Genomic DNA, 71,143 nt, shown 5'->3' on the forward strand with positions numbered 1-71,143 from the left:
AACAATCTCACAAGTCATTTCATTGGTTTGGGAGCCTCCAGGCTCTTCCAATTTGAACTGTGTTTTTAATTTATTCTCTCTGTTTTTATTATTTGACGCTTTAACTTTTTGGTTTTTTGATTGATTTTTAAATCAATCAAAAAAAATTTAAAAAATAATAATTTTAACTATCCGACAAATGTGTGCCAAAAGTCAAAATATCAAATAGTAATAAAAAACATTGGGAGCACATGCTTTTTTAATTTGAACTTGAAAATAGTGTAATCTTACTTTCTTATTTAATAATTTTGGTACTTGATCGGTGGACTTAATATGCCTTGCCGTTGTCTTACTGTACATCTAGTACTCCTCGCTTTTGGGACATTGATCTAAAGATCGAGAATGGTTTTCATCATGTTGGTCCCTAGGCTAGTATGTCCATTTCATCTCATATTTACTCTAATATATCCGCTTCATTAGTCAATAAAAAATACCTAACCTCTGTACCATGTATTATTATTTATTAGTAGTTAGGCTATAATGTGCTAATAGTTATCCTAGTACATTTAGTAGTTATCCTAGTACATTTTAGTGCAAAAACATCAAAATAAAACTCATGTAAAAATATATTATTCATTTATATTTTAAGAATATTTATTACTCCAATATCAGTTGATGTAACTAATAATTCCTGACAAAAAAAAATTGGATTACATATACTCCCTCCGTCCCATTTTAACTGCTTTTGACTTTTTTACACGTATTTTAAGATGTTAAAAAAATTACATCTAAACATGATTATTTTTTATAAAATTTATATCAAATAAAAGTTTAAAGTCTAAACTTTTATTTGATATAAGAATTGAATTTTTTTATTGAGTGTAGATATTGTTTTTTTACACCTCAATATACGTGTTAAAAAGTCAAACATCAGTTAAAATGGGACAGAGGGAGTAATACTTATGTAAAGGTCAATTCTGATGCTACTGATTTAATTCTGATGCTACTGATTTCAGAAGTGATATAATGTGTTGAACGATTCTTAAAACAATACAACTATTTATTTAGCTGGATTCTGATTAATGATTTATGTTAATAAAATCATTTGTTTGTCAAAAAAAATATATTATTCATTATTTGTCATTTTTAAAATTACATACATATTCTTCTTATGGGTCGGTAAAATTATTGAAGTTATATCAGCTCATTATTTATCATCAAATATGTCATTACATGTGACACATACGGCACAAATAAACATATTCTCTAAAAAAAAAGCAAACATTTGTAACGATCCAGCATTCAAACATTTGCGATGGTCCAGCTTCAAGCCCATTAACTACTTACAAATACATGTTCCGCAAATAAACATATTCCCTTACAATTCAAACATTTGGAACAGCTCAGCTTCAGTATTGAAAAAGCCCATTGACTACTTCCATAAACATGTTCTTTCTAACACTGTCATACAAGTACCCAAGAAATCTGACCGCTAATAGTTGCTCAAAATAAGCATCAACTCTAATATCTCAATTTTAACCAGATTAAATGTTTCAGTTCTAATATCTGATCTCCTGAAAACTACAATTTTAAACTGAAATTATTATTACAAACGAACCCAGAGTATATATACGAATCTGGTACTCAGTGCCTACAAATTTCAAACCTATTTCTCTAATTGTCATCTGCTTCTCATACATTATAATACAATGGGGAAGGGTGGGGACTTTGCATATGCATGGAGGGAGACCTTTTGGAATAGGGGTTAAATTCAGAGAATAGAATGAGACCTGAAGATGCGGTTCCACCTGTGAGAACCATTATGATGATCGGTTTCTTCTGTGCCCAACCCTTCTCAGAATGCCAAGACGCAGGCGTTGGCCTAGGGCCTCCAATTTTTCATGTCTTGATCTCTTAGCTGTCAGAACCTTCTTTTGCTTCTGCTTTGTTTTGTCAATATCTGGTTCAAACAATGTCGGCTGAATGTTCCGTAGAGGTGTTGCAAGCACCTTCAAAGTCATCTAAAGCCAGAAAAGTAAGAGTAAAATACCAGGAAATTTTAAATAACAAAACATAGTGATATTCCTGAAGAAGGATAGTGAACCAAACAGACCAATTAGTACGGTTAATATTGATTTTATTTGACCAAAAATCAATTCAAAATTTGTAGAACCTTAATGTTTAAGATCTCCTATGTAGGTAGGTGCTTCTTCGGTGAAGCAAGTGCTTTAATACTGATTACAGAACCAGTTATGCTCACTATTTACATAAAGATCAGAGCTTGTTGTGGAAAAACCTATCAAATTGCTAAAGACCTTGACATCATATCATTCTGAAGCAGCTGCAATAAACCGGTCTTTCTTTGTCATGTGAGGAGATGATTAAGCTCGTGTCAACTAAAAATTGACACTGAAGTAATATGCAGGAGCTTCTTGGTATACTTGATCTTGGACTTCATTACCTCCATATTAATATAACATGGATAGAAACTTTCAATTTCTCAAGCGACATAATTTTGAAAAAGATTGGTTTTTTATTTAACAAATCAACTTACAGTGATTTGATACCTAGCAAGTTAACTGAATCATACAGTAGAAGAATTTACATTATTGTGATAAGGAAAACAATAGTTAAAGAACCAACCATTCAAACTAACTTGACATCTATGACAAATTTAATGTGACAGTGATAAAGGCTAGATAAGACTACAAGATAGATTTTGGGACCAAATATTATCAGGAGGTTCCTAGTTCCTTGTGTGAAATCGTGAATATTTTTGGTATTTGCTGTTAATATATGCAGTTAACAAAGGTAACCCACATAATTCATGGACTATAGGAGAATAGATAGTAATGGGTGAGATGGACAGAAAAAGAGAGAAGAGATAGCTTTAGAGGTGGTGGAACAAATATTCCATTTTCTGATCATTTGCATAATCAAAACAGTACACCTATTCCGGTACATATAGGCTTACATCATAACAGTTTAACTAGTAAAGGCCTAAGAAACCCTCATTACTACCAGTACTTATCCTTAACATTGCAGATAATCTTATGAGAAAAAATCAGAAGGGCGCTTTATTGTTTTGAATTTCGAATATCGTGTGCAATAGAATTATAATGTGCTAAACTTTTGCTTCCCCGGGAATGTGATGAGTATTAATAATAGTTGCTAAATTTTACACAAAATTTGGAGTTGCGTTAAACTACAAGTATCATCATGTGCAGTTAAAGAAGGCAGAAGTTTCCAGAAATGTGTTAAGGCTTATCATCATGAAAAGACGCTAATCCCATACTCCTTAATTATTCCAACACAAAGTTGTGTTCAGGTCTCGTTTCAATTATGTGCAATTAGGTTTGGATCTATATCTTTTACAATTATTCCAACTATTTTTGAATCTATCTAATTATTCTTGAGAGGTTGTAGAGAGATAATGTGGACAAGATCTTACGAGAATTTGTGGCTCTAGAGCACTAATATTTTCTTACAAAAGTAATAGCCAAAAGGACAAGAAATGACAATACTTAGTGATGTATTATTATACATCATACATTTCAAATTTTACATATTTAGACTTTAGTTAGTGTTTTATGTTTTTTCATCCATGTGGTCGGTAATATTCAATCAAATATAAACATAAGAAGATACATATACATATATAAGAATACACACACACACGCATATATATAATAAAGAGAGAGAGACCTGATGGTTGTCATCAGAAGTGGTGCAATCAGCTGCAGGTTCATCAATACTGCCCAATGAAGAGCATCTACCCCAACTCTCTCTATTTGAGCTCGTATACGATGAACATTCCTCATTCGACTTATCCTGCATTTCGAATGTAAAGTTAAAAAAGATTTGATTTGAGAAGAGACCCTATGATGAGTAGTGAAAATGTGATTACCACATTTAAGAAAACAGACAGTAGGATGACTACTTTTAAGCAAAACAGAAGATAACAAAGTTGCTGTAGATTCTATTGGAGGGTATACTATGTGAGAACTATTTTTAGTTCAAAGAGTTGACAGTAAGTTTGCATTACAAATATTACTTTGGTTCACGCAATTACATGATCGATGATGCTATAATAATATATGATTGTTGATCTTGTAAAAGCTCACCTGCAACTGTGATGTATGGTTTCCGGTAAGCAAGACATTTTCATTACAGATACTTTCCTTCTGTAATAATTATACAATGAAAACCGTATCATGACAGAGATCATATATAAGAAAGTTACTGTAACAAAAACAGGAAGATATGATTATGCATTTACACTTGCAATTTGACCGATGTCAAAAAGCGAATCACCAACAGTTTTTGCAGCTGAAACACTGGGTGGGGCAGAAGAAGAGCTAGCCGCGTCAGTACCCATGGTTCGGATGCCGGATATTATCTCATACAGCAGACTCTACAGACAGGAAAGTTAAGATTTATATTTTCGTTTGCAAAAGAAATCAAACATAAAAATACTGAGGATAATCGGTTCGGAACTAGATATAGTGGTCCCTATCGTGTTTTGCGGGCTTAGGAATTGAATTCTAACGAGGTTCCTGTCATTGTATTAATTCAATAATTTCTTCTTTTGAGTTAATTTAAAACATCAATGTGAACTGTGAGGTATTAACTGGTAAAAGTGATGCATTGACTTATATAACTTGGTGTTTTGAACTAGCAGATTGTGTGCTTTGAATTTCCAAACCCTTGCAAAATGTGTGCAACCGTTATAAAAATTTTAGATGCAGTGGAGTATTACAATGACAAATATTTTAAAAGTAAACCTACAGTATATAATATGTTTGATTGATAAAATAAGAATACATACTATGTAATAATTGAAAAAGAAAATTAATGTGTCACAGATTACTACAGAGTATATTTTTCTATTTTTTTAATAAATAGGCTTATATATATATGCCTTACAAGTTGGTAATTGTTTAAATAAATTTCGGGGTGACCAAAAATCATACCCAAGATCTGGGACGAATGGGGATAGATAGACCCTTACTACTAGGGTATCTCATCATGCTTCAAATTACATAGTCTATAAATATATGCAAATGTAATATTGATGAGAAAAATGAAAAATATAAAAGTCGACAACATTAAGTTTCAACAAGAATTCAACAATTATCTATTATTGTGCAAAATATTGCCATATACATATAATTTAAGAGGTTAAATAGCTTTAACTGCAAGAGGTTAAATAGCACTAATTGCAGAAAAATAAAGGAACAAGAATTTCCAATAATTTTAAGAATGCTAGAATAAGAATTAAAAGATACTCCACAGTAATATGAAATAAAATATCATATTATATAAATTTTGAAATCAATTATTTAAAATTTGGTGATAATATACAATTCTAAAAACAAATTATAAACCTTAGAGTAATGCAAAAATTCAAACAAATTTGTTCTAAAACTAACACCCAAAATGAGTTAAGACTAGATAATAAATCTTTGGAACGACTAATTAACAGGTTCCTTAATATTAAATATACTTTATTTTATATTTTTTCAAATATTTATTTTATTTTTGCCATCAGTTTTATATATATTTTATTTTAACAAGTACTTTGAAGATAATATGATTTCTTAACTGTAGTATGGAATCAGCAGAAAATTGAAAACTGCAGGTACACAACATGCATTCAATCATTATTATATTAACTATAATGCAGTGAATCGGTCGCCGTAATACTATACAAGTTCTAGATATGTAAGAACAAATTAATATAATAAAGCAGAATTTACCTCATCCATACCAGCACCAAATTTTAAGTCCCCTAAATCATAATATTTCTCAACTTTATTTGAATAAGCAGCTGTAGGTCGGGGAGGATGAAGGACATTGTAGAAGAAAATAGATACCGAATCATAATAGAACTGTGGTCGGGAGGAGTTGTGATCACCATCAAATTTTATGATATTTTTGTCACCCTTTACAAACATAGGAAAAATGTCAATCAACTCGTAGTTTTTTCATTGGAACGTTACCTAAGGATTTAAAGAATAAGCTTCATACCGCATAGGTTTTAAAGATGATGTCAGAATGGCTTGGTTTGATAAACTTGTCGTCATTAGCATGTCCAAATAAAGCGGGAATGAATGTTTTTGGCGCAGCCTGCAAGATCCAAACAGTTGAAATAATGTGATTAGGCAGTAGAAAGAAAATTTAATGCACAAATGCTATTGTGTAAGCCCTTCAAAACACCTAACCCAGAACTTTCTTCCCTTGCATATATTACAATATACAACACCACCTTTTTCCTGTTTACAATGGTATTCCAATCAAACTCTTATACCAACTTCCCTCAATGTAAAGTTTTCTATGGAAAAGAAGAAGAGAGACAATGGCAGAGAATTCACAGGTAACCGATTTAGTTAGCAGATATTTCCACAGGATACTTATTTACTATTAAGATGATTATGTTAATAAATCATGTTTAGCAGCTGATGAGCATTTGATTTGCATTTATATAAAACAAAAAAACTAGAGAAAGGATTAAAATTGTGGAATAGAAGAAACTAAGCCTTTATTTGTAGTAGTGATGGTTGGATTGCTTATTTTCTCTACTTTCACATACCTAGTAAGAAATAACCAAAATCATCTATTAAAGATCCCATTGCTTACAAATTAACAATGTCCAATAATCCCATGGATGAGGATGGGACTAAATATGGATGAAAGTTGAAAGAAAATTTAATAGTAATCATTATAAAATTAAAGTAATACTCCCTCCGTCCCATTTTATGTGACCTCATTTCCTTTCTGGGACGTCCCAAAAAGATTGAACCAATAATACTTACTATTTTTGAACACTACTTTTCACTATTACATCCACTATCTCTATATTTTATACTCTCTTTTTATTAAATAAACACTATTCCACCCACTACTTTCCTCCACTATCTCAAATCTATTATTAAATATTGATGGGTCCCACCACTTTACCCACTTTTCAACTATATTTATTACCTTTTTCTTAATCTCCGTGAAAGTCAAACCAGTTCACTCTTTTTGGGACGGAGGGAGTAATAATTTTTCAAATTTTCACTAAAGTGTAAAACTTGACAGTTGACATGTGCAGAGAGCAGAGTAGAGATAAAAAAAATAAGTAACATATTCACTACAATATACTCTTTTAATACGTATATTAGAATAAGTATATTTTAGAAATATATACATAAGCAATTGATCATATAAAAATCATATTACTCTAAAAACTAACCCCGACCCAATTCTCGAACACTATTCACAACTACTGAAATTACTTGTTTGTACACAAGCAATCACTATTTTATACACAAAAAATCACGCGGACATAAATATATATATGGGTCGCGCTCAGTAGGAGAACCAGTCCTTAAAATAGAACCAGAACCAAAGAACCACTAAGGTTCTGCTGCATAGCCCTAAATTTTAAATAGATTTTTAGGATCTAAATCTAAATACATGTTTTCTTTTATGTTTTTTCATCATTGTGTGTGTTCAAAAATAGTTTTATAATATAATGCATAGATATTGACATTGTTTGCGTGTGAAGTTCTGCTCCACAACCCTAACTAATACTAGAAATAAGGTAAGGGTTCTCTGGGTTCTCTCTCTAATGTTTCTCTCTTGAACATGACCCTATATATGACCCTGCTGCAATGATGGGCACGGCCACTTTAGCACCTATCGCCACGGTCTACCACCGCCAAGACTTCCAAATAAAAAGCATGCAGAAAGGCCAAACTAATAAATTCCTGTTGAACAGCGCATACCTGTACACACTTCAGGTCCATAATATCAAATTTGGCCCTCTTTTGTATTACTCGGCGCATGTATTGTACTGCTACCTTGACCTGAAAGATGAGGAAGTTATAGGCATATGATAAATTAGGGAAATATAGCTCTAAAATTGAAGCCGCATAACCTTTAGAAACTGTGTTCAGTAAAAAAGTTCACCCTTAACCTAAATGAGGGATTTATAATTATATTTGTAGGGGAATATAGCTCTATCATTGAAGCCGCATAACATTTTGAAACTGTGCGCAACAGAAATTCCAGAAGCTTTGATATACTAATAAAAATAACATTCATTTCGGATAAATAAGAATAATTAATTAGAGGATAGGGCCTTGCACGCAATCTCATGCATAGTTGCACTACCTCCAATTACTCTATGTTGCCATCTTCGCTTATCAAGCATAATGCTGCACTGCCTCAATTAATTTATGTCATCGTATTCACTCTATATGGAGTATGGACACCCAAACACACCATACAAAATAAGCAGACCTAAAAATTGCATGCATATAAATATAATTATACATAGAGAGATAGATAGCTATATATTTGTCAATATATAATATAAAAAATAGAAAAACAAAAGGAAGGTAATTAGAGAGGCCATAAAATCACCACAGTTTTCTGGGAGAGAGAGGAATTAAGATCATTATATTACAAACCCAAAAAAAGTTGGACACGTATTTATTAGGCCACCATTAAAAATAAAATGTCAAAGAAGAAGAAATCACCAATAACAATTGGAGGGGAAGAGAAAATCGAGTAACAGTTGAACATGAAGATGTAATATACGTAAAATGTAAGGCCATGAGCTCAAACAATAAGTCAAGATTATTTAATTTTAAGCATCAATGAAATAGCAGAAAAACCCTTAACAAAAAAACTCTTGTTCATACTTGATACACAATAGATTAAAAAGTTGATGCTTTCACAATAGGTTAATTGTTTGTCCAATCACCCCTTGAGGATGCAGCCAATATGCAAACAAAAAGCAAAGTTACTTATTATATTGAATTTAAGAATTTTAGGGCCAGACTGCATGTAGCAACCAAACCAGCGAGTGCACATAGCAACAAGAGTTGGCCCTGGAAGAAGGTAAGCATGAGCTGCTATTGCATTGGTAAACCTTATTTTGACAAGATTTGATCAGGTGACCTCCTCTTACTATGTTAGAGGATTGGGAGTACATGTCAATAATAAAACTTTTCTGTTAATATTTAAAATATATAAAAACCAATACCGTAAATTTAGGAAGCCTGATTTTGTACACATCCACCAGTTCCATCATCAGGTCAAACAAATTGGAGAAGGCGCTGTCTAACACCATTCCAGCTATTGAAGGATCTTCGGCTCCATAAAGTAGGCTGCAATGAATAAAAGAATATATAATGTAATAATTAATAAGATATATGAGGATCTTCTGCGACATAAAGTAGGCTGCCATGAATATATATCTATCTAATAAGTAACTATAAAATTGCAATTCTTTCATATATTGGAGAGACTGATTCGTAGTTTACAAAGTATAAGGTAATAACAAATTGAACCTTATAGCATAAGGTAATCAGCCTCTTACTTGGTCCCTGGACTCTTTCAAAGTGTTAGTAGTAGCTTTTGTCCAATGGTAGGCTAAAAAGGTATTTTAAGGGTAATTTTTTGGGTAAAAATCATATGCTTTTATTTTATGCTTGGTAGGAATGTGCAGTGAATAGGAAGATTATATCAGATATTTAAACAAAATCAAGGATTTTGTGCTAAAAGAGTACGACTCAAGAGAGGAGAGTTGTGCAGTGCACGAAAAGAATGAATCCATTTTTCTAGAATATTGTATGCAACGATCGAAAGCCTTGTTGATGAGGAATAGGGAAGAAAATAAAATGAGTCTTTTATTTTTACTAGTAAATATTTAATCTTGTTTAGTGTTTGGAAATTAGTGTGTTTATTTTATTAAGTTTATCTGGGGCTAGTAGATTATTAAATAAATAATTTATTTATAATAAAAATCAATTTTTGTAGGCCTTAGTTCGTTAGGGTTTTATAATCTCTATATAAGCATCACAATTCCTTGTATCATAGTAGACTTGATTAAAATTAAGTGATTTGATATCAATATCAAATTGGTTTTCTCTAATGGGTTGTGATTTGTGACTTTTGTCCCTTTTGTCGCCAGGAAACCCTCAAGGTAGTGGGTGTTTTGCGGTTCATCCAACCAAGTTTTATCTTTCGTATTGCTTTTTCTCCGTCTATTTCTTAACTGTTGGGATATCTTAGATTCCGAAAATTACTGTTCATCAAGGAATACTCTTCATTTTCAATCAGATAGAAAACAGATCCAAAGGAGAGATGAAATAAGATTTTTGCTGCATATTTGTGTCTACCGGAGCCAAAGGAGAGGTACACAACTTATACACAATTACACATACATACTGATCAGGTTTATACATATATCTTGCGAAACTGCATTCGGGTACCTTACCCTCTAAACTTTACAAATCAGTCCTTTGGAGTTTCAGATAATTATAAAACAGTCCATGGAGTTATCAAAAATTTAATTCCAGCCCCTGAAATTTCCAGAAAGTTACAGTTCTGCACTTAAGTTGCAGAAATTTCCAAAACAGTACCTGAACTTCTGGTTTTGGACAGTTTATGCCCTGCAACTTCCGAAATCTGGAAAATCAGCCCCTATTATGTGTTTTGAATCATGTATAATACATAAATTTTCAAATTGAGAGTGGCAGATTGAATTTATTTCCTTGAGCTTGAAAGTGATGAGCTGCACTACCAAATTTATGTATGCTATTATCGGATACAGGTTATTAGAATATGAACTTATGTTGAGTGAGTTATATGAACTTGGATCGTTGGGTAAAATACAATGTTGATTTGAGAAAACAAAGAGTATGGCATGAAAATGAAGATAGACTAAACATGGTTATAGAGACTCTTACATCTCAAGTTCAACGTCTTGGAGAATGCGAAAAATATCGAAGAGGGTGAAATTATAACAAAATTCGAGCATGTGGAAGACACGAGTCTTAGAAATCGAGTGAACAAGGATAAAGTGGGTGTATCAGATTCTTTAAGTTGCTTGGAACATGCTAACAAAGATGTTCCCGATAAAGAATCTCACGTGAAGAATTTCTGTTTGTTCCAGACAAGCAACTAGTTTCACTTGTTCAAGAAAAGCAAGTGGTTGATGATATCACTGAGGTTGAACATATCAACTTCATCATTCTGTTCAGCATTCCGGAGTGTTTGCTTGAACCTCCTTCATTTGCTACCCAGTTTTCAATGTCCTTGGCACCTCTACCATTCCACCTCAACCACTCTTTAAAAGATGCAGCAAGAGCTAAATGTTCATCTTGGTTCCATCTCCATCTTACATATGGTTCTTGCAGTTTACAGTACCCATAGTTTCTGTGGGGCTAGTAGATTGTTAAATGAGTTGTTTCTTTATAATAAAGCCCAATTGTCAGTATTAGATTATTTTATTAAAGTTTATTATCCCTATATACGCATCGTAATCCCCAATGATCACGGGAAAGAATATAAAAGAAGTTTTTTACTTTTCATTAGTAAAATAATTTAATCATGCTTAGTGTTTGAAAATTAGTCTGCTTATTTATTTAGTTCATGCGGGGCTCATGCATTTTTGAATAAGTAGTTTACTCATAATAAAGCCCAATTGTTATCGGCCTTAGTTCATTAGTTTATTTTATTAGAGTTTATAATCCCTATATATGGACTGTATACACCCCCCCCCCCCCCCCCCTCCCCCCGCATATTCTAATATCACAGGAGACTTCATTAATATACAGTGATTTTGATATCAAGGGTCTCTTTCATGGGTTGTGATTTGTGATCCATGAGTTCTCATATATCACAAATTCTACAAGTTGTCATGCATCACTTGCCGAGCAAATAATGCTATTTAGAACAATTACCGTGTGGACTTTATTCACTTGACTTTTTGTAATTCACTCCATCTAAAGATAACACAAATCATTCTCTAGGAAGATTTTTGGGAGTTTAGATAATGATAGAAGAGTATAAATGGGGAATTTAAGGGGTATGGAATAAATAATACCTACGAAATGGGAATGAGATTCTCCTTCTAAGCAACCAAATTGTTGATCCAAACACAACCACATGGAATTGAAGTTTTGATTTATTTTTATTTTTTTAATCAAGCTCATTAACCATGAATGAAACACCCCCTTTAATTATCAGAACTATATTCAGTTTTTCATCACATTCCATTGTGTACTCAAAGCTGTATAAAAGTTCAGATTCTTCCATTTTCTTCGGGTATCAATTTTTTTGTTCTCCATCTCTTCTTGTTTCCGATCATCCACTATTAAAGGGGATCAAATGTAACAGTTCAAGGCTTCAAGAAACTATGAAATAATATGATTTTCTACTAGTTTGAGCTTTCACTTGTTTTTTTAGCTTTGTGTCACTGAGTTTGACCTGCACTAAAATGAAGCACAAGCTTCTCAGTTCTTATTTAACAACCAACATCAGGTTAATCAATTCTATATTAATCCAAGCCAGATCGTTATTGGTCAGAAATGAACGCCAAAATAGACATCAACCATGTCAACAGAAGCATTTCCAATCTCCAATCAAACAAACAATTTCAGCCAAAATACAAGGCCCAAGTAAACTAACAGATTTGGCCCAAGTAAACTAACAGATTGGGAATATCAAAACACAAACAGCAGCTATGAGACGCATATCTGGGTGACCTTTTGTATCTAATCTTTCTATGAAGGCCCACTTATTTTTTGGATACAATAGATCTATCTAGCTAATAATAGAATTACACTAGCTGGACTCTTTTCATTTATAATTTTTCGCATTCAGGCGTTTTGACTTGATGTATACAATACGCCATTAGCTGGTGACTTCTAATTACTGAATGACCAAAATGGCTAAATTTTATTATATAATTTTTTGCAAAATTAGACATTATTCTTGATGTAAACCTCCCTTGAGTTGTTGGTTGCTGTTTTCTATTAACAAAAATCGCAATGACGTAGAATAGAGCTGCAAGATGTTGAACACTTGCTTTTCAAACACTGGCTTTATCTGAACCAGACATCTGGAAGCTTGTGTAGGTTGCTGAGTTAGCAAGGTGTGAGAAATGAAGGGGACCATAACATAAAAGTTATCAATTTCTATGTCATTCCTCAGTCTATTTATCTGAAACCTATGTTACTACATTACGTTCCTCCCACCCTACCCACATAGGATCCTTGGACAGTCGGACACGGCACATATTGACCAACTGATACGGCACATATAAAATAGACATAGGAAGCAAAAATGAAAGGAGAATAAATGAGAAAAAAGATGAAGACACAGCCTACATATTAATTCAAGCACGTGTATTGATTACAAAAATCCTATAAAATATGTTTGGGAAAAATATCATTAATTTGCAAAGTATTTTTACAAAATAAAGCTTAATTTTAGTTTATGCTTAATATTGCTACAATGTCATTTCCAGAATAATTGTTTATTAATAAATACGAAGTCCCCCGTAACCTTGTCCGGAGTAGGGACAAGGCCCCTATGCCGTAACTTTCTATAAATATTGAGGTCAGATCTTTAAGTCTTAACGATACGGGTTTTCGAAATTAAATCTTCATTTGTGCATTTAAAAATTACAAAGCTGGGTAAATTTAAGTGCAAATACCTAAATGGATACTCAATTAACTTCTTGTAGTTTAGCAGCTAATTGTAGCACGTTTTTATTAACCTATGAGGTCAATGTTAAGCAATATTAAAGTTATTAGGATACTTCAACTGTAATTTTAAGTAACTAGAGCACATTGTTAAGTAATGTTTCTCTATAATTGATAATATTTTATTTTTTTCCTTAGTAGTGTGGTGTCTTCATTTTTTGGTTCTCTGAAATTTTATCATTTAATCTACAAATGTAAGAGATAAACGGTTAACAAGACTTTGTTGGGTTGCAATTATAATCATATTGAAATATTGAATCTTTTAGTGTTTAAGGGCAATATACGTAATAAACTCAATGTGGGAATTAATTATTAAGCATGAAAAACAAGTATCATATGATCACATAAGGACCTGCTGTGGGGTTATATACTTATAATACATTCAATGGTTGTTAATAACAAGCACAGCAGTGTGCAGCTGACAGTTACAAAACATTGATTATGGAATGCTGGAGGATGGTTAGAAACTTGGAACCAATTTAAGAGCTGTTTAATCAAGTCGCAGAGCCATAATTTAGAGAATTACCTGGTTACAGCACCCATTGACCTTCCCCAGAGACCTATGCATGATATTTGGTTGTTGCTTCTCAAATAAGACACTGCAACCTTAAGGTCGTCTTTCTGTCATAAAGAAAAAAATTTAACACTTGTCACCTAGAACAGAACTTTTGTAAATAAAAATCACGAGGAAAGAATACCTCGTGCCAACCAAGACTAACATATTCTCCATCAGATAAGCCTGAACCAGAAAAATCAAGAGTAAACACGGTAATATTAAATGGAAGAAGTATGAGAGCAGCTTCATTTGCATCTGCCCTACATCCGCTGCATTTCAATAAAAGAAAATTCATGAGTTGAATCTGTGTGCCATATTAATGTAGAACGGCACAAAAATGAGTAAAAGTAGAAAGATTGGGTGATTGAACCACAAACCAATTACTACCGCCAAGTAACCTCTGAACAAGGAGGGGAAACAATGTTTGTGTGTGGTTAATATCAAGTGTCAATAGAATTATGTCAAAACAAGAAAACATAATGAAGATGACATTTGGGAATAGGTACCTAGATAACTACACCCTACATCCAAATTTTCAATATACCAATATTCTCCACACAACATACATACAAACTAATTAACGCCACTAAAATGGTCTTTTCAGTTGACTTCCCTCCCCCATCACAAATACTAAAGAAAAGGGCATAAAAGTTCTTTCCATATAAAGAACAAAGACAACTTTTGAATAGCAAGATACCAATAGGTATAAAGCTACAGAAAAGATCCGGCTGTCTAGGAATAAGGTAGACAGGACAACCATACCTGTTTCCATGGCAGTAAATCACACAAGGAAGCAAAGCGTTATCAGGAAAAATTGAAGGAACGTAATGACTGCACCGCAGGACATGGCCTCTTGAATTTCTTAACTGCAAAAATCATAGTAGAGTCCACAAAATTAAGAAAAACAATAAAATAGAGATTACAAATGCACGCTGTATTACTTTTCTATAGAAATAAGAGCTTTAGTAAGCGATGTCCCATACTTGCCTCAAGGTCTTGTCTTTTGTACTCTTTGCCAGCTAAAGTAAACTCTTTTTCCCATAAAAACTGGTCTGGATCATACTCTGCCCTGCATACCAGCATAAGAATTTTGCATAATAGCAAGCCGTTAGGTTTCTATGTTGCCTTGGTCATATCTGGTCTCCTATTTTATAAAAAATAAAATAAAGACTATTGTTTAGCAGTCTAAGTCGCAGTGGTACTTTCTTGTTTGGCAGTCCAAGTCACAATGGTACTTTCTTCAGGCTACAAAGTAGCATTTAATATGTCTCGATAGCCAAGTAATATTACAGTGACGGTTAGTGACATGAGCTGCTGCTGCCTCTTTTCTTTTACTTTTGGCACAACTGCCAAGGAAATTCTTATGGACAACATGTTAAGAGGTGATGTTCAAACTATGTACTTCTTTGTATTCTGTATAGTGTATACTACCAAATAGATGTTTACTGGAAAGTTGGCAAGAAATTTTGTCCTTTATGAACGCTCGCGAGGGAACAGCTTTATAACTAAAACAACTGCAATAATTCGTTAAGCCATTCAGAGGAAAAAGGGAAGGATTCAGAAGTTTTGTACTGTAGATTTGATGACCCGAAGATAAATGGATCAAGAAAAAATATAACAACTCGGTGTTTAACAAGATGAAAAGCTCATTGAATAGCTACAAGATGGCAATGCTGAAGCCTGAAGGAAAGAATCTATGACTTAATACCCAAAAAAGCACTTAGTAATCAACATATTGATTACTCGTGAATGGCACCTCATATGGCACAGAAGGGCGAGTGGGCTCACAATGGTTCCATGTATCAACATCTCTTTATAGAGATCAACTCTCGGGCATATCTTAATTAATGATGATGTGTTTTGACTTTCTGCGTATTCTTTACCGTATTAGATATTAGCTTTCTTTCATATACTTATGAATTTTAACATGCTGCTGTTATGTTGATCGTTTCATATGTTGGTTTTAGCCTCTGGTAAATCTAACTTGATGATATTTGCAACTGGAATTCCTACTTTAAATTTGAATAAAAATTTAGAGATGAGGATAATACTCAAAAAACAGATTTATATCAGAATGATTTAAATATATCATACATAAATATACAGTTTATGTTGTGCACAGGTGGGGTCCTGCACAGAACCAAATTTTCCTTGAACCATGTCATGAGATTTGTAGAACAAACTGAAAGAGTTTCGATAATGATGTCAATCACTTCAAGACCCTCTATATCCACATTTGCAACAAAATTAATAAACGATTATTAGTTCTCCATCATCCATAATGTATTCCATTGCTGCAACAGCATGCAAACCATCACTGATCTATATACTCAATCAAGTCTCTCATGATTGCTAGAACTGGTAACATCTGTGTATCTATCTACAATCTATACACATCAACAGACACACTGTATATATCTCGTTTTATAAGTAAATTATCAAACTTTTCCCATAATCCTCCTCGAGATCCTCTTTTCAAAAGTTAAATACCATGATAGGCTAATTGCATACATTTACAACAATGTGAATGTACTTAAAGTTAGAATAAGGGGGAAAACGAAAGCTTTGATAGAGGGAACAAAATGTTGTTGATTGGAGCTACAAGACAGGGGGAATGTCATAACTATTTACTAAGAAAAATATAATAATATCTTGCTACAGATTCATGTTGATTTTGTGATTGAGGGATTATATAGATGTCGACTCGTAATTGAGCTCTAAAGCTAATAGGAAACACATTACTCTGTAAGCTTAAGCCACAGAAGCAGATCGTAATGAGTGCGTATAAATTATAATTAAACGAACCAAGTCAATAACTAGCACGCACTTGTACGATAGTTAATTCTATGTGTCCGTATGGGAGACGAAATACTTATAGTTGAAAAACCTAATTGAGCAGTAGTTAGGTCCCGTTTGGTATCAGAAGAAGCAATAGAACAATGAGTTAGCAGCAAGTAGTTAGTAATGTATTAGTAGTTAATAATAATGAGCATAGCATAAGAAAAGTAAAATGAATTGAGCTCAGCAAGCAAGTAGAGGGGGTACCTGGGCGGGCGAATAACGAAGTTGATGAATTGATCGATCATGTTGAGCTGGAGCTGCTGCTGCCGCCGCAGCCGCTAAATACGAATTGAGTGGAAATGAGTAGAGAAGAAGCAGAGATCTGAGTGGAACACTTAATGATGAATGAAATGAAGCTTGAGGGGGTCGATAGCATTGACTTTTTCCTCTACCCGCTAGCAAAGGACACAAGTATTAGTGTAGAGCCGACTTAAAAGTTAAATCAGGCCACAACACCAACAACCAACCTCACCCGTATTACATTTACACCGGCCTTTCTATTTTTCTCGCTTGCAGCAAATTATTAACGGATTTTCTGGTTTGTGTAAAGAATTTAGCGGAAAAGAGTTTCATTCCACTGTTTAATTTTAAAATAGGGATAAAGTCATTTTTCTAATTTCATAAATTGTAATAGGAAAAACATATTTATATATTAAATAATTTTATATTCCAGCTTTATCATTGAGTAAAGTCGGTCTGCCACATTTTTTTAATGATCGAAAAACTATAGCATTTTTTGTGTATTTTAGTCCGGACCTTTTCGACTTTAACTGGAATATGTTTATTTGTTTATAAATCAGAATATAATTTTAAATTAGAAATAAGTCAGAAACTGACTTAAAACCAGAAGTAGGTATCATGTAATTTATTAGCTTATTTTCAAAAAAATTAATAAATATTAATTTTAATATTAAAATAAATAATCTATTAAAAATATTTTAGTATTATATTTTTAATAACTCATAAGTCATCTAGTGATATAAAAAAACAAATATATAATTTAGAATGAGCTCTTATAACATTATATATCTTAAATTATTATTTTAAACATGTCGTTTCATACTCTTAATTATGTTTACATTTTAAGATTAGCTAGTCTTACAAATTCATGAACCCCTAATTAATTATTCAATTTTCAAGTCACACAAATATGTCCTAAAATATATATTCAAAATTTTCAAATATTTTCCATAGCAAACTTAAATTTAAGAATAAATTTGTGATTGTCATTCTTGCAAGTACAAAGGTCAAGATTTACAAGAGCGAGTCTAAACAATATTCTTTGCTAACAATGATTTAATGTATCAATTTAAGAATAAATTTAAAAGCGAGTCTAAACTTAAATTTAAGAATAAATTTGTGATTGTCATTCTTGCAAGTACAAAGATCAAGATTTACAGGAGCGAGTCTAAACGATATTCTTTGCTAACAATGATTTAATGTTATCAATTTAGTTTTATATAAGAACTAATCAACTTTCAAACTCAGAATCAGTATAAATCAACATTTTGTTTTCATCAAAGATATATCTTAATTTGGATAATGATGTTGCCTATACAATGAGGCAAAGGTAAAAATTGTATTACACAACTTCTCATGGTTGAGATCATATTCCATTCAAATTTTAAAGCATGCCAATTAATGTGTGTTCGTTATGTAGACTTGAGTTACATATATTCTGAGAAAGTCACTGAATCCAAGCTAAAGCAGTTTCTGATTCTTCAAACTCTTATGCTGAGACCTTGACACTGAAAAGACTAGCACTGAATTTCTAGAATTGTGGAATATTCTTTATTACTGTTATTTTTTATTGATAAATTTTGTCGATGTTGTTTATTATCTAAGGTTAACTATTACATATGCTGGTGTAATATCTTTTTTCATAGATATTATCAATTGAAAGTTAAAGTGACAAATGTTGAAATATCAGAAAATTAACAAGTGTTGAAATATCAGAAAATTGGTGGTACATGAGATGTTTGGATCACGTCGAAAAAGTCACAAAATTGGAGGGTAATTTCAGGTGCCATGAGTGTAAGAAAAACTATCCACACTAGTAATTGTTGCCCGCTACGCATGGGCATGATAAAGATTTTTTTGAAAATTTTAAATAGAGAGAAACAAAATTATGTCCTGCTAAACCTTTTCATATTGCTATTATTGTTTTGAGACACCTTATTTGTTTAAATGTTAAAAACTAATTATTTTGATTTATAAACAGAGAGGAAAACAGTACTCTTTTAGAAGTGAGCTCCTCGTAAATTAAAAAAACTTGTGGATGATGGCCCCATACGTACGGGTATAATTAATTTTTCTCTAAATTAAAGATGTAATAAATACTCATAAATAATTTTTGTGTGTAATATATATATGTTACTGTGTTTAGTTTTTTCTAAATAATTAATCTCCCATCTCTATTTATTTACAAATTTTTTGGTACACAACTAAAAATGTACATGTGATATAATTTCATAATTTATTTCCAACCGCTACGAATGGTTTTTAGATTTTTTTGTAAAATGTAGAAAATATTTATCTTAATTCAAAAGTTATCAATTATCAGAAAAAGACAAATTTTATTTATAATCTAGAAAACAAATGTTTGATATTTTTCACAATAATAAAATAATAGAATTTAAATGAAATTTTATAATTAATCTAAGAATACATGAAAAAAAAATATTTATTGTAGAATTATAAAAGTAATATTAATAGAAATGTCTATAACAAAGTTGAAAATTGAAGATAATAATTTGTTTTTTTTTTGACAAACAAATGATTTTATTAACAGAAATCACTCATCGGAACCCAGCCGGGACAAACCCCGAACTGTCAACTACAATCTGATTGTGAAACAAAGAACGAGCTAAACAAATAGTCGTTTTGTTTTCAGATCCCTTAACACATAGCATTTAAATTCTTTGATCTAAAAACTAATACAATGACATATCGAGCAATCCAACCCACATCACCTATGAAACTGGTAGCATCACAATTGACCTTCACATAAGCATCATCTGTAACCCAACATTCAGAACTATCAGTTATATTGACTGATATTGGAGCAACAAAGACTCCCAAAATATGAACAAATTTTTGTTGTAAAAGGTGAGTTTTTGCGATATCCACCGTCATCCCAGAATCGATGCGAGTCTTACAGATCACCCACAATATCGTATGAACCCTTTTTAGAGAAACCTCCGACAACGACACGAAAACACACACTAACACAAAACATGACATACTAACATCCCAAAATATGGGTACGACCTTGATAACAAGGTACTCAACAAGATCTCACGTATCTTGGTTTATTGAAAAACTGAAATACGGAATAGAGGATGGGAGAGCGAAAATGGCTTAATCGATGAAGGGATGAAGATTTAGAAGATGGAGAAGTGGTGGCTAGATACTTAAATACGGGAGTCGACTCTCAAAACAGGGGAGGCAGAGAGAAAGCCTAGCTTCACCGTCTGATTTATCTTTTATTCAAGATAATAATTTGTTTTAAATCTTGTAACAATCACATTCCTCTCTACAGAAGCAAACTCTCATATGCAAACATATGCATATGCTTAGTACATGTTCTACGAATGAAGAGAAGTATCCACATCGATCTAGTTGCCATGATCATTGACATCAACTAATGGAGTCATTTTAGAAAGCCATGACTTATCATTCAAGAATGAGTCTTCTTGATCACATTATCTGCCACAACATGATTATAATCCGGCCAAAGGGAGAGACATGTTTTAATTTGGCACGTCGGGATTCCCTGAGCTGCCATGTTTGCTGAAGAAGGGAGTAGCACCTCAGACTCGAAAAACAGATTAAACAGTTTCTGCAGGGGAGTGTTGTAATTTGGAGGACTTGTGCAACGATCGGACTCTGGAAAAAATCTGAAAGAGTATTGTTTTAGAAGTACTCACTCAGGTGAAGTACTCTTTTAGAAGTGAGCTCACTCAGGTGTAATTGTCAAAATCTTTCTTGTAACAAAGCTATGGACGACGAACGGATCACTGCCTGATCACTCCTTTCCCTTCCCATTTTTCTCTTTTGGTTTAAGTGTATTTGAGGGGAGAATTGAGGAGATGTGTGTGGTAATAGTCTAGTGAAGCAGCTGGTGTTGTGTTGGGAGTTTAGCCTACATGCAACTGTATATACACCGAGCCATACTATCCATCACTAAATTGAAAAGATTGAAGTTTCAGTATTAAACAAAATACTGACTAAAATTAAGTTTCAAATGAGAAGGACACTATCAAAATACTGACTAAAAACCTACAGCTTTAGAATGGAGTTGTGCATCAGCTTCATACTATCCATCATTAAATTGAAAAAATTAAAGTCTTCACAAATTGCTTTTGCTTCCCAAAGACGAAGATTGTTGTAGACTTGCAGTTCTTTGTCTTCCCAAATTCTTTTAAGGAAGGACGGTCATAATAATCCTCAAAAAGGGAAACAAAATCAGACTACACACCCGATTCCAGTCCCTATAGTAATCTTCATCCTGATTTCCCGGCTCAAAGCCACTGCTCCAAATTGCCATTGTCAACATACTTCACCTGAGTGAGCAGTTTTTTTTCAATGTCAATTTAGGAAACTTTAGAGGTCATTTCACCATTACCTAAAGATATATAATAAATGTTAGAACTGAAACTTAAGCACCTTCAGCACAGTAACCAATCAAACCTACAAAGTTCTTACGCAGGAAAATGAGAAGCAAGCCGTTTTAGAATATGTGTAATACTACACATAAACTTATACATGGAAATTGAAATTCTAACCTCTATATCGATATATTTATATCATTATTTAAAGCTACTTCTCTCGTCTCAGACAGAAAATTATTCCATGATTGGTCCAAGAATAGCCAGATAGAAAACAAATACCGAAGAAACAAGTTCTTTAGATTGAAGCACACTGCTGTCTTCTCTCATTTTGTTCCAATAACAACTCTCCTTCTGCCTCTCCCTCAGTCTAAAAACACAACCATACAAAAGATCTATCAAAATTCAAACTTTATAAACCAAGAACAACATTCAAATATATATATTTTACACACATATAGAGACAAAAACTTAGCATAATTGTGTTTTAGTTTTACAACTGAAACTATTGCTAATTTGTACTTTAAGTGTGCTACATATCATGCTCAAAAGGTCATATTGCTCTGTAAAATATTATTTAATATTTTACCTATATCATCAGACCCATACCATAAGCTTGCATGTTTATGTTGTAGCAGTTTCCCAACGGCTTAGCAATCTGATAGAATATATTTTTATATATATTCTATATGATTTTATTCTCATATTTAATTATATTTTGCACTGATTTGGATATTTATTTAATAGATTTTATTGTTTTATTGTAGGAAATAAAGAATTCCAAGTTGAGAAGGATTTGGAGATAAATTAGCTATTTTGGAGCCAAATTTTGTTAAAATTCGGATTTATTGGGTTCTACCCAATTTCTACACTGATTGGGCCATAACTTGAGTTCCGGATGTCAGATTTGGACGATCTTACAGCCCACGCGAAGCACTTGATATTTCCTTTAATTCAGAAGTGGTCCAAGATGCAAAGTCCAACTAGGAAAGTCCGAAAACTGGACAGAACAGAAAGCTGCGAATTTTGAGACTAAATCCTACTTGGTTTTGGAGTTTTATTTATATATTAGTTTTAAATATTAAAAGAGATATATTTTAGAGATAGGATTAGTTTTTATCAGGGTACAATATTAGATTAGAATTAGGGTTAGTAGGGAGGCCTATGAAGAAACTATGACTTTTGTGTACGTGACAACAATGAAGGTTCAAGGTTTTCTTCTATAGTTTTCTTTTCTTTTCTTGTTAGTTTAATTATGTCTCTTTACCATACTAGTTGTTTTGCTTGTTTAATTAGTACTGAGTAGTGTGTTCTAGGGCTTAAGGGGAAGCCATGTTTGCACTATGATATTGGCATGATTTTACAGTGATTTGTTTGATTGGTTAATTCTAATTGATATGTTTTAATATTGATTTGTGTAATCGGCCGATATCATGAATTGATTCTATGCGAATAGGAGTATAATCGAGAGATATACTACTAGAGGCACACATACAATTAGCAGAATTGAATTTGAGTGCGAGAGCATCATTGGATTTCTGAAAGTGTTAATACTTGAGAGAGATTAACCTTGCTTTAATTACCTGATTAATCGAATTACTAAAAGTGATTATACGTGTAATCATGTTTCGAGAGTGTTGATACTTGAGAGAGATTAACATACTCTTGTTATTTGACCACTTTAATTGCTTTAGCTTAGAGCCAGTCATTGTGTAAGCATGGTGGACCTGATTGCCCTGGATTTTTAATATATTATTTTCTTGTCTTTTTAGCTAGTGTTATTTAGTTGTAGTAGTTAGTTAAAAATATTTCTTTCAATCATCGTTTGATTTGGAAACAATTGAATGTGACTAAATAGAATTGATAACATCTGTCTCCTTGAGGATACGACCCGCATTTGCCAGTCTACACTACAATAGACACCGTGCGCTTGCGGTTAGTTATTATTTAACACATCACAATCCCATCTGATAAACATAATATTAGATTGTCTTCTATCCATTAGCTCTGTATTACAACTTTAGTATGTAATATACCTTTAGAGACATTGCTTGATAGACGGCCTATAGACGAAACAGTATTAGTTGAACTATTGTTGGAATGCAGATCAGAAATGCATAAGTTAAAGCAGAAGAGGTTGAGATCAGGGGAAAGAGTATTTACGTAATTTATGGGATAATGGAAATTGCTCCAATATTGAAGAAAACATTTAACCTCTGAACTTGTTGCTATCCTGAAATTGATGTTTAGAGTGCCTTCAGGTGAAATATTTGACAAACAACTTGACTAACAATAATAGTTAGTTTACAGTAGCATGCAAACTGAGTATATGTGATTAAGAAGGTGAAGGATGGAGCTTTATACTGTGATTTGATGAATAATTGTGAGGAAATTTAGGACTGAGAAAAGATTGGTGATTCTTTTGGAACACCGTATCTAACACCAAACAATCACATATAAGTATTAAAATAGGTGCTTATAACATTATTGGAATGTAGACAAATAACATATTGTTTGAAACAATTTAATAAATTGTTAACTAACCACCTAATCGACCATCATTAGACTGGGGGGAGATATTGAAAACAGGACCTGAAACATAAAAGGGATTAAAATCCAAAGATGACTAACATTAAAACAAAGATGATTGAACTTTAGTAAAAAAATCAGAAATAATATTAAGTGGACAATAAATGAATCAAGTAAGAAGATGAAGGTCTTAGCATAATACTGTAATTCGATGAAGCATCTATCGGGCGTATAAGACTGAGAAAGGAGTTGTGTTTCGTTCCAAAAAGGCCACCTAACAAAAAACCATCACAATTTTGCTTCAGAATACAGCCTAATAGTTAACTCTATTTTTGCAATTTTGATATGACTAAACTTACACATCAATTGAAATCTGGAATTTATACCGTTTGCTCTTAAACTTTGATTGGTCAAATCTGACATTGGAGGTCGATCAGTTGGAGATGCTTGTGCATTCATGTCGAAAACAGTACCTTAAAAACAAATAATCTAATGTCAATAACATATGCAGCAGAAGGGTTCAACAGTTCCTATGGACAAATTTCAGAGGGCAAACACATCAGAGACATTAGATCCATGCTTATTAAGTCGACAAGTCGAGCCTCGGCGCCCGGACACCTTGGAATCGACTAGTCGACAAGTCGCCCGACTAGTCGAAATAAGTCGACAAGTCGTGATATACATAAATAAATAAATATATATATATATATATATATATATATATATATATATATATATATATATATAGCAAAGATTATATAATATAGATAAAAACACATCATTCAATATTTCAAATAGGAAAGAGACAATAAGTTTAAATACCAAAAGTTAAGCATCCCTAAGCAAATAAAAACATAATAGATGAGTGAAATAAACTAATCAAGCATGAAATCTTCATTTCCCTCTTGAGCATTCTTCAAGGATGGATCGGGAGGAACACCATAGTCATCTCCACCTCCATATCATCAATAGGAGTATGGTCTTCATCTTCCCCCCATCCATTATCATCATCATCATGTAGTGTTGAACTAGTGCCACGTCGAGTGTAGGTACGCATATCACTAGTTGAACCACCTTTAGCTTTTCTTGGTAAAGTGCGTCCCTCAAGTCCTTGTGAGGCACCCGAAGCTATATCCACCGCACTCCAAAACCTATCCTCAATATCATTCATCCAATCATTAGTCCACTCCAAGCCTTCAAATATTAGTGAATTATATTTTTCTCCAAGTTCACGCATCTTTTTGAATCGGGAATCAATCTTCCGGTTGTATTGAACATACACCAAATCATTTAAACGTTGATGTTCCAACCTATTCCTCTTCTTTGTATGTATCTAAATTAATCAAAATATAAAAATTAATTAGATGACAACAACAATAATAACAATAATAATAATAATAAAAGTGTAGGCACGTACGAATTCAAATGTACTCCAATCTCGTTCACAACCGGAAGATGAACAACATAAACCAACAATACGCTTTGCAAATGATTGAAGCTCAATTGTACGACCACCATAAGCATCCCACCAATCAACTAATATAAAAATTAAAATAATACTAATAAGTATAAGAATATATAAATAGATAATACGGAAGTAAGACTAACACAAGTGAGCTTACGAGGACTTTTTTCCTTTCGGTGCTCAATTGCCATCTCTCTAGTGAATCCTCCTCTTGTATTTTTGTAGTCATCCGCGGAGTTACTTATAAGGTTCCTTGTAGTCCGATCCTTAACCATCTTCCCAAGTACATCATTAAAGTCTTCTCTTATCCGGGAGGCACATGAAGGATTCCTTTCAACTATGTCAAAGTACTTCCCGGGATTAAGAAACAAGGCCGCCCCATACAAAGGTCCCCCATTTGTTTACAGGGCAGGTGCGACAGAGCCAAAACTGAGCAAAACAGGGGAGGTGGTGAAAAACAGAGCATATAGTTACTGTTCAGGCCAACTTGTAAAATTTTTTGTTCATTCTGGCTGCAAATTTGGGTTAACTAACAATTGGACATCAATGGGGCAAGGTTGCTGATCAAGTGTAAAAGCTCAGAACATTAAAAAAAGCCATATTTTTTTTAAATTAAATATTAGTTAAAAATAATTAAACGTTTTTAATTAATCTGGACTTATCAAATAAATAAAATTTAAGTAAACTAAAACTAGAATGTAATTTTTAAAAATAAAAATTGAAACAAAATATTAATCAAAATTAATTAATATTAAATAAAAATAATTATTAAAACGTTTTTGATCTAATAAAACTTGATAAAAATTAAAATAGTTTTTCAGAAAAAAGGGTAAAAGAATAAATATTAAAACGGTTTAAATAAATGTTTTTACATAAAATTAGAATTTAAAATTAATTTTGAAAAGTAAAATATAAAAAAAAATCAAAAACAATTAAAACTGACAAACAGTACACATCCACAGTCCGGTCCACACAGACCAGACGTGTACACGCGTCCCAGAATATATACACACGCCACCGTGTGTATATACACACGAGCGGGGTGATTGAAAACTAAAAAAAAAAAGAGAGAGAAAAAGAGAGGAGAAGAGAGACAGAGAGAGGAGAGGAGAAGAGAGAAAGAGGAGAAGGGAGAGAGAGAGAGGAGAGAAGCTGATGAGCTGATGAAGGAGATGAAGGGGAGTCGCTGCCAGATGTTTCCAGATGTTTGCAGCAGCGGATGTTAGATTTACGGTAAGTGTAGGTTAAAATTGTAATCGGGTCGGGTTTAACCTAGTTTGGACCGGGTCGGGTCGGATCTGACCCACGGGTCGACTTTTCTTTCAAGTCGTTAAACGACTTAAATCATCCATCGACTGGGGGACTAGTCGACGATTAGTCGTCGACTCAATAACAATGATTAGATCAAACACATCATTAGGACTTTAACAAATATAGATTCATCACTATCTAATAGGTCCATTACCGACAAAAAAAAGAAGCAAAAACAACTTAATATCATGTATTACATGAGTTTGATATATAATTTGACAGAGTCCTGCAGAAAGAAACTAATATCATCACAAAAAATACCTAGTAATTGACAAATTTATCAACTTTTCCTCCTGGACCTTTCATCAAATACTTTCCACGCAAAGTCCATACCAGTAACAACATGGCCATACACTTGGCTAAGATCATCAATCTGCATCTTTCTTTTCATCTACATTAGATATATCGCATCATAAGTTAATTTCAAACTATAAATACTGAAAGAAACTTGCATATACATCCCAAAATTAAGCCATTAATTTAAATACAAAATATACTTACAAAGTGTGAAAATTATTAGCCTTTTCTTTCAGACATTTCATCAAACAATTTCACAGCAAAAGTAACTGCAAAAAAAAAAAACAAATTGGTCTGGCATGAGAGTCGGACGAAAACATGAAGAAACGGCAAGAGAGAGAGAGAGAGACAGCCGGAGAGAAGGGGAGAGAGAGAGAGATTCAAAGAGAGAGGGAGAGAGAGAGAGAGAAAGATTCAGGAAATGAGAGAGGGGGGACTTACAGGGAGAACGGAAAATACTCGGAGTCGGAGGTTAGAGAGCTTTAATGTGAATGAATGTGTTTGAATCTAATCACACCATACAAATTTGAATTTTGAAATTGAAATCAGAACAAAGCATATTGCAAGGCAGACAAAAATTGGTCAGACATAAGCACGTGATCACATATATCTAAACATACAGTCACCCCATAGCCGAGAACAGAAAGTTGGCAGCAGTTCAAAAATTCCTCAGTCAATACTAAACACATTAAGTGAAAGTAGGATGGCATTTTTTGTAAATATATATATATATATATATATATATATATATATATATATGAAGATTTGGAGTAGAGGGTGTAAAAAGGCATTGAAAAGGGATTCATGATTTATGATTTAAGGGATGCATCGAAAAAGTGTGGAAGTAAATCTAAATTTACATATGTTCATATCATATTTTTTAATAATTTACATAGTTGAATTACCTTTTTTACATTTATGCAAATTAGATACAAATATGTTACTAGCAGAAGACGAGACTGAGCCCTTCAATTTTGTTTTGCTCAATCGTGTAACTTAAAGGATAATTGGGAAGTCTGCTGCAAAGTTCATATCAGACAATCTCAGTGTATGAAATTTTTTTAACTCTACGTTTATAATCATTTTCCGATAATATGAATCTCAATTTACATGTTTTTGCATATGAAGCACAGACTAGTTTAGTTGAATAATTCTTCACTAAAAACAAAGATGTTGTTGGTAAATTTGTGATTTTAAAGATTCAGATCATGCATGATAACATTTTGCTCAACAACACAATCTTCTTTGTCACGTATACTTTTGATTCTGTTGACAATACTCCAACGAGTTTTGATACCCCAATACTGTATTACCATTTTCATCGTAGGCGATATAATTAGTCCAATATTTTATTTTATTTTCAACCTATTTAATTTTGATACTCACCCAACCTTAAAAAACCCTAACAAACAGAATAATGTGGTTGAGATCGAACAGAGTGTTTGAGATCAATGCGACGTCATTAAATTTTTTTTAAGTTGGATGACCCAACTGAAAGTTAATATTAAGTTGAGTAACCTAAATATCCATTAACCCCTTTGATAAATAAATTGTGAATTCAGTATATTTTTTAATTTAAAATAAAATTTCAAAATTAATCTATACTATCCCATCGTCGCAGTGAAGCACGGACACATGAACCAGTTACTTGTAAAAATCTGAAAAGCCCGTTATTCCGAGAAGAAATAAGGAGCAGTGATAGTAATGGCGGTGAGTTTGTCTTACAGCGTCTTAAGCACCTCCCTCCATCACTTATCCACCCGACCTTCGTATCTCAAACCCACCACCCCTCGCTACATCCGCACCCTCGTCACTTGCGACTTGAATTTCAACATCACTTTCGCCCCTCCCAAGCCCAAACCCAAGCCCATACCCACTCAACAACCCGACGATTCTTCTTCCTCCTCTTCCTCTTCTTCTTCTCCCGAGGATTTCGCCCAGCAACTGTATATCCCTTGGATTGTGCGCGACGAGAATGGTAATCTCACGCTCCAATCCACTCCTCCCGCGCGTCTACTCCACGCCATTTCTGATGCTAAGACTGGCTCTCCTGTTTCCACCAAGACTAAGAAGAAGAAGAATGAAAAGAAGAAAGAGGTGAACAAGACGCCAGAGCCCAAGTACTCCAAAGCTGCTCGCAGGTTCTTCAATGACAATTTTCGCGATCCCCCTCAACGCCTCAGCAAGGTCCTCGCGGCTGCTGGAGGTACCATCTTTGCTTTTAGTCTTTGAGTTAAGTATCAAATTAGTAGGGGTGGGGTGTTGGTAGATTTTGTTAGAAAGCAAACAAACAGGGTGGCGCACAAGTTTGCCAAAATTCCTTGTGCGCTAAATTGCTTCTTGGATTTCTCGTCTCCTCCATCGTTTTTGTTGGAGACAATATTGTTGGATTTCGGGTCCTCAAATTGGCCACTTTTCACACAAAATTACTTCTTTTCGGTGTTAAATTTAAGATTTTGTTAGTTTATGACAGACTTGAAAGGGGCCGCTTTGAGATCCCGAATTTATGAGTGGTAAATTTGAAATTTTGCTCTAATTATATAATGGTCAATTTGATACTTAACCCTTTATTCTTTTATCTTTTTTCAATCAATCAATTATCTTGCTCAATTATTAACATAAGGAAGATTTTACTAGTTGCATCAAGACGTACCAGTGAACAGCTAGTCTTTCAAGGTAAAGTCACGCTCAATGGTTCCGTTTGCAATGCTCCTCAGGTTAGTTAACCAGCTCCATGCCCAAATCTTTTTCTTTTTTTTGTATATACCATTACTGTGCGTCTTTATTTGTTATTCAAATTGATTTTCTGCTCTATTTTCGTCAGACTAAAGTTGATCCTGCTAGGGATGTCATCTATGTTAACGGAAATCGTCTTCCCAAAAAACTTCCGCCTAAGGTCTATCTTGCTCTCAACAAGCCAAAAGGGTTTGTCATCTTAACTTGCGTGTTCAATGTGTTGCTTCAAATTATCTACTTGCTTTACAATTCTTATTTATCATTCACTTTTCAGCTACATATGCTCGTCGGGGGAGAAAGAGACCAAATCAGTTCTGTCGCTGTTTGATGACTATTTAAAAACCTGGGTATGTTTATACATCTATCTTTTAATGACTCTTCCTAGGTGTTTATGGCTACTGTTTTGTCTAACCCTGCTACTCAATCTTACTGCTGCTCATCCAGGACAAAAGAAATGCTGGACAACCAAAACCACGTCTTTTCACTGTCGGCCGCCTTGATGTTGCTACAAGTGGTCTCATAATTGTAACTAATGATGGCAAGTACAGGCAAAATTCAAGATATTATGAGCTGAGATTTCATGAATGATAACTTGCATTAATTGTCAACAGCCGATTACTTTTGCAGGCGAGTTTGCTCAACAAATTTCACATCCCTCCTCTAGTTTATCCAAGGAGTAAGTTTCCTTATTTGTGTGGTCTTGCCTATTCTTTTACTTGTACTACATTTCTCAGGAATTTGTGAGAAATCTTTAATTAAGATTGTGCTATATGTTGTATCAAATCATTTTTATTCAGATTGATTGATATATAGGTGAGACTTCAATGGCATGATGTTCAATCTTATTGTGCTGATATGATTTGGCATTTGTGGTTGTAGATACATTGCCACCATAGATGGCACCGTCAATAAGCGGCATTTGGTAGCTATTAGTGAGGGGACAATTATAGATGGTGTACATTGCACCCCGGATGCTGTAGAGCTACTGCCACAACAGCCGGACATATCTAGAGTTCGAATTCGTATTGTGGTAAATTAATTACATTTGGTTTTCATATATACATAGTGCTCCATTTGTCAATATATGTTTGTGTTGATAAGATGAATGAAAATGTGACCAGTATGCGTGCACACATACACAAATACACGCGGTGCGCGCACACATATATATGTGTGTGGATGTGGGTGTTTCAAACTCCTAGTCGCTTACCGTGAAGAGCATGAGCTCTTGCTATAAGGAAATCAGAACTTCATTACTGGAATACTGTCATGATGTCGTGGTGACATAATACTCCCTTTGTCCCTCAGTTAGTTTACGTAGGGGGATGGGGGCTTAGCACACATGTTAAGGCTCCTCTGAACTATGTTACCCGGACTCTTCATTTTGTCTCGTGGACCCGTGTCGGACACTCTCGGACATGGGTATGGACACTCCGACACTTATTTTAAGCCAAAAACATGTAAAATTTTCAAATTATTGCCGAGTCCGACATTCCGACATGTATCCATGTTGGACACTTTTAGCGGAGTCCGGGTAACATAGCTAAAATGTAATTTCATAAATTATTTTAAATTTTTTTTTCTTCTAAATAAAAATTTAATGTTTAAATATTTATACAAAAAAATTTAAAAATAAGTTATGAAACTATATTTTATATGCACCTTAAAATGTGTGCCAAGCAATGTAAAAAAACTGAAAGAAATGAGAGGGTTTACGCTTGCAACATTTAGTGAATATCATCATATTATTATCTCAAAATAGTTAGCTAGGAAATCATGTTAAGATAATTTGAATGTAGGTTTTTGGTTATCACAAATAAGATTAAAGCTTCCATGAAGTTCAAAATGCTGGAAGTTAAATACATATCAAACCCATAATCTGGAAAATTCTCGTGCTTGTACATTAGTAATAGTACTCTGTTGCCTTGATATAAGTAACTGCATATTGGAATTTTGTATTCTTTTTTGTAGTGAAATAGTAAGTATGAGAAAAACTGAGATGAGTTGTAAAACCCCGCTCCCACATCGAAATATGTTGGGGTATTGGTTCAGTTTGTAAGGTGAAGTAAAAATACCAATTGTACCAACGAATCGTGGCAGCATAAAAAATTAAGCCATATGATGACAAATCACAAGTGTCGCTCCTCTTATGTTAATCTTATCCTTGTGTTGCATTGAAACCTCATGTTGTAAAGCAGGATATGACACTTTCACACAATCGTGGCACCAAGTTGCTAAAAGTGCATAATTCCTATAATGTATAGGATCCTCCAGTTTCCTAAATGTTTTATCTGAGTTGCAAAGAACTGGGTTCAATCGATTAGTTGTCCTGAAACAGCTATATGAAGTTACTGTTAATTCCTTTTTGAAAAATGCTTACACTTTAAGTATTAGTCTACCGTTGTATAGTTGTCACAGATTCACTTGGATTCTCATATCACATTACGGAGACAAACATTTATATCCTCGATTCAATTAGACAAATAATCATCTCCGTGTTTGTGCATTTGCATAATAATTTGTAAGTGAAGAATAAGAATATCTATGTACTGATTTGATCTTATAATTCTGCAGGTTCACGAGGGACGAAATCATGAAGTTAGAGAACTTGTAAAAAATGCAGGACTTAATGTTAGTTTCTGTTTCTTACAAAAGTATTACTTTACATCCAAAGATTTGCCTTACATGACTAGTATCTATACAGTTGGAGTTTAAAGTTTTTAAACAGAATCAAATGGTCGACTGGCCTATCATTCACTCTTCTAGGATGACACATACTCGCTTTATGTACAACCTAGGCACCTCAGAAATAGAGAAAGTAGAACCTTCTAGCGGTCAATTTGGGTGGAATCTGATTTGAGAAATTTGCTTATCCTTGTTAATATTTGGGCATTTTAGTCTAATATCACAAAAAGGCATCTATTGCAAACTGTAGAGGATCTTGATGTCGAAGAAAAAGAAAAGTTGTATAAAGCCAATATTGTAATATGCATCTATCAAATATTGGTGGACAGCAGATATGTACTTGTTTAATATAAATCGTGTGATATTTTTTAAAGGCTCATTGCACTTTCCAATTTTATGAACTTAATCAAACAAAATAAACTTAGTATAGCTATTTATACTGAACCGAAAGGCATTTTTTTAAAAATTCAAATAAGGAAAGCAGCAGTAAAATCGATCAGTCAGGAAGGCCGGTTGCCATGAATGTTTTGACCTGACCTATTCAAGATGGGTTAGAATAATAATCCCTGTGGTCAATTCTGATTGGAAGTGAAGTGGTACTTGTAATTTAAATTATTGATTTCTTGTTAGTTTAGGTTACAATGTAGACTTTGCAAATTTTCATATTCCTTGCACTTTAGGATGAAGGTCTTTACTGTTACTTTTGCTAAGCAAGGTATGTAATATAAGAAACATAGTGACGATTTACCATAATCTGCATTGTAGTTTTATATTCTGAATTCAACCCACTCTATTGGCATATTTATCTGTGAAGTAATAACTTAGATTGCACTTGTTTTTTCATAATTATTGAATCCACTCTCTACATCTCACAGATTTATGCATTAAAGCGTGTACGAATTGGAGCTTTTAGGCTTCCACCTGATCTTATGTAAGTCCTATCTTCATATATGTTTGTTTTCGGTTTATTACAGTTCAAATTGTACAATAACTATTTACAAGGGACAAGGCAACAAAAGCAATGCTCCATAATCTACATACACCCTCATTCCTGAATTTGACAAAATAAAGACAATATACATAATACATTTATATAAATCATGTTGGCGAGTCAAAAATGCCTGCACGTGTCCTTGTCCTTTTCCAATTCTAATATTTGGTTGTTTCTGTACTATAAATATACTGGTGTGTGCTTAACTAATAAGTAGAAACCATATTCATATATCTGCATAGTGTCAGGAACTCTAGGTTACTGACTTGAAAATTTAAATTAACAACGTTTTTGTGATTTTCTATATGTTAATAGTGAGAATTAGTGCAGAGACAGTAGAAAAACCGAGAAATATAGGAGATTAGAGATCAAAACATAGAGATTTGGACCAGACATGCAGAGAGAACAAAAGATTATCAGATCAGTGTTATTAAAAGTGCGCATATGCGAGATGCGATGTGATGCGCACCTGAAGCGCATTGCTTCAGAGATGCGATGTGCCTTGAATGATGTGCTCATTTTTATGCTCCTTGAGCCCTATTATAAAGATGGGTCATTGCTAAAGGAAATGAGTAAAAAAAAAAAAAAAAACTCCACGGACCTTGTAGCAACCGACATTGATAGATACAAACCGGATATACATATAAGAACAAGAGTGTACATTCATATATTAAATCCCGGTTTCCCAAGTCCAAGTGTCTAACTCGAGTTTTATTTATGGCTTTTTAAATGTGGGATTTACCTCTATCGAGAGAGCTTATTTCTGTTCGAGGGCTTATTGCACTTTTGCGGTCATACTAAAGTTATTTAAGCCTTTTATTCTCTAAATTGTTAGAGTAGGGGCATGGTTGCTTACATTTTACACCCTCCGGACCCCACTCCAAGCAGGATATACAGGATTTGTTTGGATTGGTTTGGTTATTTTCCATATAGGAAGCACTGACCTCATAATTTACATTAATTATATCACATCTAGTCTGACAGCTGAGCTTAGGTAAAGCTTTAGCTAGTGGTGGCTCTTCTTTTTATTCTACAAAGCTGCAGCTTACATCTTATACTAAAATTATTGATTATTTAGTAGTAGAAGTTGCATATGGCTGATGTTGGTCCATACGTGTGTGCCAATATCTCTTAGCCTAAACTTAAATGACATAATTAATGTTGGTGCATAGGAGTGTACCAATGTTTCATAGCTAACTTAAATTATAGAAATTGACTAGAAGATCAAGTGTCCTCAGTTTTGTATGTTGGTTTTCTTTAACTAACATATGTATGTATGTGAATATATTTGTTACAAGTCACTGGCTTGACAGTTGACAGAATTATGATCATAATTCATAAACATACAACATAAACCTCTTCGGTACAATTTTTCTGTATTTAAATGCCGAATTGAATTTGCTGTGTTGTTTTTGCAGTCTTGGGAAGCACATGGAATTGAAGCAAACTCATCTTAAAGCATTGGGTTGGAAGAGTTAGAGACCTAAATAAAAATCATTTTCTGCAGTATGCCACTCCTATTGCTATTAGGTGGAAGCACACTGATAAGATATTATTTAGAGTTTGCTCGTGTCTGCCAACTTTTCCCATATCTCTAAAAGTTCCTGTTTCCTCGCCATAGGCATTGGATGAAGGATTTGTATGACGGGATATATTTTGCTTCCCATTCCTTCCGAGCCACAAAGGAATAACAACGGTGAAGTCTAGGATTGCCACTACAAGGTATGATGGTGAAATCTGCAAAAGCACTATGATCATGTAAGCATAGGTCTTAGATAGGCTGTATTGTTGTAAGTGCAGGGAGTTGTACGAGTGAACATCTGCTACATGGTTATGATCCCGCTGTTCAAACTTGTAATTTTTTAGTTGAACTAGTATCCCAACAAATCGATTCCCTTCATCCCTGGATTTGACTTTTTTTGATCGTTTATATATTTTCAAGTACAAGGGGATGTGATAAAGGAACTTTCATAGACCGACCGATACTAGGAGCACGTTTATATCCAATACAATTTTCAACCAGAAAAATGATATATATATATAGGGTGTTGCCGTGCTGATATATGTATCATTTATATATAGGATATTTCTAAAAATATGGAAAGTTGACAACAATATTTTTGTAAAAACTTTCAAAAAGTTAGGGAGTTACGAAAAAAGTCCTAATATCTATTAGACAGCTAAAAATATATTTGTCAGTGTATTATATGAATATAAGTACTTATTTATATTCATATAATACTTTTTGATATTATATATTTTATAAACATTTAATATTATTATTATATACTTAAAAACTCATTTATTTCTAAAATACACATAAAAGGACACATTTACACATTTTTTTATGTTATTTTCTAAATTTTAAGTAATCAAAATTTTATATAACAAAAATTGATTATGGAGTAATTAATGATTATGTATAAAATTCATAATAATAAATACTACTCCCTTTCCTTTATATTAATTTGTGCACGTAATTTGAGGTGTAAAAAAACATAATTCTACGTATTATTTTTCAAAATTTATTTTTTTAAATAAAAGTTTAATATTCATATTTTTTCAAAAAAAAAATTTAAAAATAATATATAAAAATACGTCATTGTACACCTTAAAATACGTGAAAAAATTTAAGTCGCATATGTAAAGAAACGGAGGGACGAGGGAGTAGTACGACTGATAAGTAGATATAAAAAAGGATGACAAATCCCTTTTCTTTTCTGGGCAGAGCTATTGTTGGAATAAGAGATTAGGCGTGTGGCTGTCACGGCGTCGTTTTCCACACTCAACGCATCAACCCACCTACCCTGTGATTCATTCCTGAGGTTAGTTATCATTGATTTCATATTTCTGGTGCTCAGAGTTTGATTGTTTATGGATTTCAGATGTTGAGTTTGATATATACAGCAATTGATTGTTCAATTGAAATCGTAGTCTCAAATTATATATTTCCATCTTCCATTTCATCCTACTCTCTAGTTTTTTATATATCCCTGTCTCTTACGTATGTTTGGATAATCACTCCCTTGTGTTGACAGTGTTTTGTGTGTATATATTATCTCTTGTTCTATATGCTCTTACATGATGAATATGATTATTATTCTTGTGCTATTACTTACACTACTTTTTTACTCTCAAGCAAATGGATCTCTTGTTCAGAGCCATGGCTGAGGACTCATCACCTTGTCAGGAACACATTGTGAGGTGTCCTTTCCTGCGCAACATCAATCACGCTACCAGCTTCTCCTTTTCCTCCTCCATTGCGGCAACACTCCCCGTGAGTCTTACTTCTTGCTGTCAAAACCTCTTTTGCGGTTTCAGTATTTAACTTCCATCTTGTCATATGCTATAATGCCTAAAATGAAATTTCATTTGATCCATAATGCTATTTTAGTACTAATTATTGGCTCAAGTTGGGTGTGTAGTTATTTAAATCTTACCTTTGAATGCAAAGTTAACTTATCGGGGTTTCACTCAGATTGGCCTGCCTCACATTACAATTGTGCCTTAAGCATATTTTCCATGGTAACTTCGGGCCACGTTGGGATTGGTGGAGGGATAGGGAATTATGAATGGGAATGAAGAGTATGGCAATGGGGGTTAACAAGAATTGGAATGATATGAAATCACAAGGTGTAGTTAGGAAATGATTTACCCATCTAATGGTTCCCATTCCAAGCAACTAAATTGCAAATCTGTACTCCAACAATAGGATTAATGTTCTAATTCCGGTTAACCAGATTCATTAACCTTCAACCAAATCCCTCCTTAGTGTGTGTGGAAGTACCTTATTGTGTTATCTTTTCATATTTCCAGGCAAGGGAATCAAAAGGCCCTATATTTGAGGATGGTCCCAGTTTTGATATGGCTTTTAGGCTTTTCCATGGGCAAGATGGTGTTGTTCCACTTTCTGGAAGGTCTTTCTTTGAGGCGGAAAATGTGGAATCTGGACCCTCCGAGCCAAAGTTTAATCCTCTTGCAGCAAAAGCAGCGACCATTAGTCTTTCATCTTTTGGACCTGGGGGACCCTTTGGTTTTGATTCATTTTCTGAGATGTGGAAGAATCAGAAAAAGAACATTAAATCCCAGAAACAAGGTTCTTCTACAAAGGTAAAACTTTAACTTATCATTCTTCACTTAATTTTGTGTCGGAAATTTGGAGCATATTTACATGATTATCATGAGTTATTTTACCTGTTTTTTTGGAGCATAATTTTTTCTATTATATTGATTTTGAGGTGGAGGGTGGGGAATTTTTACTTTCTAGGTCATATAGAATATGAGCCTTTCCCTTTAGGCTATCCTTGAATTTTTTATTTGCCAGTTTTAAATTGCACGCAGTTAAATGTTACTACAAGTTATGTTGACAAATATAATTTGCTTTTGCTAATTTGCGCCTTACAAATCTTGTTTGCATATGCTGTCCCATTGTTGATAATTATAAGCAGATCCTTAATTAAGTTGCATAATACTGTGGACTAAAATGTAATAATTCTTGCTGACAAGCTGCATATTTGATTTTTCTCAGGGAGGAAGTTCAAAGCATGAGGCTATGTCTAATGAGTGGTTGCAAACTGGGAATTGTCCAATGGCCAAGTCATTCAGAGCAGTGAGCCATGTGCTGCCACTTGTGGCAAAAGCCCTTCAGCCCCCTGCTGGTATTAATATGAAGTGCCCCCCTGCAATAGTTGCAGCAAGGGCTGCTATATCACGGACTGCCCTAGCCAAAAATCTCAGGCCACAGCCTCTACCTGCAAAAATACTTGCAATTGGCGCCCTGGGCATGGCTGCAAATATTCCTTTGGGTATATGGCGAGAACACACAGAAAAATTCTCACTCTCTTGGTTTGTGGCAGTCCATGCAGCTGTTCCATTTATAGGCATGCTTAGGAAATCGGTGTTAATGCCTAAAACAGCCATGGCATTGACAATTGCAGCATCAATCCTAGGACAGGTTATTGGCTCTAGGGCGGAGCGATATAGGCTGAAGGCCATTGCTGAGAGAAAGCTGGCTCCTACATATTCCTCTATCCCTGTTTCTAGTCTGGGAGTAGAAAATGCCGGACACTGTGGCGATACTGCTGAGTGGAAGACAGTTGCGGGCCCAACTTCATCAACCCAGGTCTTCTAATATTTGAAGCTATGATCTTGATTATACATACTTCTATGTGTTGCAGAGTCTGCTGTGTGGCTATCTATATGTTTTATTTCTATTTAAATTGGAGTTAAGACACAAGAGTTGTCATTCAACAACTTCATTGTTATCAAACATGGAAGTTATTATAAATCTTCTTATAAGCAGCTGCTCCCAACTAAGGTATAAATTCATATTACGCAGCTTCTGTTTGATACTAAGGTTTTCAGTTTTCCAAAATACTGACTCTATACTATTTATTATGAGTTGCTGAAAGCTGTTTCGATTTCTTTCTTTTTTATCAATGCAACATTTCTGGCCAAACCACTGGCAGATGATATTAGCCCACATAAGTACCCATAAACTATTATATTAAACTGATGGAGATGACCTCGGGTAGTTAGAGGATTTTCATTTACTTTTGAAAGTATTGCTATAAATAATTCAAGTGCACCTCATGTTCGATTGTGGTCTTGTCAGCCTCTAAATTTTTATGTTTTTTTTTTCATACATGATTTTGTCAATGCTAGGTTATTTTAAAATGCAACTGCAATTTTTTATTTTTTTTTTATAAAGATTTTGCCTATGACGATCCTAACAAATTAGACATATAGAATAAGTTGCTGAAGAATCTAATTATTACGGTAAAGCAGTTTACACTCCAGTTTACCTAGGAGTGGATATATGAAAATAAATATATTGATATCTCAACAGGTAACAAAGTGTTAATACTGCACTAAGATGACATAACAAATAGAAACTACACAGCTGATAAGAGCTATATTTTCGAACCCTTCAATTTCGTTTGTTGTTAAAATATGCTCCTTGCTATTTTATTTTTTTTTGCCGAAATGCTCCTTGCTATTTAAGTGGGAGGATGGTGAATTTACTGGGTGAGAGTTTATCACAAAGTAAGTTATCTAGAGTCGCAATTACAACTTTCAGAGAATAAAAACCTCACTCTGGAAAGGCTTCTTTTGAGAAAAAAAAAAAAAGAAGAAAAGAACAGACACTGTATCTGACGGTTTTAACTGTTATATCTAAGCTGATAATAAGGTAATGACAGGAGAAAATCAGAAATAAATGACAATCCATAAATTACTTGAGCAAAAACATGAAAACCTATAGCAAGATGATTAGAGGAAGCTGGTTTAAACATCACATGGCAAGACTGACATGACTAACATTCCAGACTATAACTAATAACAAGATCTTGAGTAATTCAAATTATATTCAGTATCCAGATTGCACAGGCTACAAATATAATAAACAGTTAAACAGTTAAACAGTCTCGGTTGTGATGACATGTAACTCGAGCTCTAGCTGTTGCCTACATGCTCATGTCCTGTTTACAGGTGGTTAGGAAACATGTAAATCAAATTTCAGTCGTTGCTGCTTGCAACATCAACTGCATCTATACCTAATTCAATAGAAGAAAAATAAAATACACACACACATATATATAGATTCGATCGCATAGACTCAATACAAGAGAAGTGAAACAAGATAACTATATAGGCAATCAGGTATAACAAGAAGCAAATATAATTTTAATCATCACGAGGCAATGATAACTCTAAGCCATGTCACCAAAAAATATACACCTTGAGCTTAAACATTCAAAGCAGAGCAAATGCAACCAGATAGTTTAAACTGGATACAAGATTCCTGAGACTTCCAAAAATCCAAACCATGTCACTGAATAATAATATACATATGACCTTAAGCATAAACATCAAAACTAGAGCAAATACAACTAGTCAAAAGTTTACCTAGCATGCCTACGAAACCGGATGGTTCAGACTGAATACAAGATTTAAGGACATGTGACACATTAACCTGAAATCACAAGAGACCCACAAAAGAGGTTTCACAATCTCCAATTTAATGCACCACTAGTTGATAATTTGGAGAATTTCAGTTTCATCTTCCATGAGAGCCTTTAACATTTGAACACACTGAATGCTAGCTGGCAATCGCTAAATGCTTTAAGGCCCGAACTAGTTGCATCAAGATGGGTAAATTGATTGAAGGAAGCAGATTTGAACATCACACTGCAAGACAAATTCAAAAAGGCATATCAAAACCTAACCAGATCCAAACACAAGACTTTTAGTAGCTAATCTAGTAATCTTAAATATAACATAAAAGATCAGGGAGACTATGTTATAGTTGATTGATAAATCAGCATCACTTATATAGTATAGTACCCATTTTCTGAGGTGGGCTTTTTTCATACCATATATTATATACTTATAGTAGAGAACCAAGATCAAAACATCAAGCGGTCATATTTCTCCACTTGTCCTTCAAATCACCATCGGTTCTTTCATCAAATATATCCCTGTACATATCCAAAATAAGCTTCCAGTTTCCAATACCATACTTCTGCACACCTGCTCTTAAAGTGTCTTCCTCTAGGTTACTCCAAAGCTTGCGTTTTCTTCTTGAAGGTTTTGGATTTTTATGTTTTTCCAGCGTGACCAGTCTTGTCTTATGGCTGGACAAGTGAGGTCTACTTTCATCAGCTGATACGTCACTAGATTCATCCCACTCATAAGTACAGGCGGTTTTGTTACGTTCCATCAGGCTGGCCTTAGCTGCATTCCTGCCTTCATTTTCAAGATTATTGTTCTCAGCAGGAATTACATCACTTCTCTTGTCAACACAATCTAGTTTTGGCACAACATTCTTGGCCATAGCTAAGGCTTCAGGAAGAGGGTCCTTCACCATTTCTTGTAGCTCTAAAGTACTTGATCGCAGGTTTTCCTGTAATTTAGCAACTTCAGGAGTAGACAGGCAACCATAATTGTTGTTAGGCGATGCATCAGACAGGTCATCATTATCAACAATCTCGACTCCCCTTGATGTTCCAGGTGCAGCATGAACCTCGCTTCTGTGATGCACAGTTTCCCTCTGGACATCTGAACGAGGACAAAAACCAACACATTAACAGCATATATGCACTTAAGAGTATGTTGTTTCAGTATAAAACCAACATCCATGGTTATTCTCCTGACTATTGAATTGAAATGATAGTCAAGTCACAAAAGTATACAAGTAGACAACCATATCACAGCAAAAATCTCCAAGCATTGTTCTGCACTCTCCTTGTAAGATTGTTTTTTCTTACTAGTGTATATATGATAGCTTGAAAGACAATTATGATATTCTGAAGCAGGCATAGCTGAACATGTTATATAACAGCAATCATCACATTCTCCTGTTTATCTCTAAACATTTAGAGATTATTATTCAAAACTATGTAGAACCAGCCATTTTCACAGGCCCCAAAAGACATGGCATCCCTGAAATTTAAAACGTATAACTAAAAATTTCATAAAAATTTGTTGGTCAAGTCAATTTTACTATACAGGTAATATGTCTAAAATTGCATATAAAAATTCAACACATTCAAAAAAGAGAAGAAAGAAGTATTTAATTTCTGGCTTGGATCACACCGGTGACCATACTTCTCTCTTATTAAAATACGTATGCTTGTTGCCTATGTTTGACAAATTAGAGTATGTTATGTAATATTTCTTGTTTCTACTTAAATATGCTAACCCAAATATTAAAAAAAAACACAGAAAAGCCGAAAACTAGCATACACAATAACCCGGAAAAGTAGAAAGAAATACACACCATGTTGAGTGTCCTCCATCCCAAACAATTGTCTCAACGGCGCGCCATCATCCTGGGTCATTGTCTGCGCTACCAATTCAAGAAAAGACGGAGGGATCATCTCCTTGGCTTCCTTGACAAAAGCCCGAAGCAGGTCACCAACCGCAACCTCCACTTTCCATTTCTCCTCCAAACCCTTCTTGACATCAGCATCCCCCAACGCCTTTTCAAAATCATCCTTCCAAGTAATCAACTCATCGCAAAGCAAACCCACATCCCCAAATTTCACCATACCCCCAACCCTAACACTCCAAATGTCCTTAACAGCCTGCTCAAAACACCCATTCTCAAATGTGCAATGCACAGCCACGGCACAATAAGCCCTCTTCATGGATTCAATTGTGATGACATTCTCTCTGTGATCTAGCTCTTCAATGTTTTCCAGTAAGGATAAAAGATGTGGGGTGGGAGCAGAGATCTGGGACTCGATTTTTCTGAGAAGAAGAAGCTTTTTGAAAGTAGAGTCGGTGTGTGAAAGAGGGAGAGATTTGAGGAGTGTGGTTAAAGTAGAATCGTGAATAGGTTGTCGGACGAAAAAATCAAGGAGCCAAGCAGAGACGTCTGTGTCCATCTTCTCCGAACCCTGCTAGACACAACCAATTATTCACCTCTTTCTATCTCTACATAAATACATAAACATCTGTATAGTAAAAAGTACATAGGTCTATTTCCCTCCTAAATTTCCCTCCTAATTTCCCACCTAAATTACCCTCCTAATCAAAAACTGTCATCTTTCTTCAGTTTGGGGTCGTAAACCAGCAGAGTTGCTTGTTAAGCCGACTCGACTCAGCTCGTTAACGAGTTCGAGTTCAAACAACTAAGAGTATTTGATAAGTTTAACGAGTCGAATTGAGTTTTTTAGTAGCTGGACTCGACTCGTTAAATATTTGATTCCGCGTTGACTGACTCGATAAAAAATATGTATTAAAGAAGAAATTTTAATTTAAGACTTTGGTTAGCTTTTTTATTTTCGATTTTATAATCAAAATTTTTTATTTTTAAATTATATACTAAATAGACAAAGTCAATTGTTGAAATTTAAAAAAAATAAAAAATTTATTAACCAACTCGGTATCGACTCGGTTCGGTTCGTTAAAAACTCAAATCCTGCTCGGTTTTCTACAAACTCGAGTTCGAGTCGGAAAACAAGATCGATAAGCTTATTGAGTTTGGTTCGACTCGGCAAGAAAAAAATCTGACTCGAGCTCCGTAAAACTCGTCTCGGTTCGGTTACGCTCAAAACTAGAACTACTTTTTTGTCATGATTCTCTATAGACGTAAAGATATGTAGGCATCTCGTAAGTACCCGATTCAGTCCCGAGACACGAGAGCAGTCACTAAAGAACGAATCTTACCCCTCGTTTTTGATCCAAAACAATATGAAGTCTTGTTTATTGTTTTGTGACGAATTACTAAAGGTTTGTTTGGAACTGCTGTTAAATTGTACTGTCAGAAAAGTGCTGGTAAAAAAGTGTTGTTTTAAAAAGATTATAACTATTTGATAATCTTTTTGATGTTTGCTTATTTTGAGTTATAATCTAAAACAATAATGTTTTAGTTAGATTTAATAGTGAGATCTGAATAGCTTCTTGCAAAAGTTGAAAAGTAGTGTTTCCAAAAGTACGAGAAGACATTGTTTTTCTAAAAGTAGTTTTTTTAGTTAAAAGCTGTTCGTTTAGAAAAGTTGCTTTTAAATTTATCAAACAATTTCTCACCTAATTTTGAGCAAAAACCGATGTTATTATTTGCAACAGCAATACTAAACACTACGAAATAAACTACTACCCAGTGTTTTTAAGATGATGGGATGTTTATAGATACCGAGAACGGACAGCAAGTCGGACGTCGGAATGAAAGAGTGTCTTACTCTAATAAAAACAGATCAACCTACAAACTAAAAATCAATCTCTGATTAATTTTAATAGCTAATTTTAATGACAAAACAACCCATTTGTACATCAAAAATTATTATTTTGAATATAACACATTTATCAAATATAAACACACACAATATATATGATCATTTTGACCCGTGCGATAATAATGAATCTCATGTCACAATTACCAACACTTTTTAGAATTTGTCACCGTCGCCTACCATCCCTAATTACAGTTGCGAGCTTGCACCATAACTTACAACAACCAGCTAACTATTTACTATCATCACACACCTCCACTTCACACTGACTACTATCATGACACTCTTATACTAAAATTGATCATCAATAATCGACAATCAAAAATTATTATAAGCTGATTTTCTTAATCATGAAAAATAAAAATCACTCATTTTATTACATAAAATAGTAATAAATGAAATATAAAAGAGTAATTTATGCAATTATAAATAATTATGAAACTTATTTTTAATTTATATTTCATAACTTATCTATTATTGATTTATATTTTTTTTATCACGAAAATCAATATATATATATAAAGGAGGATGCAGGGTCTCTACAATCGCTCGATTCATTCTTCTAAATTTTCTTGAATTTCGGAGAGAAAATATAGTTATAATTCAAAAAATAAGGTTCAAGAATTCTAAAGATGATACAATTCTTTTCTCATTGAATTCCAAATAATTCTAAAGATGATACAATAGTATTTCTTATTAAATTCTAAAGATGATACAATTCTTTTTATATTTAATAATCCTAAAAAAATAGGATTCCTTGGCAAAAAAAAAAAAATAGGATTATATTTATTTAAACTAATAATAATAGATAAAATACAATTTATAGTTACTATTTGTTAAGTAATATATACAATTCTTATTTTCGATACGATATATTGAAAATGTAGTTGAATTTTATAAAATAACAATTATAGAACAAATATAATTAAAAAATACAATTTTCATTTTCAAAAGTTATTAAATTTTTCTTTCAAAAAGAATTGTTAAATTTATAATCTTATTTTATTAATTTTTTTCAAATAATATATTTAAAAAAAATAAAATTCAGCATCTTCCAGAATCTCACATTGTCTAAACAGGTTCGTATCGCTAAACTCACGTCGTTCCATAATGATCAACAAAAAAATAACATAAAACAACATCTTCGCAACCTCATTCAAATAGTATGCATGGACTTACGACCAATTTCGACAATAGTTCGATTCAGTCTTATAATTTTCTTGAATTTCGAATAGAAAATAAAATTATAATTCAAAAAATCAAATTCAAGGATCTTCTTATTTAGAAATTCTAAAAGAAATAGGATTTTATTCATCTAAACTAACAATCATAGATAAAATATAATTTATATTTAAAATTTATAAGGTAATACGTACAATTTTTATTTTCGATTAGTCTTATAATTTTCTTAAATTTCGAGTAGAAAATTAAGGATTATGAAGATAATAATCATTTATTCAAAAAAAAGATAATAATCATTAAAAAAAACTAATAGCACAAAAATCAGAATAATATTTTTTAACTAATAAATAGGAATTATTAAATAAAAATAATAATAAATAAATAGGATATATAAAATAAGAATCATATATTGATTTTATGATAATCAAAATGATTCTTGATTAGTATTATGTTTGATGGGCACGGGAGGCGGCCCAAACTAATTTTTATCTAAATAGTAATAATTTTTCTATTAGTATTGTGTTTGACGGGCACGGGAGGCGGCCCAAACTAATTTTTATCTAAATAATAATAATATTTCTATTAGTATTATGTTTGACGGGAAGTGACGAAAATAAATTTTTTATCTATGTTATAATATATTTTTTTGTTAAAACAGGACCACGGTTCAAAATAATTTTTATCCAATTATAATCTTTAATATTACAAGTTTCATATATTATTCTATTTCATAATTTATGAATAGATATTACACGCCGCCGCGAAGTAATCACACCTTATATCAAACGGCTTTTATGAAGCAAACAAAGTTTTACGATAATACACCTTAATATATCATACATCCAAGGATTCTTGATAATTTGATAGAATATTAAATGAAAGCCACTTAAGCAAATTTTTATGCTATTATAACATTAGTTCATATCAGAATTTAAAAAAAAGATCATGACACCGCCGCGAAGCGCGGCTTTTTTCACTAGTTTGTATATAAAAACCAATAATTTATTTTTAAAAAACAAATAAGCGAAAAAGCCGAGTGAGACATTAATGAGAAGGACAAGAAAGCCTTGATAAACATCAACGGCCCATGGCACGAGGCCCATATTAACCCAATATAAATACAAAGAGATTTAGGTTTTCTGCACCTCCTCTCTGCTTTAATATCAGCGGCTGTATCATCTTCTCATCTCTCTCAGCTCCCCCTCTCAGCGAAAAAATGGTAAATCTTCATACCCTTTTGTTATAATTACACAGGCATACATTTTTTCATGTTTTTGCTGATTGTTTGTGCGTCTAATATCGTGTTTTGATGTTCTTATGAATTTGACAGACTCTATCAAACGATATTGATTTGTTGCACCCACCTGCTGATGTTGAGAAAAGGAAGCACAAGCTCAAGCGCCTTGTTCAGACCCCCAATTCATTCTTCATGGTATTCATTCTATTTTTATTTTATTTTTGATTTTTCTTGTTTTTTGGAAGAAATATAATAAATCTGTGATGGGATTTTGTTTTGAATCTTGTTTGTTTGTGTTTTCAGGATGTGAAATGTCAAGGCTGCTTTAACATGTAAGTATTGTATTTGATTAAGGATTTTAATGGTGTTGATTCTTGTTTTTGTTTTTATAAAGATTGGCTTTTTAATAGATTATTGGTTTAGGATTGTAATGGTTAAAATTTAAATTTGATTCTTCTTTTGTGTTTTTAAAGGCCTGGATTTTTATTTGATTTTGGGTTTGTTTGATGATTTTTGCAGTACTACTGTGTTTAGCCACTCCCAAACTGTTGTGGTTTGTGGAAACTGTCAGACAGTGTTGTGTCAGCCTACCGGAGGCCGTGCTCGGCTCACAGAGGGATCCTCTTTCAGGAGGAAGAGTGATTGATGGGTAGTGGTTTGAATTAATTGGTGCTGGCTCGTTTGGTTAGTTCTTATGGGAAACATGTTTTCTTTCTGTTTGGTTCTTATGTAATTTTCTATTTTGCGTAACTTGTTGTGGAGCATAGCTTAATTATGTTTGGAGTAGACAGGCTTTACTGGAAAATTTGAATGGAATTTTGACCTACAATATAACCTGCCTTTTATATTCAAGTGTTTTGATTTACTGTGTTTTTTTTTTTTCTGTTTGTGTAGTTGAGTGTTTAAGATATTATACGTAAATTATGACTGTTTACCCAGTGCGTCAAGTATTATGCTCTGTCCAGTATGTTAAGTTGCGAGCAGCTAAGTTGCGTGAATGATGAGACATGTAAAACCTAAGGAAAAGTTAACATTTCTGATAAGAATGAACTGCACTGATTTAAAGTGATAATATATGACAAATGGCTATATACTGAAACGAATTGGTTGTGTGGCATATCATATCATGTTAAATGTCTTGTGTGGGTAGCCACTATTAAATTTTTTAATAGAACTCTTTCTTTAGATGGGGTTAAGTTAGGAATAGGGTGATTGTCTGAGCTGATTCAATCTTATTAGATCAAGGTTCTTTTTGAACCTATAAAATTATGATATATATCTTGCAATGCTATCAATACTTAATGGATGCCACCTATTTAATTTATCACTGCTAATGTACATTCAAAATTTGTATGCAAGACTTTAGTAACTCTGAGTGTGGATTTGATGACTACACTCAGCTTCTAGTTTAATAGGTGAACCAGAGTTCACTGTTTGCCTGCAGAGTGTGTTTAGGCTAGAAATTAATTTTAAATTCACCATATAAAAACTGAATTTAAAAGGGTTTATCTAGTGTGTGCTCATACGCATGTGCTAACTGTAAGCACTAAATTTTATATATTTGGGTCATTTTTATTGGTGTCATCGTTGTATATGCAGGGGGTCCACCATTATTAAGAAATATGAGTCAATCAAAATGAGCCAAACTAATACAGTAAGTTTTAGTGCTTAGCATGTCCACATGCTAAGCACTTAAACTTATGAATTTGACTCATTTTGATTGGTTTCTATTTCTTAATAATGGTGGACCCCTTGCATATACAACAGCCACACCAATCAAATTGATCCAAATATAGTAAAATTTGGTGCTTAGCATGTGTCCATGGGCACACATTAGACAAATCCTTTTAAATTTTGTATAGAGATTCCCAGTCAAAAAGGGCTTTTGATAGGAAAATCTGACGATTTGGTTATAAATTGTCGATCTTATTATACAATTTTTTTTGATGGCTTGTGTGTATATGTCAGAAAACTTTGTTTATGTATTTAACAAGCTCCAGTGTTTTTTTATCCATTTCGCAAATTTGGATACTGGTCCTTGACTTTGGTGATCATATCTATTAGTCTTATTTAGGTTATGGTCTCTTTTTTTTTTTTGTCAGGAGGTTACAGTCCCTTTTATTTGTATAAGCACATCTTGTTGCTTTTACAAATTTAGGAGGATGCATTCTCATCTAGTGAAAATTTGTTAATATGGCTTTTAATCGCATATGTTTCAAGTGTATCTGTTGGAACTTTTTCTCATGCTTGATGGATATTAGAACAGGTTTCTTAACACCTATAAATTCCTGTGGTGTAAACCCCCCCCACCCCCTGGGCTGGCTTCTTTACTACATTCATTACTATCTTCGGTATGATGTAGGAAAATTTATGTTTCCATTGCAACGATATATATATATATATTTTTTTTCTGCCAGAATTCTAGTTTTGGTCTCTGCCGTCACATATTTGACATATTTCAAACAAAGAGTATAAGTTAACATTTCGTAACATGGACTATTTTTAATGAGTAGTGCGATGTGCACAAAATTGTATACGGAGAATTTGTACATGATGACATGGTGGATTTTAATTAGAATTGTTGATGTAATTACAGGGCCTCATTTTAATTAAAAACCATTACATATCTTTATGTACAAAAATTTGTATGCAATTATGTACACCAAGCATTTTTATTTTTAATTTACTAGTATTTTTGAGGAGGGTTAGGTTTGTCTTGATTGGGTATCATGAAGAGTTCATGTTCCATTGCTGCTGTTGGAGCAAGCTGAATATATAAATTTTATTGGCTATAATATGGGATTAAATTTACAAAATTATAACTTATAAGTATAGTTATACAATACCATAAATTCAATGAACAAGACGCTCAATAGCAAGTACCGATGTCAAAGAATAACTTCAAAATTAGTAACATTGTTAGCATATCAATTCTAATCCTGAGTCCGGATCTGGTAGATTAACAAGGGATTTAAGTTCTTATACGCAACGGTGTTCTGCATCATATATACACGTTAAAAATGTTGATGTGTTTTCCATGGAACAAGATTGTGGGGTTGTTCAGGTAAATTTTAGAAAAAATGTTTCTTGTTTCAACGTAAAGGAGTAAATAAAAAGTGAGAAATAAATTAAAACTTATAAGTGATTAAACTGTTCGGAAAAGAAGTAAAAGCCCCAAAATAACAGTTAGCATTCTCGTCTTTTTATAAGTGCTTCCGAATTTTTACACAAACGGTCAAGAAAAGTAGAAGCCGATTTTTTATTAAAAAAATCAGAAGTGGCATTTGCCAAACAGGCACCATATCTTCTTAAATGAATTTCTTTGATTATGCTTATTGTTTATAATATAATTTATAATTCAATTTATCTAAAGAAAACATTTAAATTTATGTTAAAGTAAGAATTAGCATCTCAATAACTAAATTTCGCTTCTTACCCGCCGTATCAGTAATCAGTAGCCAACATTGCATTTCACGTCTAAACAATATCGAGAATGATCTTTCATTCTTTCTCAGGTCTGTCCACCGAGCGATTTTATTTTTTTTTGCTAAGCAACCATGCATTATAACAGGAAAATATTACGGCACCAGAAGGTGGAAATCTCTCTGGATGAAAAACTACCCTAGCTGGGACTATGCTGCAAACACTGAGAGATAAAACTGGTCCATTCTGCGCTTCTAGCTTCCACCGAGCGACTAAGAGCCTGTTGTGTAACTTTAAAGCCGGGGCTTTAAGCTGTTTTTAATTTTAAACTGGAAATTATCTGTTTGTGTAATAAAGCAGAAGTCGGTTCAAAATTTGTAATAAGCCAGAAACTGAATTAAAACTAGAAGTTAGTTTGAGTTACTTTTCTCAGTGCCTTAAATTTTTTTGAACTTTTTTTCTGATTAAAATTAACCATAAGTTATAAATTATCCATAAATCAGTTTTTTTTTATTATTATATTTTTTAAAATCCATAAGTCATTAATAAGTCAAAATTAGCCAAAAAGACGTTTTAAGTTCTCAGCTTATCAAATAAGTCACGTTAACGTTAAGTCATAAGTTCAGTCAAACGGCCTCTAAAGCAACCTTTTGTCTAAAAACACGCAAGATTCATAAATGGAAGCTCTGTGCAGGAGTATTTGATTGTTTATGAATGTCCGAGGATCAAGACATATTGTAAACGAAAACATTTCTAAAAGCTGCATTTCTTAGCACCAGGGTGGCGATGAGGATGAAGATCGGCCCAAAATAAAACAAGTTTTGGCCAACATATATCATATATTACACAAAAAAACACTGTTATTGCTGCAATACCTTGTTTCTGGAGCGAGATGCTTATTATTTTGACAAGCCTTACTGAAACTTAACAAAATGGCAATTGCTGTCACTAGAAGAAACAAAACGCAAAGTTCATTACGCAGTGAAATTCAGAAAAACTAATGTAAATTGCTTTCTACTTCTGGCATTTGGTCCTGAATCTAATCTATTTAGTTAAACTGATTAATAGAGGAAGTAAAAAAGCCACGATCCTTATATCCTGAAATCTGTTGCTCATCTTTAGACAACAATTCAGGCGCCTCATATTTTGTCCTTCTATGGAGGGAAACGCGTACTTCATCGCTCTTTCTCTTATGATCACTGAGTTGCACTTGTTCGATTTTGTTCCTCAATAGATGGGGTTTTAGTTTATTAACATCCGACAACTGAACTGGCTTAAGGAAGAACTCCTCTGCTCCTTGTTCCAAGCATCTGATCAAATAACAAATCCGCTAATTAGACCTTGTATATAGGAAAAATTTATACAAATCAGATCTAGAAAGCACAATTATCACCTGTTAATTCTTGAAGGTTCATTCTCCGAGGACATGATCACGACTGGTATGTCTTTCAGTAACGTAGATTCCTTGATCTTTCTTAGAAGATCATAACCAGTCATTCCAGGCATGAAATAATCAGTGATAATTAGATTCACCTCTACCTGCAATCACATAATAAAACACAAAAAATATTAGCAACCCTAATCAGAAAATTAAATCTTTTAAGCAAAAAAAAAATCAGTTTACTCGTGTAGTTAAACAAAGTTTTATACAACTCACTTGATGGTAGTGGTTCAAAGTGAAAGGCGGCAAATCTTTATTCAAATGCTCATCATCACCCTGCAATCCCAGAAACTCTAGAGCTTTTATTCCAGAATCCACAGCAGTGACTGTAAAATGAATATAAAAAACACACATCAAGATCATAACAAATCAAGAAAGAAACCGAAAACATCAACTACAATCAGGGGCGGATCTAGGAATAGGCACAAGAAACGTGTCCCCCCTAAATTTTATGTTTATATTTTTTCACCATTCTAATTTTTGCAAAATTATAGAAGTGTCACACATAATTTAAAAATATATAGGTGTTTTCCGGAAATATGTGTGGTACTCTTAAAGTTTGAATCCTAGATCCGCTCCTGACTACAATCAAATGAATGCACGTTCATAAGAAAACATACCATGATAAGAAGATGTCTTAAGAAGCCTTTCAATCAACTTCCTATCAAGAATGCTATCATCAACAGCCAGCACATGGAACTGAATATCAGTAGCTACAGACTCCATTCAAGAAATGTGTAAATGGAAATAACAAGAAACTATTTTTAAGAGAGATTTGAAGAAATGATGATGATGATTTTTTGTGGGGTGTGCATGTGAGTTTATAGCAAGGGACAATGGGACATTGAGGATGGTTCGTGTGAAGAAAGATATTGACAGGTGAGAATGAAGATGCCACCAGATATGATATCACAATCTCTCCAAATCTTTTTGGGTTGATTTTTGGATTAAAGAACAAGCAAAAGAGTTTCCTTTTTCATGCTAGTTTTTAACAAAACTTGGACTTGCCTTTTCTTGTAACCTAAATTATTATAATCCCAACTAATTTTCAAACTTGATCGCCTAACCATTTTCAGGAATAATCAACTTCAAATTTTAAACTTGGCATGACAATAATAAATTTGTGAGAGGTGACATTATCACATATTTGATCATATGAAATATTTTTTCAAATTTAAATATTTATAGTGTATATCTTAAGAAAATCATATATGTTAGTTTTTTAAATTTTGGATTTTGGAGAATCAACTTAATCTTCTTAAAAATAATAAGTGCATCTCTAAGATAATGGCTAAAAATGATTGATTTATAGATTCAACATGCAGGAGATTGTGTAAAATATGTTGGTATGTAAAAGATTGTGCTTCGATACTCGGGATATAATTGACTTCTCCGACCATTGAAAACCCTTAGCTAAAAAGTGAGTTAGGATACTAAAAATAAAAATTTTTAGCAAACAACTCAAAAAACTCGTACTCCAATCATACCCAACTGTTGTCTATAATTTTAGCCAACTTCATATGGATGGTTAAATTTGTCGAACCTCTGTAGGTCTGTAAAAAATATGTAGAAAAATTGCACATCATTTATTACCACATTGAACTGATATATTCTATTTTAACAATCTAAAATATTAATAACTTACTTTTTTTTAAATTATAACCAACCAATATAGCCAATACCACTAAAGCAAAATGTCAGTAAATTTTACATAATGTCTTACAAGTCTCATTAGCCAACGATTATAATCAACGTCGTTGGAGATGCTCTAAGAATAATATATTGTTTATTGGTAAAACGGTAATATTTTTATATGATAATTAATGATATATAATTTCACTGCAAATTCGACAAATATAGTCAATATCAAGATGATGACTATAACTATTAGATAAATGATTTTGTATCATTGGAATGGTAGGCTTCATTTGACTGCTTACAAAAGAATGAAAAGCTAAAGTTTACAAAATCTTAGTTGTTATCTTTACTACTTTGCTTTCCAGTTCTGCTGTTTGGATACACTGAAATGAAAATTACAATACGAATATATACTAATACAAATTAACTAGTCTACAAAAAGCATACTTCTATTCCTTTTCTAACAAATACAAATATAGAATTTTTTGGATTTGACAATGCTTTTGGCAATTGAAATTCTTGTTGCTTTATTTGAAATGGTAGATTTCGAGATTCTCAATATTTAATTAAACCTGTTATAGTTTAGCTTACAAAACTAGCGCAACACCTTTCACATCAACTCGCCTGATTTTTGTCCTTTACTTGACTTGTTGTTGTCAATTAATAATCATCATTTGCTAGCAGAAATGTATGATGTTTTGAGTTCATCAATTGATAGCTTGAATGGTAGCCGTTAATAGGATGATATAGTAGTTGATGATGATATAGTATTAATTAAATATGTTTGACCCGTGGGTAAAATTTAAAAATTGGATATAGTGGTAATTAAGAATTAAGAATATACAAAGAAAACTAATATTGTTTTTTTCTTATATTATTTCACAATTATTAGTGCTTTTCTAGCTACAAAATTTCAAAAAATAGTAATATATTGGTTTTTTTTGTTTTCTTCCTAGGAAGCTAACATTTTTATATATTTTAAATAAATTATTTTATCTCTCGGAAAAAAATAAATAAATTGCTACTATTTTATATATTTTGTTTTTATAACTGAAAAATAGAACAGTTTTGTTAAATCAGTTTGAATCGTGTCGAAGAAGCTTGAGAATACAAATAGCATTACAGTACAGTATATAAAGACACACACAGAGAGAAGAAGAGTATTGACGAGAAAGGGCGAGAGATGGAATTAGACCCAGATGAGGTGTTTGCAGACGATGAAGATGAGCTTGAAAGTGCTTCGTACCAGGTTTTGGCCTGTTTCTGTTTATTTATTGTAATTGTAATGCTAGTAATTTGTTAGTAATTATGAAACTAATTTATGGATTTTAGGGAAAAGAAGCAACTAAAGAACTGGTTGTTTATCTGGTCGATGCTTCCCCCAAAATGTTCAGCACTACTTGTCAATCGGTGTGTTTGATTTTGCGTTACTTGTGAATGATGATGATTTTGTTGTTACTCTGGACTTAAATTCATTAGTTTCGCAGGATAATGGGGATGATGAATCCCATTTTCATGTCGCTGTAAGTTGTATTGCGCAGTGTCTAAAGACTCAAATTATTAACAGCTCTTACGATGAGTTGGCCATATGCTTCTTCAATACTGTAAGAAATACATTTACATTTGCTTAATTTTGCCATCTTATTGCGAGTTCGGCTTTGAAGTATGTCTGTGTTTTTTGCTCAGGCATGTTACTATTTATTTACTTAAGCAAACTCTCGACCTCAATGATCGAGTGTATCCACTAGTCTACATCTCTAAGGATTGTTTAGGGTTTATTGAACTATTTATGTTGTGATTCATTTCGGTTACTCTGCAGAGAGAGAAGAAGAATATCCAAGATCTAAACGGAGTATATGTATTTAATGTGGCTGATCGTGAGTACTTGGACAGACCAACAGCGAGGCTTATTAAAGAATTTGATTACATAGAAGGTGATGGTTTACTGTCATCTTAATCTTGTTTCTTATTACTAGTGGTGATATTTGCATAGCATTATCTGTTTTGCAAATCCTAAGCCGTTAACATACTTGTATATAATGGAAGTATATAAAATTCATCAATATTCTCCTTTCAACTTCTTTTAGCATGTCATCTACTGTATTTGTCTTCTTCTATATTACTCTGACTCAATAAGAAGTGTTGGGCACGACACATATCTAGGTGTCGGACTCGGAAAATTTGAAAATCAGGGCTGTCCTATTTTTGAACACGTCATGATACATTGATAAACAAGAACGGTAGGTTGATACCTTAACAAAAAGTAACAATTAAATTCAGGTTAAACACAATTTATAAAGAATTTTGTAGATTAGGGATCTTCTTGGCTTGTTTATTAATTTTTGCTCATTTCTTCTGGTTTTCATTGTATATTCAAGTCATTGTATGGACTACCCTACTAGACCTAACACCACTTAAATCTAGTGCTTGCGCACTGGTCAGATTTCCAACACTCTATTATCCACTTCACACCACTAGGATACTCCTTGGGGGTTCTGTATTTGTTATCTCAATAATTTTCTAGATGAAAGTTTGATGTGAAGGCTTCTCCTAGTGCTCATGGTTCTTTCTTGATGATATATACTTGTGGAATGGAAATTTCACCTAACAGATTTTTATACATGCAGAATCGTTTAGCAAACTAATTGGGAGTCAGTATGGTATATTAGCCGGGTCTAGGAATAATTCTCTTTACAATGCTCTTTGGGTTGCTCAGGCACTTCTGCGCAAAGGGTAGTTTGCAGTTTCTTTATTTCATTTTCTTGATATACCTTAATAAGTATGCACTTTGTTTGCTTGAAATCGATTGTTAAACATTTGCCATATACACTAACACTGTTGATTGAAATAATATATCAGGTCTACTAAAACAGCTGATAAACGAATACTCTTGTTTACAAATGAAGATGATCCATTTGGAAGTATCAACGGAATAACAAAGAAGGATATGATAAGAACTACGTTGCAGCGAGCCAAAGTAACTACTGTTTTTATGCCTTCCTTTAAGAGCCCTTAGTATGTGGATCACCCCATTGTTTTATACTTTTCAGGATGCTCAAGAACTTGGCATCTCAATTGAACTTCTCCCCTTAAATAGGCCAAATGAAGAGTTCAATGCTTCTCACTTCTATGCTGTAAGTTGGGACTCCTCAAGTGTGCTTCTTGTAGTCTGTACATGGGACTTTTGTATGAGCAACTTTTACTCACAATTCTGTCAATCTAACTTAAACAGGAATTACTTGGACTAGAGGACGATGATCTAAATCAGTTTATGCCCTCAGCATTGATGAGGTATGATTCAGCATTGGGCCCAGCTTATTTTTTAACATATTTTGTATAGCGAGAATAGTAATATTTGTATTATTGGACTCCCTTCATCTCTTTCCTTGGGCGATAGCGCACCTAGTGAGAAGTTTTCATTAAATAGTTACCCTCAAACTAAAAAGTGATGAAAAAACTAGTACTGGGCATTAGATAAAAGAATCAAGCTTGATGTTACTCTTGTGAACAAATATAACAAATATATTATGCACCACCTGCTCGAAGAATTTGGATAATAAATTTGTTTTGCCAAGCTTGGTAATTTTCCTATTGTGTAATAAAACCTTGTAGGACTTGAATTCTTCTGTCTGCCACAAATCAGGGATGGAAAAAGTAAACCATTTGTGAATTCAAAAATTAACCATAATATCACCAATGTCCCTTTACTCCAAATAAAAGATTGTGCATATAAATACTGCATTTACACTACTCTTGATAGTTGGAATGTACAATTAATCATATCTATAATATCTTTACTAAATTCAAGAGCTTTCCATCACTTACCAACTTATATGGTGACTAGTTGATGAGTTTTATCTCAATACTTGAACTTTGAAATGTAATAACAGATGCGTGTTTGCCAAAATAAAAACATATTTAAAAGAGAAGTTGAATTTTTTGTATATGTCCCTATCTAGGTGAGTATATTATGAACCAAGTAATTGCAGTTATTGCGAGGATGGAACATTCTCTTAGTTTCTTACTATATGAGCCTCTATTTGAGTGCAATTATGTCCTGCTAGAGTATGGGAATCAACCCAGATTTGTGTGATTTACTTGAACAACATGTAGATCTTTTATTGTTAACTGAGGTTAAATGATCAACATATTAGGCTGTTGAAACATCTTTGTTCAACAAGCAAATTAGTTAGCTCACAGGACATGGTGCATGTAGTCGGAGTCAATGAGGAAAGGTACATGGAGAAGACAACATATAGAGCCTGTTTGGCTCAGCTTATGACGTATGACTTAACGTGACTTAATGTGATAAGCTGGGAGCTTAAAATGTGTGTTTGGGTAATTTTGACTTGTTAATGACTTATGAGTTATTAAAAATAGAATAACAAAATAAAAGTTATTTATGGTAACTTATGTCTTCAGTTTTTTTTTATCAAAAAAAACAAGTTTAAAAAATTAATTCACTGAAAAAAGCACCTCAAACTAACTTCTGCCCTTTAAGTCAGTTTCTGGCTTATTTTTAAATTTAAGTCGACTTCTGTCTTATGACACAAATAGACATATTTCAGCTTAAAGTCAAAAATGGCTTAAATCCCGGACTTTAAGGCCAGGCAAACAGGCTCATAGTTAAATATACCCAAGTGCCATGTGATTTTCACCATGTATCTAGCAGACTAGCAGTTAATTATTTGAAGAAGTTGGTGACCTATTTAGCAACTTTAACTTTCTGGCTATAAATATGATTGTAGGATATATGTACTACTGAATGCATGCCACAACCGCCAGCCAATTCGTCATTATAAAGATGCCCCTATCTTCATTGACTAGATGTATATATATCCTAGTTTAACCATATGTTACTTGGACTTGGCTTGAAGTGTCCGACATGGATACGTGTCCATGTGTCGGACTCGATAATATTTTGAATTTACAAGTTTTTGGCCTAAAATAAGTGTACTATTCCAAGTGTCCAAGTTTAAGTGTTGAGTATCCGAAATGGGTACTTCGACGTAAAATGAAGAGTCCGAGTAACATAGGTTATGCCCAGTCCCTGATTTCTATATATAAAAAGTCCCCGAGTCCCTCGATATCCGACATAAATGACTACCCATTAATAATATGACATGGTTCTGCATTTTATGGAAAGAAGCATACACTCATTTCCTCTATCCTCATACTTTTGTATTATGCTAGTATTTATATATGTTTACATATACTGTGAAACAATATATTCATTTTTTTGGTTAATGACCTGTACTAGTGTTTATGATGTCAAATGTTTCAGTAAGTTATTCTCTTTTAAAGCATTTTAACAAATTTAAAGTGGTAAATATTATTGATCTCAGAGGTTCTATATGAGTTGTAAAATGAGAGAGTAAAAGTTACTAACTTGAAATTTTGAACTAAATCTGCTTGTGAAAGTCTTTGTAGATGGAAATGGTAATCTGTTTCATTTCAATATTTGCATATTTTCTGTTACTTTATCAATTATCTGAGGCTAGTTTTCAGCTATTTGCGCATTACAAGTTTCTAACACCATATTTATACATAATGCTACCACCTTTGTAACCAGAAATTTTGTGGTGTATAATACAAGTATAATAGGGAGTAATGTTTTTTTTTTTTTTTTTTGACAATATTGGAGGGAGAGAGAGTCGAACCTGGTGTCCTGGGACAATAAAGGATAAACCCACCACTCTGGATTCTTTTAATGATGTTAATACTTAATATCATCAAACATGTCAGTGTGCACATGGTGGCTGTAATTTCATTATCTGAGTTGCTTATTGGGAATTGAATGGGGTTGTATATATTTGTATTATTTAATTATGATTTCGTACCAAGATATTCTCTTCAGTAGTTTTCTCTTCAGATAAGGTATTGTTTTGAAAGTGAAAGCTAGTCATCTCGGTCCCAACATAATATAGAAGGACATGCCTATTAATATTTGAGAGTTATCTTTGTTGTTTCCTGCAGTTGGTACTCCCCCTCCCCCCTTTCTGTGCTTTTCTAACAGTCTACATGCCAAGGCTTATAGTTTGTTTCTTAATTATTATCCATTATCTTTCATTCCCTGAGTTTTTTCACATTAGTTCAGCATATGTTTAAGAATATCTGTCAATTGATGATTAGTGGCTTTCCAGAACTCTATGCTCGTTCTGCAAAAGTTTCAGTGTAGTAGTTAAGATTCAGTAGCTATGCATTTAGCGAAGTAACTCGTCTCTTACTGCTAGGTTTAATGATCTGAAAAATCAACTGAGGAAGCGCATATTTAAGAAACGTAAAGTCCGGAGAATCACATTTACAATTGCCAATGCCTTATCCATTGAACTCAATACATATGCTCTGATCCGTCCAACTGTTCCAGGTTCTTGTTGCTTTTACTTTACAATTTTTTCATGTCATACTTATTATTATCATTGTTGAGCCAAAAGCTTGCATTACATCATCTATATTTTTTTACAGGGCAAATTACCTGGCTTGATTCTGTCACTAATCTTCCCTTGAAGGTATTCAAAAATCAGTTTTTTGTTTATTTTTATATGATGTTAGTCTCACTAGGAAAATCATCTCTGTATACCGTCTTATCTTATGTTATTTTTTTGGAGTTCCACTTTGAGCTTGTTATAGTTTACCATAACCTGCCATATGAGATGTAATAGTCAATCTACAAAGTAGTCTGAAGCATAAACTCCTACATAGAGGGAAGTCGTAGATAATATTTTAGCATGTGTAAATGGTGGAAACACCTGCGATCAGTTCTCAAACTTTAGTTTGATGGAAATGTTTAGATGAAGTGTTATTCAGTAGGAAGTTTTAACCTGTTGAAATTTATATGCACACTCAGAATGGGAAACATGATTAAGCATGTGATAATCCACATTATTGTAAATTAAATGAATCATTAGACATAAAGCTACTTATATATAAATATACCAGAATGACTTGGTTCGTGGGGACGTGTACAATGTCATTCAGCACATTATTTGAGTTATCACTGGAAGATCTTATCATTACATTTTAGATTCTAATGAATCTTGTGCTATATTGCAGACTGAAAGGTCATTTGTTTGTACGGATACTGGAACGTTATTGCAAGAGCCTCCAAAGCAAAGTCAATCTTACAAGAAGTGAGTGCTTATGTTGTTTTGTATCAATTTTGTTCATCATACCCATGCCATTTGCCATCAAAGTTTTTTCTTCTTTTTTGACTACAGTATTAGATATTTCGGCAAGCTATGAAAATAGAATTTAATGCAACTGTTTGGAATAGATACATCATACATATTACTCCCTCTGAACTGCTTCTGACTTTTTACACATAATTCAAGGTGTTCAAAAGGTTACATCTAAACATAATTATTTTTTGTAAAAATTATATCAGATAAAAGTTTAGAATCTATACTTCCAATTTGGTATAAGAATTGAAATTTTTTGTTGAGCATAACTATTATGTTTTGGCATCTTAATCTACGTGTCAAAAAGTCAAACATCAGTTAATATGGGACAATGGGGGTGGCATTTTCTTAATTATTTATATCGTTACACTACTGTACAAGTTTAAAGGTTCTACATTCATTTGGGTATATCTTACTGACTGGTATTGGCTACTGAGGATCCTGATTGGAAATGGTATTGCTTATTATTAAAGTTTTAGAGTTATGATGTTTTTGATTGTTTAAAATTTAGATTTCTTTGTTTATAATGATATACGTAAATATTTCAGTCCACATGACAATAGAGGTCCATATGGCTGAAACTATGTTGGATGATACTAAGAAAATTCTATTAACTTGTAAAACCATATTTCACTTATTGTATTGTGTTAAATGTTTTCATGTTTTGTGTGTTCCTCTGCAATCTCGTTATCGTTTTTGAATCAATCTCCGAATAGAATGAGGATATCAGTTTGCTTATTTGCATGTGGCTTAAAAATTAAAATGGTAGATATCTCATTAGAGAAAACATGCAACATGCTCCTTTATGCTAGTGTTTTCTAAGTTTATTGCATTTAGAGATGAATCTAACATAATTAATGAGTAGCTGATGAGAGTCTAATCCAAGTGGATTGGGAACGAAGAATATCTTTAATCACAGGGAGAATGAAGTGTAAACCATTGGTTATGCAAATGCCGTGTTCATCACAGGATATCATCTTGTTTCCAATATTTTGAGTTACATTATGATTGGAACGCTTTATTACATATAAAATTCAAGCGATAATTTTGGTCTCTTAATTCACGTGCCAGTGAGGATATTAAATTTTCTTCACACGAGCTTTCAGAAATCAAGCGTATCTCTACTGGTCATCTTCGTCTATTAGGTTTCAAGCCTTTGAGTTGCTTAAAGGATTATCACAATCTGAGGCCATCAACGTTTCTTTTTCCTAGTGATGAGGTTTTACTATTTCTCAGACTTTATGTGCTTGTTTACTTATAATAATCTCAATTTATATCATCCATGGTTGGTTATTTGTTGCAAGGTTGTTTATATTCGTTTGTTGGTGTGCTAGCACATGAGCTCGTTTGGCAGGGCTTAAAGCCCCGGACTTTAAGTCATTTTCGACTTTAAGCTCAAAAATGTCCGACTTAAAGTTAAAAATAAGTCAGAAATTGCCTTATAGTCATAAGTTGGTAGAATTTACTTTTTTGAACAACTTATATTATTATTTTTTTATTTTTTACAAAAAAAGGTCAAGTTCATCACTCAAATATATAATCTATTATAGTTATTTTTATTATTACATTTTCGATAACTCATATGTCACCTATAATACAAATTTACCCAAACAAACAATTTAAATTGCGCACTTATCACATTAAGCACTATAAGCCATAAGTCATTATTTTAAACTCACCGAAATGGCCTTCTTTTCTTTGCGGTTTCTGATTAATTTGAATTAAAATCCAATTGAACTTAAGCTATACTCAGCAATAGATCCCGTATCTGTAATTGAAGTTTTACGTTTTGAATTTCGAGATGCAACCCCAATTGCCATTGAATTTAGCTGCTTAAAACATTTGGAAAAGCCTACTAAAATTTGGCCTGGCTTGCTTCGAGATATATCAACTGTCCATATGATAATTACCTATGCATATATCTTTAACATAAGTGTGTTTATAAGGACAGATTTCCTCTTAGAACGAACCTTGAAACTAATTACTCCCTTCGTCCCTCATTTGCTTACAATTTTTTTGCATTGCTTGGCATGCATTTTAAGGTGCATATAAAATATAGTTTCATAACTTATTTTTGAAATTTTCTCTTTTATATCAATATTTTAAACATTAAATTTTTAATCAGAAGAAAAATAAGTTTAAAATAATTTGTGTAACTACCTTTTATAGGAGCCTTAAAATTTGTGCCAAACGTCTGCCCCCAAGGTAAACAACCTAGGGGGACAGAGGGAGTATGCGTTTTGCTGAAACCTTAACTATGCATATATCCTAATTTGCTATTTAGTTTTTTTTTTTTTTTGCATAAATTAATTATTTCTATTGTTTTTGTTGAAATACAAAATAATGTTAGGCGGAGTCATGACTCTTTTCAAAAACATGTAGTAATTTACCAAAAAATGAATGGTGTTTTGCCGAATAGCAATATAAATTGTAAATCACAGAAATAATTGTGTTCTGTAGCTTATCAAAACAGATATTGATCTGCTGCAGAATGAATAACTATGAGCTGTTGACTAAATAAACATAATTACCTGGTGATTATACAGGTATCTAACCCTGATATTGGTTCTAAATTCTAATACTGACCGAAGTTTTAATTAAATTCGAAACCTATATATGTGTGTATTATTGATAAATAAGAGACAAGTGCTTCTGACTTCATCTAATGTAATAGGATTGTACTTATCTGCTTACATGCTTCTGGCTTCAAACTGGAATCATTTATGTTCATTTACATTGTTATGCAAACTGTGCTTATCCCAGTTTGCCTATAAAATTTGCGCAGGAAGTGGCTGGAAGTACATGTGTCTTTATTGCTCTCCACAAGTCTATGCTTAAGCTCAAGCGGTTAGTATTAACATGTCTGCATACAGCATGTTAAGTATTATTCTGTGTATTCTCTGACCTATTTTAAAAATCCCTTTCCGTTTTACACATTAATAACATTTTGTTTTACTTGTAACTCCCTGAGATTCCTTTACGTTTTTATGAAGTTGGATCAATCTTTTGGATATGAAATTTTAACTTCATCTCTGTTACTCTACTAAAGTTGAAAGGGTAAAAAATTTGTTCATGAAGAAAACATATATTTTCCATTAGTGTATTTATTCCCACAAATTAACTATAAAACATGCTTAGAATTTAAATAAGATTACAAGAATAAGTTCTATGTTATCCAATAGATGTTAATTTCTGCTAGCATTTTACCGTTCAGTTATGCAGTTGCATTTTATGGAAGTTCTACCCATCCTCAGTTGGTTGCCCTCATTGCACAAGTAAGTTAATGTTACCCCCTTTATATCATATTCAATGCCTACTTTACCTTTTAATTTGTCTATTTTATGAGTTTGTACTATATTTGCTAGGATCTATGTTAGTTGGACTAGTGAAGTGTTGGATCCTGCACATATTTGAGTGTCAGATTTGGCCCTTTTAAAAAGTTTTAGACTGAATTTTGGACATGGGTACGGTGAAATTGATCAATATATTTCAAATTAATTATTTTAAGGTAATTATATCCTTGTATAATAATAAACACAAGGAGGATAATCTGGTTGTTTGGTCTAGTACAGCAGAAAAAATAAGATCCTTTAGATCTTGTTGTTCGATAAATGATTAAGACTATATAATAATAAAGATACTAGTGTATAACATTTAAATATAAAATATAATTTATACTTTTATGTTATAAATCGAATATAAGCAGGTTTTGTATATAGAATAGGATTCTTGTCATAAAACTCATAATTATTTTTGTTATACATATATTTATTATAAATATACATATTTATAATTAAATATTAATATTTAATTATAAAATTATATTTATTTCGTGTACCTCGTGTCGTGTTGTGTACCCAAAGGGTAAACACAAAACTGACACTACATCCCAGTTGTGTATTTCGTGTTTGTGTATTTTTCGTGTCGTGTATTCAAAATGCAAACACAAACACTAAATTTTCGTGTCGTATGAAAAATTGCCGGGTCTACTTAAGATTGGCCCATTATGAATTTTATTTGAGAAAGATAAACTCCTCATCATCTTGAACAACACTTAGGGTAAAGAGAAAATGGCTATGTTCATATGCAAACCCTTGCTTGTGTTTGATTCATTAGTAAATATTCTTTCTTGAATATAAGTCCGAAGCATATATTGAAGGAACTAATACTAATACTCTTGTAAGTTGTAGTGATTTGACTTTGAATGTTTTAAATTCGAAAACATAATATAAGTGCACACACACAGTTCTGATTTAAATATTGCAGGATACCTAGAAGGCAATGTGCATTGATCACTTGCCTGGTGCAAAGAATCTTAAGGTTCTTTATTTTGAATTTTCTGAGTGAATATGATGGGAATGCAGGATGAGATACTTACTGGTGGTGGTCAGGTTGAGCCTCCAGGAATGCACATGATATACCTTCCTTATTCTGATGACATACGACATACTGAGGAGGTAGGATAGTAAATAGTAGCTTTTAGCTTTTTGAAGGTTAATACTAAGTCCTAACATAATTTCTTTTGCAATCCTTTAGGTTCATACATATACAGGTGGCACAGCTCCTCGAGCAACTGATGACCATGTTAAAAAAGCCACTGCTTTAATGAGACGCATAGACCTGAAAGAGTTCTCAGTATGCCAGTTCGCTAATCCTGGTAACACATCTGCAAAATACTGCACCAAAACTTGTACAAGTGTTGAGAATATTCATTTTTAATATCTAAATTCTAAATTACTAGTTTAGAAATATTATTTTACTGCCACTTTGTTGGATTCTGTATAAAACAATTCAGGTACTACTTAAAAACGGAATAGTTAGTAGCCTCTCTCTCTCTCTATATATATATATACATAATATATATATATATATTTGCCTATATATATGTGATGCATAATACAACAAATACTTAGAAAGGTGGAACTTAATGTATGTTTCTGAAGGCTGCTTCTCTTTAGATCTTATTGACCACCAAATTTTTATTATAGCCTTACAGAGACACTACGCAATGGTCCAAGCTATGGCACTTGATGAAGATGAGGTGCCTGAGATAGCAGATGAAACTCTTCCAGATGCCGAAGGCATGGCTAGGTACTGTGGTGCTGAGACTATATTCTTTTGCTGTGTATTTGTTGTGCTTTCATTTCCTTCTCCGTTCCATTGCTTTGTCAACAGTTTCTCATTTGTGCATATATCTGTATGCGGATTACAGACCCGGAGTTGTTAAAGCATTGGAAGAATTTAAACTTTCTATATATGGAGAGAACTACGAGGAAGAGGTTGACTTAGCTGTTGGGGGAAAGGGAAATGCACTTGCCAAGAAAAGGAAAGCTGAAGATGCTGCCAAGGAGTCTACTAACTATGATTGGTCCGAATTAGCAGACAATGGAAAGGTTAGTCGGGACCGTTTTTAAATTTGCTCGCTACTTGAGCTGAATGAGTTATAGTAAGGCCCTCTATAGTAAGGAGGTATTTGTAAAAGTGTGCATCTTTTACTTAAATATGTTTCATTTTGTTTGTGTAACAGTATTTACTTTCATTAAGATCCTGGAATATTATAGAATTATGAGTTGACTTATTTCATAAATTCACCATAAACAATTTACGCACTAGTAGTTAACAATTTTTGTTTTGTTTTGTTTTGTTTCAGTTGAAGGATTTAACTGTGCCAGAACTGAAGTTGTATCTAACGGCCCATAGCCTTCCTGTGGCTGGGAAAAAGGAATTACTGATCAATAGGATTCTATCACACCTGGGCAAATGAGTATATATAGCACATTAGCTTCATCTAGTTTAAGCTCATATTCAGGGAAATCAATCTCTCTTCTCATTTTGTGTTGCACAATATTAATCTCATTTCCCGTTTTGTTGTCTAACCAACTTTCGTCTGAGGGGTATGTAAATTTGAAGTACTTTGGCTTTGAAAAGTAGTGTATGGTTTTAGCAGGGCGTCTTTATTGCCGTCTACTCAAAATCTTCTTGAATTTATTACTCCCTCCGTCCCGGTTGGATGTTTATATTCACTGTTTGCACGCATTTTGAGGCTCTTATAAAGTATAGCTCAATAATGTTTTTTCGATTTTTCTTTTTTTAAATAAAAGTTTAAACGTCAAACTTTTTTTCAGGATTTTTTTTATATTAAATATATAATGTAAGTATACTTTATAAGAGCCTTAAAATGCGTGCTAAAAAGTAACGTAAAGAATCTGGTGGGATAGAGAGAGTAGTGTAATAGTAAATCACGTAAAGTTATGTTACATAAAGAAAAAAAGGTTCGAAGAGCCGCCCAATCCATCCTTTGTTTTCGTCTTTTTTCAAGCTAGTTGAGAGGCTAACACTGTTTTTTTTTCTGGTGGAAATGCCACTAAAATTTATTTTTTTGGGTGTTCATGTGTCATTCCTTTTGAAGTGGTATTTTGTCTTGTTATGTTTTTGTTTAATTATATTTGGATTTATTCGATATTGGATCTGTAGAGAATGATTCTATTGGTGTTATTGGGATATAGAAAGCTCGCGAAGATTGTTCATCTGTCAGAGTTTACACTTTTAACATGGTAGCTGGTGTTATAGCATGTAGATAGCTGAGGTTAGGGATGAGCAAAATCGAATCAAAACTCAAAATCGAAACTGAAATCATAATCATTAAAATTTGAACCAATTAATAACCAAATTGAATAAAAATTGAACCACTAATATGATTGCGGTTTGGTTTTAAATTAATTATACAAACTAAACTGCAAAGAATAAAATTAATTATATTTATTTTTTAAATTATATGCATTAATATTATAATTCAGTTTTATAAATTATCTTATAATTGTTCAATACAGTATGTGGTGTTTTCTTCTTCTTCTTTTTTTTTTTTTCTACTTTTCTTTGTCACCATTTTAATTTATTTATATGGTTTAACAGAATGAGGCCCATGCTGCACATGCTACTTCAGTATATATATAACTAGTTTGAAAAACCGCGCGTTGCGGCGGGTTATAAAAATTATATTAATGATTTAATATTAATATTTGTAGAATAAAAACAAACAGATAATGCATGAATAATTTTTTCCTATATACAAAATGAATCATATAAAATTTAACAACAACAAACATGTCCGATGAACAAAACAAATATTATAAAAGAATAACCAACAAACATACATCACTAATAGTTAATTTATTGATATCATCCATCAATATCATGTCAAGACTGTATTCTTCTCCCGTGTTTGGATATGTCGACTCCCACATAGCGGTCTATAACTACTTTTGATTTCAACACCCTTTATTTTTTTAATACTGTGTAAACAGCCTTCATTTATCGTTGCAGAAGAAAGGCACCACCGAGTTAAAAATCGAGTAAGAGAACTTTCATTAGAGAGAGGTAGGGTTGTGATATCGAGGGAGAGGAGGTTGTGTTTAGAAGATCCAAAACCCTACAATCTATAAAGGTATTTATAGGTGCAAAGAGACTTGTGTGCTACTCTTTCCCATAATTAAATAATAACTTGTGTGCTACTCTTTTTCATAATTAAATAATCTGAAACAATATCATATTAAAACTTTTAAGCTACTATATTCCATAAATAATGTGATACAAAATCATATTTTGAAACTTGCTTATAATATACCCGAAACCAAAAAAGGTAGTTCTAATTTTTGATATTTTTCATCCAAAAATTTCAGAAAATTTAGAAAAATAGAATAGAGCGATGTGAGAGGCGCCACCTACACGCCCCTCGCTTCTCCTTTATATAAATTAAAATTAAAACTCGCTTCTCCTTTATATAAATTAAAATTAAAACTTTCAAGCTATTATATTCCATATATAATCTGATACAAAATCAGAAAGACTTGTGTGCTACTCTTTCCCATAATTAAATAATCTGAAACAAAATCATATTAAAACTTTTAAGCTATTATATTCCATAAATAATCTGATACAAAATCATACTCTGAAACTTGCTTCTAATATACCCGAAACTATAAAAGGTAGTTCTAATTTTTGATATTTTTCATCCGAAAATTCCAGAAAATTAGAAAAATAGAACAGAGCGATATGAGAGGCGCCACCTACACGCCCCTCGCTTCTCCTTTATATAAGTATATTGATTTATTTGACATACTTGGGAGATACATTGCCACCGCTCATGTATACTTTAATCTATATATCTAAATTATGTTAAATAATATCACTCTTTGTATATTTATATTGTATTTGTTAATTTTAACAAATATATTAAAAAGGTTTTATATATATTTGATTTTAAAATTGAAATCGCATCATTTAAAATCAAAACCGAAACTCACCAATTATATATAGTTTAGTTTTGGTTTTTGATTTTTCAAACTGAATTAATATGGTTACGCCCCTGTTTTTAGTCAAAACAACACGAAACAGTAGCATGCTCCTGTCTAGCCGGGAAGCCGTTCCTCTAATCTCAATTTATGGGATTAGGGTTTCGCCTAGGTGAGGTGCTGTAACTAGGGTGACGCTTCTCCAATATGAGTTTATGGGATTAGGGTTATTGAACACTAATTTAATAATGTTTTTATGTGATAAGGTCAATTTTAAGTTGCTGCTTTCCGGGTGGTTAGTAAAATTTAAATAGGTTAGAATATCTTTGATTTCATTTTTAGTTTTAAGAATTTTTAATTTTCCGTGTCAAACGATTAGAAAACAAAATAATTAAATATTTTTAAGATCATATTTGTTTTTCAACCAGATTTTATCGGAAGTTGGGAGTTTGTCCCGATTATATTTTACTATGAGAGTTAATCATGATTATGCATTAGCGAGATTGTATTTCTAAAATAAAGTTTTTTTTTAAAGTTACTTGCATCATCTGGAACATAGATATTATTATCATTAATTTGAAAAAAACATGATAGTTGCAGCGTTCCGCTATGTATACAATTGGGTCAGACAGACGGAGCACATTTTAATAAACTTTGTATGAATTAGTTGGCAAGGATGATTCCTATATCAGCCAACAAACAGTGTAAAAACAATCTTGAGACACTGATATAAAATAACATTTGTTAGAAAAGTAAATGCATGATACAACTTACGTTGGATGTCTAGTGAGAATCATGATATAAAAGAGATCTTACAAATCAACATTAATACATAGGTCGCCAAGAATCAGCATCATATGACCATAAAACGAAAAAGACTTGTAAAATTTTAAAAATGTTCTGGTCTTTGCAAAATGCCTACATTCTTGATGGCACTGGGGCCTTGATAACCTGCAGAATCTGCACCACATCCGACATCGAAGGCCTGTCTGATGGCACATGAGAAGTACACACCAGAGCCAACTTAAGAACCGGAGAAACCTCGTCCTCTGGATAATCACTCATGCCTGGATCAACACAGTCCAACACATTCCCCTGCTCCAGCAATATTCTAACATGATCATTTAGTACTACCACATTGTCTTCTCCATACTCAACCGGTCTTCGTCCGGTCACTAGCTCAAGTATCAGTACTCCAAATCCATAAATGTCACATTTCTCATTGACCCTTAAGCTCTGACAAGCTAATTCTGGTGCCACATAGCCTAATGCACTTTTAAACCTGTTACTCACAACATGGTTTTCAAGTTTCCTCAACAGCCTTGTTAGCCCGAAATCTGAGAGTTTCGGGTTCAGATTTTCATCTAGTAGAATGTTGCTTGGCTTGATGTTGTAATGAATTATTGGGGGCCGGAAGGAATGGTGCAAATGGGCAAGGCCTTTAGCTGTACCCATAATGATTTTGAATCTGTTGGACCAAGAAAGTGGAGGTGATTCTTGAAGTTTAGCCTGTAAGCTTCCATTTTGTTCATAATTTGTTACCAGCAGTTTCAAATCAGGTGTCCAGTAATACCCTCTCAGTTCTACCAGATTAGGGTGTCTTGCTTTCCCCAAGATTCGGACTTCTCGGTCAAAATCTTCTTGGCTCTGAATTATGTTTGATGTTGCAAGTTTTTTGATTGCAGCCACATTTCTTCCATTGTCTCCAAATGAAGCCCTGTAAACTGTTCCAAAAACTCCTCCACCAATTTCAGTAGCCTTGTTAAGCAACATTTCAGCACTTAAATTCCAGTCTGGTGATGTTTTTGAATTAAACCAAATGAGTTTTCCTGAGGACAATGTAGTCCCAGACCTTGTTGAGCTCGAGCAAAAGCTTTCCAGAGAATTCTCTATAAACGTAAGCCTCCTCCGAGCAGATATGTTAAGCAAGCTTATCACTAACACTCCTGCTGCAATAAGAACTGCAGCTGATATGGAAATAATAGCGGACACACTGAGAAACTTGTGTTGAGGATATTCTTTGGGTCTTTTCGAGGCATCCTCCGTGTTCTCCCCACCATTTTGATAGCCATATGAAAATGGATCAATCACTAGAGGCTTGGGGGAATTCATCTTACAAGGACCCTTTAACAATGGTGAACAAATACCTAAATTTCCATTCAAAGCACTTGGATTTAAGCTTGGAAATATTCCACCGACAGGAAGTCTGCCTATTAACTTGTTGTAGGATATATTGACTGCAAGAAGATTTTCCATTTTGCCAAGCTCTTGTGGTATCTCTCCACTCAGCTCATTGTACTCTAGTTTCAGAATTTTGAGCCTTTTCAGCTTTGAAATTGATCTTGGAATGGAATTACTCAGATTATTGTGAGACAAGCTCCTGTAGAAAAATAAGCACAACTTAAATATAGTTAACAATTGTCTACATAAAAAATCTTGACAAAATCACCATATTATGTGATGAATACTA

The 71,143-nt window shown here is 33.1% G+C and overlaps 8 protein-coding genes across 9 annotated transcripts in view; 4 read left to right on the forward strand and 4 right to left on the reverse strand.

Moving 5' to 3' along the window:
• Positions 1 to 1,335: 1,335 nt before the first annotated feature.
• Positions 1,336 to 17,440, reverse strand: LOC108209809 (uncharacterized). The gene is made up of 13 exons (XM_017380931.2): positions 17,128 to 17,440; positions 15,070 to 15,151; positions 14,845 to 14,948; positions 14,225 to 14,351; positions 14,053 to 14,147; positions 9,017 to 9,140; positions 7,752 to 7,832; positions 6,010 to 6,108; positions 5,739 to 5,924; positions 4,259 to 4,393; positions 4,104 to 4,163; positions 3,685 to 3,810; positions 1,336 to 2,000 (listed from the first exon to the last, which is right to left on the reverse strand). Exons 1-13 carry the CDS (start codon positions 17,166 to 17,168, stop codon positions 1,800 to 1,802), a joined length of 1,461 nt encoding a protein of 486 aa, XP_017236420.1. The 5' UTR covers positions 17,169 to 17,440; the 3' UTR covers positions 1,336 to 1,799.
• An 11,323-nt stretch (positions 17,441 to 28,763) lies between these two features.
• Positions 28,764 to 35,455, forward strand: LOC108208995 (putative ribosomal large subunit pseudouridine synthase SVR1, chloroplastic). 2 transcript variants are annotated; one of them, XR_001804468.2, is made up of 11 exons: positions 28,764 to 29,341; positions 29,773 to 29,852; positions 29,960 to 30,060; positions 30,146 to 30,218; positions 30,316 to 30,409; positions 30,499 to 30,547; positions 30,751 to 30,901; positions 32,446 to 32,502; positions 33,432 to 33,487; positions 34,966 to 35,077; positions 35,169 to 35,306. XR_001804468.2 is itself a non-coding variant. In XM_017379669.2 (10 exons), the coding sequence occupies exons 1-10, from the start codon at positions 28,840 to 28,842 to the stop codon at positions 35,024 to 35,026; spliced, it is 1,224 nt and encodes a 407-aa protein (XP_017235158.1). In that variant the 5' UTR covers positions 28,764 to 28,839; the 3' UTR covers positions 35,027 to 35,455. The 2 variants fall into 2 exon arrangements, 1 of the variants encoding a protein (XP_017235158.1); XM_017379669.2 differs by having other exon boundaries at positions 34,966 to 35,455.
• Positions 35,456 to 36,192: 737 nt separating this feature from the next.
• Positions 36,193 to 38,848, forward strand: LOC108208996 (uncharacterized). Its single transcript, XM_017379670.2, has 4 exons — positions 36,193 to 36,372; positions 36,687 to 36,824; positions 37,364 to 37,657; positions 38,076 to 38,848. The coding sequence occupies exons 2-4, from the start codon at positions 36,690 to 36,692 to the stop codon at positions 38,676 to 38,678; spliced, it is 1,032 nt and encodes a 343-aa protein (XP_017235159.1). The 5' UTR covers positions 36,193 to 36,372; positions 36,687 to 36,689; the 3' UTR covers positions 38,679 to 38,848.
• A 1,403-nt stretch (positions 38,849 to 40,251) lies between these two features.
• Positions 40,252 to 43,059, reverse strand: LOC108208998 (uncharacterized). Its single transcript, XM_017379671.2, has 3 exons — positions 42,327 to 43,059; positions 40,921 to 41,605; positions 40,252 to 40,735 (listed from the first exon to the last, which is right to left on the reverse strand). Exons 1-2 carry the CDS (start codon positions 42,934 to 42,936, stop codon positions 40,962 to 40,964), a joined length of 1,254 nt encoding a protein of 417 aa, XP_017235160.2. The 5' UTR covers positions 42,937 to 43,059; the 3' UTR covers positions 40,252 to 40,735; positions 40,921 to 40,961.
• A 3,494-nt stretch (positions 43,060 to 46,553) lies between these two features.
• LOC108206780 (small ribosomal subunit protein eS27y) lies at positions 46,554 to 47,567 on the forward strand. Its single transcript, XM_017377187.2, has 4 exons — positions 46,554 to 46,684; positions 46,796 to 46,897; positions 47,006 to 47,034; positions 47,222 to 47,567. Exons 1-4 carry the CDS (start codon positions 46,682 to 46,684, stop codon positions 47,346 to 47,348), a joined length of 261 nt encoding a protein of 86 aa, XP_017232676.1. The 5' UTR covers positions 46,554 to 46,681; the 3' UTR covers positions 47,349 to 47,567.
• A 3,510-nt stretch (positions 47,568 to 51,077) lies between these two features.
• LOC108208452 (two-component response regulator ORR10) lies at positions 51,078 to 52,560 on the reverse strand. Its single transcript, XM_017378981.2, has 4 exons — positions 52,187 to 52,560; positions 51,783 to 51,892; positions 51,519 to 51,664; positions 51,078 to 51,435 (listed from the first exon to the last, which is right to left on the reverse strand). Exons 1-4 carry the CDS (start codon positions 52,290 to 52,292, stop codon positions 51,174 to 51,176), a joined length of 624 nt encoding a protein of 207 aa, XP_017234470.1. The 5' UTR covers positions 52,293 to 52,560; the 3' UTR covers positions 51,078 to 51,173.
• Positions 52,561 to 54,282: 1,722 nt separating this feature from the next.
• On the forward strand, positions 54,283 to 66,339 carry LOC108205676 (ATP-dependent DNA helicase 2 subunit KU70). The gene is made up of 19 exons (XM_017375686.2): positions 54,283 to 54,453; positions 54,537 to 54,614; positions 54,692 to 54,808; positions 55,024 to 55,138; positions 55,832 to 55,937; positions 56,064 to 56,181; positions 56,255 to 56,338; positions 56,437 to 56,495; positions 59,438 to 59,571; positions 59,670 to 59,713; positions 60,258 to 60,334; positions 61,454 to 61,601; positions 63,168 to 63,229; positions 63,597 to 63,657; positions 64,747 to 64,839; positions 64,919 to 65,039; positions 65,371 to 65,473; positions 65,595 to 65,775; positions 66,033 to 66,339. The coding sequence occupies exons 1-19, from the start codon at positions 54,388 to 54,390 to the stop codon at positions 66,144 to 66,146; spliced, it is 1,881 nt and encodes a 626-aa protein (XP_017231175.1). The 5' UTR covers positions 54,283 to 54,387; the 3' UTR covers positions 66,147 to 66,339.
• Positions 66,340 to 69,403: 3,064 nt separating this feature from the next.
• Positions 69,404 to 71,143, reverse strand: part of LOC108209726 (probably inactive leucine-rich repeat receptor-like protein kinase At3g28040) — a 3,641-nt gene continuing 1,901 nt past the window's right edge. The window contains exon 2 of the mRNA XM_017380790.2: positions 69,404 to 71,053. Coding sequence (XP_017236279.1) covers positions 69,592 to 71,053 — 1,462 coding nt within the window. The 3' untranslated portion in view covers positions 69,404 to 69,591. The remainder of the gene's footprint in view (positions 71,054 to 71,143) is intronic.

Source organism: Daucus carota, chromosome 2 (genome assembly GCF_001625215.2).
Source record: "Daucus carota subsp. sativus chromosome 2, DH1 v3.0, whole genome shotgun sequence".
Lineage (NCBI taxonomy): Eukaryota > Viridiplantae > Streptophyta > Magnoliopsida > Apiales > Apiaceae > Daucus > Daucus carota.

Coding starts and splice junctions, on each gene's coding strand:
- LOC108209809 (XM_017380931.2), bottom strand. CDS start 17,168: ATGATCGATCAATTCATCAACTTCGTTATTCGCCCGCCCAG. Junction 14,949..15,069: donor ACAAAAGACAAGACCTTGAG/GCAAGTATGGGA, acceptor TGATTTTTGCAG/TTAAGAAATTCAAGAGGCCA. Junction 7,833..9,016: donor TCAGGCTTCCTAAATTTACG/GTATTGGTTTTT, acceptor CTCATCTTTCAG/GTCAAGGTAGCAGTACAATA.
- LOC108208995 (XM_017379669.2), top strand. CDS start 28,840: ATGGCGGTGAGTTTGTCTTACAGCGTCTTAAGCACCTCCCTCCATCAC. Junction 30,410..30,498: donor CATAATTGTAACTAATGATG/GCAAGTACAGGC, acceptor TTACTTTTGCAG/GCGAGTTTGCTCAACAAATT. Junction 32,503..33,431: donor TAAAAAATGCAGGACTTAAT/GTTAGTTTCTGT, acceptor TACATCTCACAG/ATTTATGCATTAAAGCGTGT.
- LOC108208996 (XM_017379670.2), top strand. CDS start 36,690: ATGGATCTCTTGTTCAGAGCCATGGCTGAGGACTCATCACCTTGTCAG. Junction 36,825..37,363: donor CCATTGCGGCAACACTCCCC/GTGAGTCTTACT, acceptor TCATATTTCCAG/GCAAGGGAATCAAAAGGCCC. Junction 37,658..38,075: donor AACAAGGTTCTTCTACAAAG/GTAAAACTTTAA, acceptor GATTTTTCTCAG/GGAGGAAGTTCAAAGCATGA.
- LOC108208998 (XM_017379671.2), bottom strand. CDS start 42,936: ATGGACACAGACGTCTCTGCTTGGCTCCTTGATTTTTTCGTCCGACAA. Junction 41,606..42,326: donor GATGGAGGACACTCAACATG/GTGTGTATTTCT, acceptor GTCCTCGTTCAG/ATGTCCAGAGGGAAACTGTG.
- LOC108206780 (XM_017377187.2), top strand. Junction 46,898..47,005: donor CCCCCAATTCATTCTTCATG/GTATTCATTCTA, acceptor TTGTGTTTTCAG/GATGTGAAATGTCAAGGCTG. Junction 47,035..47,221: donor TGTCAAGGCTGCTTTAACAT/GTAAGTATTGTA, acceptor TGATTTTTGCAG/TACTACTGTGTTTAGCCACT.
- LOC108208452 (XM_017378981.2), bottom strand. CDS start 52,292: ATGGAGTCTGTAGCTACTGATATTCAGTTCCATGTGCTGGCTGTTGAT. Junction 51,665..51,782: donor CTTTGAACCACTACCATCAA/GTGAGTTGTATA, acceptor ATGTGATTGCAG/GTAGAGGTGAATCTAATTAT. Junction 51,436..51,518: donor GAACCTTCAAGAATTAACAG/GTGATAATTGTG, acceptor TTATTTGATCAG/ATGCTTGGAACAAGGAGCAG.
- LOC108205676 (XM_017375686.2), top strand. CDS start 54,388: ATGGAATTAGACCCAGATGAGGTGTTTGCAGACGATGAAGATGAGCTT. Junction 54,615..54,691: donor TCAGCACTACTTGTCAATCG/GTGTGTTTGATT, acceptor TTAGTTTCGCAG/GATAATGGGGATGATGAATC. Junction 61,602..63,167: donor TTCTTTTTCCTAGTGATGAG/GTTTTACTATTT, acceptor AAATTTGCGCAG/GAAGTGGCTGGAAGTACATG.